General features: G+C 37.9%; 1 pseudogene; it reads left to right on the top strand.

Annotated features, from left to right (window-relative positions):
• The first annotated feature begins 9,955 nt into the window (after positions 1-9,955).
• LOC109680318 (vomeronasal type-2 receptor 116-like) lies at positions 9,956-32,902 on the top strand (annotated as a pseudogene).
• The last annotated feature ends 39,187 nt before the right edge of the window (positions 32,903-72,089 follow it).

Below are 72,089 nucleotides of genomic sequence, written 5' to 3' on the forward strand. Positions count from 1 at the left end.
CTCTATTGCATTTGAACTTGGGGATTTTTTTTAATCCTCTCTCTGTCTCTCTACTGCCTGTTTAGCTTCATGTTGATTAGTACACTATCTCTCCCTGTTTATTTCATTGGCACTGGTTTGTTGTTGTTTGCTTGTTTGTTCAGTTGTTTGTTTGTTTGTTTTTACCTTTATCTTTACCTTATTTGCTTTCCCTCTCCTCTTACCCTTCCATTTGAGATATCATCGTTGTTATTATTACAAGCTAGAAAATACTTAATTGCACACAATACAGGGACATTAACAATAGCAAGGGCAATGATGGGAAGATGGAAAAAAGGGGAAAACTAGTTCCCCCAAGTAATAAATTAGTACAGGAACAAGAGGGAAAAGAAGAAAGCAGATACCCAGATCCAGACTCCAACAAAATGCAGATAAACTATGCCAAAGAACCCAATGAAGCCAAAAAGAACAACCTGAAAGAAGAAATCCTGCAAGTAATCAATGAGAATTTTATAGAGATGATACTGGATATGGTCAACCAAAATGTGCAAGACACACTCAAGAAATTCCAGACAACAAAAGTAGAGAATTTGAGAAAGCCCAAAAACAAATAAAAGAAACTATAGAACCATGGTGTTTGTACTGTAATTCTATAAACACCAAGGTGAAACACAGAACACAATAAATAAATAGATAAGTGAACTCAGGATGAAAATAGACAATATTAAAGAGGATGGGACTCAGGATATGGAAAACTTCAGAAAAAAGAATGAAACACAAATGAAAAACAAAATGGAAGGCCAATCCAGTAGAAGAGAACAAGCAAAAGACAGAATCTCAGAACCCAAAGATGAAATGGTAATTAAAGGAAAACCAAAAAACTATTAGTTAAACAACTCAAGACCTGTGAAAAGAAAATGCAAGAACTTACTGTCTCCATCAAAAGACCAAACCTGAGAATCATGGACATTAAAGAAGAAGAAGAGGTGCAAGCAAAGGGAATGAGTAATATATTCAACATAATAATAACAGAAAATTTCCGAAATCTAGATAAATCTATGCCCATACAGGTGCAAGAGGCCTCCAAAACATGAAACAGACCTGACCAAAATAGAACCACCCCACGTCATATTATCATTAAAACAACAAGTGCAGAGACTCAAAAAAGAATATTGAGAAAAATACATATAATATTCAAAGGTAAACCTATCAAAATCAGAGGAGACTTCTCAACAGAAATATTAAAAGCAAGAAGTGCTTGGGGTGAGATTTTCTGGGCACTGAATGAAAATAACATCAACCCTAACATACTCTACCCAGCAAAACTATCATTCAAAATAGATGGAGCAATAAAAGTCTTCCATGATAAGCAGAAACTAAAACAATTTGTGACCACAAGGCCACCACTATAAAAGATTCTTCAAGGGATTCTGCACACAGAAAGTGAAACCCAACACACCCATGAAAGGGCAAGCAGCACCAAAAATAGGAGAAGAAAAAGCAAGAAAGTAGAGAGTAAACTCAACTTAGGTACATACAATCAAACCTTCAAACAACTAACACAACTAAATGACAGGAATCACCACATACCTATCAGTACTAACATTTAATGTTAATGGACTTAATTCCCCCATCAAAAGGCACTGATTGATGAACTGGATTAAAAAGGAAGACCCAACAATTTGTTGCTTACAGGAGACCCATTTCACCAACATAAATAAGCATAGGCTTAGGATGAAAGACTGGAAGAAGATTTACCAAGCCAGTGGCCCCCGAAAACAGGCAGGAGTAGCAATACCTATCTCTCACAAAGTAGACTTCAAACCAACATTGATCAAACAAGATAAAGAAGGACATTCCATACTAATAAAAGGGGAAATAGACCAAAAGGAAATAACAATCCTCAACCTATATGCACCCAATGTCAATGCACCCAATTTCATCAAACATACACTGAAGGACGTAAAAGCATATATAATTTGTGAGAGACTTTAACACCCGATTATCATCAGTAGATAGGACATTCAAACAAAAAAGTCACTAAGGAAATCCAAGAACTAAAATATACCATAAACCAAATGGATCTAGTTGATGTCTACAGAACAATTCATCCAACTTCTACACAATATACATTCTTGTCAGCAGCCCACGGAACCTTCTCCAAAATAGATCATATCCTAGGGCACAAAGCAAGCCTCAGAAAATATAAGAAAATACAAATTATACCATGCATCCTATCTGATCACAATGCAATTTAAAACTAGAACGTAACAAGAAAAATAAAGACAAAAAACATGCAAACAACTGGAAACTGAATAACCCATTGCTTAATGAACGATGGGTCATCGATGAAATAAAAGAGGAAGTTAAAAAGTTCCAGGAAGTCAATGAAAATGAAAATACAACCTACCGGAACCTATGAGACACAGCAAAGGCAGTCCTGAGAGAAAAGATTTTAGCCATGAGTGCATATATTAAAAAGACTGAAAGATCCCAAATCAATGACCTAATGATACATCTCAAACTCCTAGAAAAACAAGAACAAGCAAATTCCAAAACAAATAGAAGGACAGAAATAATAAAAAGAAGAGCTGAAATCAATGAAATAGAAACCAAAAAACCTTACAAAGAATTAATGAAACAAAAAGTTCGTTATTTGAAAAAATAAACAAGATTGATAGACCACTGGCAATCCTGACTAAAAGGAGGGGAGAATAGACCCAAATTAGTAAAATCAGGAATGCAAAAGGGGAGTTAACAACAAACACCATTAAGTCCAGGAAATCATCAGAGAGTACTTTGAGAACCTATATTCAAATAAATTCAAAAACCTTAAAGAAATGGACAGATTTCTAGATACTTATGATCATCCAAAACTGAACCAAGAAGACATTAATCACCTGAATAGATCTATAACACAAAATGAAATTGAAACTACAATCGAGAGTCTCCCTAAAAAGAAAAGTCCAAGACCTGATGGATTCTCTGCTGAATTCTATCAGACCTTTAAATAAGAACTGATACCAACCCGCCGTAAACTCTTCCATGAAATAGAAAGGGAAGGAAAACTGTCTAACACATTTTGTGAAGCCAGTATTACACTTATCCCAAAACCAGGCAAAGACACCTCCAAAATGGAGAACTATAAGCCAATCTCCTTAACAAACATTGATGCAAAAATCCTCAATAAAATAATGGCAAACCGAATTCAACAACACATCAAAAACATCATTCACCTCGACCAAGTAGGCTTCATCCCAGGAATGCAGGGGTAGTTCAACATAGGACAATCAATAAACATAATAAACCACATTAACAGAAGCAAAGACAAAAACCACTTGATCATCTCAATAGATGCAGAAAAAGCCTTTGATAAGATCCAACACCATTTCATGGTAAAAGCTCTAAGAAAACTAGGAATAAAAGGAAAGTATCTCAACATTATAAAAGCTATATATGACAAACCTACAGCCAGCATTATACTTAACGGTGAAAAAATGAAACCATTCCCTCTAAAATCAAGAATGAGACAAGGATGCCCACTATCTCCACTCCTACTCAACATAGTACTGGAATTCCTAGCCAGAGCAATTAGGCAAGAAGAAGGAATAAAAAGAATACAAATAGGTAAAGAAATGGTCAAAATATCCCTATTTGCAGATGACGTGCTCCTATACCTTAAAGATCCAAAAAACTCTACTCAAAAGCTCCTAGACACCATCAACAGCTATAGCAAGGTAGCAGGATATAAAATCAACATAGAAAACTCATTAGCATTTCTATACACTAATAATGGAAAAACTGAGAAAAATGTATGAAAACAATTCCATTTACAATAGCCTCAAAAAATATCAAATACCTAGGTGTAAACCTAACAAAGAATGTGAACAACCTCAACAAGGAAAACTATAAACTTCTGAAAACAGAGATTGAGGAAGACTATAGAAAGTGGAGAGATCTCCCATGCTCATGGATTGGTAGAATCAACATAGTAAAAATATCTATACTTCCAAAAGTAATCTACATGTCTAATTCAATTCCCATCAAAATCCCAATGACATTCATCAAAGAGATTGAAAAATCTACTGTTAAATTTATATGGAAATACATAAATTTTTATTGAGTATAGCCAAGGCAATACTACTAAAAAGAACAATGCTGGAAGTATCACAATACCCGACTTCAAACTGTATTACAAAGCAATAACAATAAAAACAGCATACGTGTCATATGAAGACCAGTGGAACAGAATAGAGGACCTGGATATGAAGTCACACAACTATAACCAACTTCTCTTTGACAAAGGTCCTAAAAATATACGATGGAGTAAAGACAGCCTCTTCAACAAAAACTGCTGGGAAAACTGGTTAACAGTCTGCAAACAACTGAAACTAGATCCTTGTTTATCACCCTATACTAATATTAACTCAAAATGGATCAAGGATCTTAATATCAGACCCCAAACTCTAAAGTTAGTACAGGAAAGAGTAGGAAATACTTTGGAATTAATAAGTATAAGGAAAGACTTTCTCAATGGAAATCCAGCAGCGCAGCAACTAAGAGAGAGCATAGATAAATGGGACTTCATAAAACCAAAAAGCTTCAGCTCAACAAAAGAAATGGTCTCTAAACTGAAGAGAACACCCACAGAGTGGGAGAAAATATTTGCCTGCTACACATCAGACAAAGGACTGATAACCAGAATATATAAGGAAACTAAAAACTAAATTCTCCCAAAATTCATGAACCAATAAAGTAATGGGTAAGTAGACTAAACAGAACTTTCTCAAAAAAAGCAATTCAAATGGCCAAAAAACACACGAAAAAATGCTCACCATCTCGAGCCATAAAGGAATTGCAAATTAAAACCACACTAAGGTTCCACCTCACTCCTGTTAGAATAGCCATCATTAGCAATACCACTAATAACAGGTGTTTTCAAGGATGCAGGGAAAAAAGAACCCTCTTACACTTCTGGTGAGAATGTAAACTAGTACAACCACTCTGGAAAATAATTCGGCAGGTTCCTAAAAATCTAAACATAGATCTACCATATGATCCAGCAATACCACTCTTGGGGATATACCCAAAAGAATGTGACACAGGTTACTCCAGAGGCACCTGTACACCCATGTTTATTGCAGCTCTATTCACAATAGCCAAGTTATGGAAACAGCCAAGATGCCCCATTACTGACAAATATATCAAGAAAATGTGGCCTTTATACACAATGGAATTGTATGCAGCCATGAAGAAGAACAAAATGTTTTCATTCACGGGTAAATGGATGGAATTGGAGAACATCATTCTGAGTGAGGTTAGCCTGGCCCAAAAGACCAAAAATTGTATGTTCTCCTTCATGTGCAGACATTAGATCAAGGGCAAACATAATAAGGGGATTGGACTTTGATCACATGATAGAGAGAGAGCACACAAGGGAGGTGTGAGGATAGTTAAGACACCCAAAAAACTAGATAGCATTTGTTGCCCTCAATGCAGAGAAACTAATGCAGATACTTAAAAAGGACCGAGGCCAATAGGAGAAGGGAACCAGGAACTAGAGAAAATGTTAGTTTGAGAACAATTAACTTAGAAGGTAACACACATGTACAGGAAAGCAATGCAAGTCAACTAGCAAAAACCCTTGGTCCTTCCTATTACTGCTTAAACTCTCTCTTCAACAAAATTAGAGATAGGGGCAAAATAGTTTCTGCCTTGCAGCAAGGGGTTCAGGGGGTAATATAAGGGGTGGGGGAGTAATGAGGGGGTGAGGATAAGGGTGGAGAAATGACCCAAACATTGTATGCACATATGAATAAAATTTTTTTAAAAGACTGATTCAGGAGCTATGATGTGCTTAGCTGGGTCCCCTTGGGCTTTTCATTATAGTATATGGTCTTGCTTGTCATGGATAGGAGCATAGGACAGGATTTGGGTCTCTCTAATCACACCCCAGGGACTTCCCCAACCTTGCTTACTTTCATGCAGAGTTGGGAGCCTGGTCCCATTCAGATGAAGAAACCCTGTATGGGAGGAAAGTCTCTGGGGAATTCCCTTTCTATCCTAGGTGTTTGGTGGGGCTACCAAGAACAGAGCTAGGCTTCCCTGCCTCAGAGGTCCTGTGGTCATTCCCAAGATGGCTGAAACTCTCTATATGCTCTCTACACCTGATCAATGTTACATGACACACCCACACACATACCTACAACACAACAAAGACTCCACTGGGAAGAGTACCTTTATTGAAAAATACATGACATCATGGGCCTCTGACAACACCACACTGAGACAGACAATGGCTGAAGACAAGCCATCAGGAGGTTTGACCCACCTGAGTAGCCCAGCAGGACCAGGCACAGCCTCAGATGAAACCAAGATCAGTGTTCATGGACACTCCTGCATGTAGGAAGATTTTGCCCTCCTTAGCTTTGATGGCCTGCACCTTTTATTCTTCAGTTCCTGCTGTCTCTAGTATCTGAAACTGGGCCAGCAAGAGAGGAGCACCAGGGCCTGCAAGGTCGCAGGAGATCAGGGGCCTGAGAGACCTCACTGACATCAGTCTGAACTGCTGCTCTGGCTACTTGACCCAGCATCTGTGATAAAGCCTACCAGGACCCCAGCTCTGAAGGGTGGGGGCCTCACTCCCAGTAGGCCTGTGCCATGAGCAGCTCCCCTTTCTCCATTTTGTAATGGGTGTGTGGATTTACTTTGTTTTATGGAATATTTTTAAATATCAAATGCTCCCTCCTTGCTCAAGGGCAGGAGGGCCAGGTGATGTTATTGTGGAACCTTCAGCAAGACTAGGTGGTGGGGTGAGTGATGCAAATTAGGTTCAAGAGCTCCTACAGCCCCACCCAATGACCCAATTTCATGTTCCCCAAGTTCATGACAGTCAGTGGCTTATCTAGGCTCTCCCTTGCCTCCAAGAGCTGACCCCTCACCCTTAGGAAGTGGGCAAGTACACATGTGTCCATTGTGCAGGGTGGGCCCATTCTTCCATTTGGCCCAGCCTCCCCACAGTCCTGCTGCCTCAGGAGCTATCCTGGCCTCATGTCCTCCTTCCTGATTCTTCATGAGGAGGGAAAGAAATTGGCAAGGCCAGAGATCACAGCCTCTGCTACCGAGAGACATGTATTCAAATCCTGCTCTGGCCTCCATGATCCAGGAACTTTGGCATGTTATTTACATCCCTCTGAGATGCTGTCCCTGCTGCCAGAGGTGATAATGACCCTACCTGCTAAGGTTAGATGCAACAATGTGAGGAAAGCTCCTTTGGCATGCCTCAACTCCTCAAAGACTCAGTAATTGATGAGTACTAGGGTTAGTTTTTATACTCAGACCAAAAAAATTTTTCCAGCAGGAAATGAGGGCTCTGCCAGGAATATTGGTTCCCTGCAGACCCTACCCCTGGCCATACCTTCCATCTTCAAGGCCCACTGACTGTCAGTGTCCATCACAATGGAGCATGCAAATAGCCCAATCCCAGGTGGACACGTTCAGGGACCAGCAGCTGCACTGGCCCCAGGGCTGTGTGTCTAGCAAGTACTGAGGCTTGTTCTGGAGTGCTAGGCTCTTACTTCCTACCACTGGCTTGGTCAGCACTCTTCTTCTCAGGGTCAGAAACCAGCAGGGTAGTAAGAGCATAATTGGTTTGGGTACCACTGCACCTCATCTCGAGGTGGAATCTCAGGGCAGTGTCCTGAAGAAAGACCCCCACTTGGGGGCAGCTAGGGGGTCTGGAAGGAGAGATGGAGGGGAATGGAAGTACCTTGGTGCTCTTGGAGGCACCTTTGCTCCCAAGACATGGTCATGGGTAGAAGTCATTGTCCAACAGGAAGGAGACAAAATACCCTACTCACCCATTAATTCATCCACTCACCCATTCATTTATCCACTCAACCATTCATTTATCCATTCACCCACTCATTCATACACTGACCCATTCATTCATGCACCAATTCATTCCCCATTCATTCATCCATCCAATCATTCATCCGCCCATTCATTCATGCACCCACCCATCACACATTCATTCTTCCAATCATCATGCATTCATCCACCCACTTATTCTTTAACAAATGTCAGGAGTCTGGGCTCCAGACCTACAGAGATGCCTATTTTCCCTTGCACAAGGGGCCCCTCATGTGCTGAGAATTACAGAAAACCCAAACATTGATGTAAGGAAAGGTGGAAACAACAGGGATGACCCAGGGACTGGTTCATGGAGGAGATGTTTAGAGCAGGTCATGAGGTGGGAATCAGTGTTCAGCAGACAGAGGGACCAGCCTGAGCACATGCATGGAGGTGGGGGCAGCCTGGCACAACTGGGTGTAGCCCGTCATGGGCCTTGCAACACTGAGGAGAGACTGGGGCCACAGAGCTTGTACCTCATGAGGGGTATTTAAGCAGAGGAACAGGGTCAGATGGGCTTGGGGAAGACTATTTGGTAGCCAACTTGTGGAATCCCTGAAGCAGGGGAACCAGAGGCCAGTCATATGTTTCACGATAAGAACTCTCTCTACCAGGAATTTCACCGCCTATTCAGTGGCTGCACACTCTCATCCTGGTAGGGAAGAAAGGCCAGGTTCAAAGTCAAGGTCAATGAAGTGCAGAAGTCCAGGTCATCCAGATAATGTGGACATGCCTCACAGCCCTCCCAACTCTTTCCATCTATCACCACCATCATTACAAAAGGCCTCCATTGTTGAATGTCTGCTGTGTACCAGGCTGGGGTTCCAACCGTGGTTCGCAGATGAAAAACCTGAGCACAGACAGAGCAATTGACACCTCCATGGTCACAGATACTGACCATGGCCAATCTGGCTTCAAATTCAGAGAACTCAGCCTCAAGCCTTGGCTTTTCCTTTTCCTCTTACCACAGCATGGTGCCCTACCTCCTGAAAATCCCATGATGATGTAGAACACATGTGCCAGCTGGACTTCTGTCTGAATGCCAACCTAAGGTCATCAGACAGGCAAACACAGCAAAGAAGGCGAGGGACAGGCCAAAAAAGTCAAGGGACAGCTGGGCCTCCCCAGACTTGTGGCAGGAGGTGACACTGCAAACACATCGATCTCATGCATGGGAGATATGATGCCTGGCCAATAGGCGTAGTTACCTCTGCAGTGGTGGCTTTGTCCCCTTCATCCACATTCATGCTGGGTTCACTCTAAAGTAAAAGCCACATGGTCAACACCCTGAATGGACACTGGACACCACACCCCTCTTATAGCTTGGGGCAGTCAAGCTTGGGCACAAGTGCCAAGCCTGGGTGACTTTTTGCATAAAAAGTGTGAGGGAGGCTTGCAGAGGGACCTAGTGTTGGTTTTAAGGACTTAATTCTGCTTCTGCAGTAGGGGAACTCCGTGAGCTCCTCTAGGAAATCACTCAACCCAACTGACTCCCAGTATCCTGTTCTTGTGGTCTCTATAATGGGACCACTAATGCCAGCTTCACAATATGTCATTCACTGGGCAGCTCCAACTGTGTGACCTTGAGCAGTTTACTCTGCTTCTCTGTGATTCTGTTTCCTCATTTCTAATATGTGAGTGATACTGGTATCTACATCATCATTATTGAGAAGGTTATGTCCACCAATCCTATCATGAGCTTAGGCTAGATCCTGGATGCCAGAGGTGCTGTCAAAATGATTATTGTTGTTACTTATCACTAGATAGTGGAAGCAAAGGTTGTGAAGTGTAAATGCATGATGGATGAAGGACACCTGCACTGTGCAGCACATAGGAGTTCATCAGTAGAGCTCCACTCTGCCTGGTCCCTCCCCTGGAGTAAGGCTTAGACACAAAGTGTTGTGGCCTCCTCATCCTGGACACCATAAATAAGACCCAAAACCCTTGTTTCTGAGAAGGACCATGAAGGCCAGCACTCTAGGCCTCTGTGCTTTGGGAGGTTCAGAGAAGTTAAGTGACTTTCTGGGTCACACAGCAGGTTAATCTGGAACACCAGGCTGAACCCATGTCAACCTTTGTCCTCAGGCCACATAGCACTATACAAATACCTCTCCTCAAGCAGAACCCTCACTCCCCCACACTCACACTTTCCATCATGCATGCCAGCTTGTGGGACATTCTGAAGATGCAAATTGCATCAAGAAATTGCTATGAAAACTATTTCCCTCCATATGACAAAAACCTGCACTGGAGCCCCAGGTAAGACCCTGTCCACATCACCTCATTCACAGCTCACCCTCCTGTGATCACTACCTGTTGTGTCCCTGCCTCAGATCCTTTGCACATTCTCTTCCCTCTACCTGACTGGTGAGAGAAAGAAGAAGCCCAGGGCTTCCCAGCCAGGTGCAGGATGTCCCCTTTCCACAGGTGATTCTCATAGAGGGATGGAGGACTGAGGGGGACATTTAGTGACCTGGACACTGGTGAAATCAATTCTTAAATGTTCCAGTCATTTCATGAGCTTTTTATTCAGAGAATTATAATTTGATTTCTATCAGTATTTCTGTGACTTTACTAAAATTTATCTTTTATGGTCTTCACTGACTTCTTGATTTCTGATCAGTCTTTATTTGTTTTGTCATGTTATTTTTTTGTGCATTTATTCAAGCCCTCTTTCACTTCATTGATCATTCTTATAATCATTTGATAAATTCCTGGTCTGAAATTTCTTCGTCTTCACTCTTCTTTGTGCAGGTGAAGGGAGGATAAAAGATGGAAGTTCAGAAGGTGAATAAGGTTGATGTACTCTCTGTAAAAGAAGGAGTATAAGTGGCAGAGTGGCTCAAGTGGTAGAGCATCTGCCTAGGAAGTGTGAGGCCCTGAGTTCAAACCCCAGAGACACCAAAAAAAACAAAAAAGAATGAGTATAGAATTGCTAAGCTTGTTGAAGCTACCATAAGGAGGCAGCTAAAGTCAAAATAAGAAAAACAGAGGACATGAACAAATTCAGGTTTTAATACATATATATGTGGAAAGTCACAAGGAAACTCCCTGTGTAGCTGCCTTTCCAAACATAAATGTCATTTTTTCTCATTTACAAATGTGAAGAACAGGAAGGTGGAACATGACCTACCTGGCAGTTTGGTACTAGTGGGAAGAGGGAGTGATTAGGGAAAGCACATGGGATGGTGGATATGTTGCAAACATGTTGTATACATGTATGTAAATGGGAAAAAGATACCTGTTGAATCTATTCCAGGAATGTGTGGAAGGGTGGATAAAACTCAATGTGAATTCAAGTATGATATATTTGATATGTTATAAGAACATTTATAAATGTCACAATGTATATACACCCAGAAAAAGAGAAAAATTAAAAACATTCTTTGACTCAGATTTCCTCTTCTTCACTATTGTTAGTGTTTGTTACTTTGTAGATACTCAGTTTAGGATAAGTCAAGTGGTCTATTTATTTTTCATATTTCCTAAGTTTCTGCATTAGAGTTTGCATGAGAAAACAACCAATTGTTTGAAAGTTTTCATCACCTGTAGTCTTCGATTGAATTATTTTCAGTGTTCAGGCAGGAGAGTGTAGTGGCAAGACTGAGGTTGTACTTGTCAACACCGGGCTATGGCATGGCTCAGTAGCCACGCATTTGCCCATGTGCTCAGAACACTGGGCCTGACGGGAGTCAAATTGAGCTAAACCACATGGTGTCTCAAGTAAAAGGCCACCTTGTCTGCTTATGGACTGCTTTCAGTAGAGCAGTTTTCCCTCTTTGTGTACTTGGAGCCACTGTTAGCCTCAGGAAGAATTATAACCTCACAGTTGAATAGGATATTACTTGCTTCACAAGGTTCCCAATTTGTAATCCAGGTCAAAAAGTCACTGAACCAAAGAATGTCCAACAACTGAGTTATAGAATTTTACAGAATACTGAGTGGTCTACATGCAGACGTGTACCTGAGGAGTCAAGCAAATGTACTTGCTGGTTTCAGTGCTTCCATTCATATCCAGGAGTTCATCTCCTTATAGGGTAAGGAGGATGTGGAAATCATGTCATTGGGAAGAGTTCAGGGCTTTCAGCACCACCTAGCAACAAACATGCAACTGCATGGATTTCCAGAAAGACTCTGTGAAATTTCATTCCCTGTCCAGAAATTCACTTCCATTTGGAGGCCATGGGTATGATGTGATTTGGGGCACATAGGCTTGAGGCTTTCTGTTCCACCTAGAAGGAACGCACAGATCCAAGTTGCCCATCCTGAATGACATGATTAAGTCAGCCAAAGCATACTCAGTGAATTGTTTCCACCCTGAACCTCACGTTATGGGATTCACACCTTTCCAGAGGTGGAAGAATGTCTAACCGCCATGCTTTTTGTTCACAAAGCTCTCTGTTACTGTACCTTCTCCAGTGGTTCACACTAGACCCTCTCACTCTCAATGCCCAATACCCATGACCATCTCCCATCCAAACATGATGTCAGGGATTCCCAAAACTCACTGAGCATTGATTTCTCCTTGATTTTATGCCTCCACAGCAGCTCAATCTCAATAGGTCCCTCTCCAGATAGCATCTTTCCATAGTCCTCCAAGAGAAGGGAAGTGATAAATGTACTTCGTTGCCAAGGCTTCACCCTGCACGATCATAGTCTCACCAAATGCTACACTAGGGTTCTGACTTAAAGGGTGTGTAGAATTGCCAAATGCTACCTTGGGGTCTAGACTTGTGGGAAGTGTAGCAGTTTGGCTTCCCTTGTGAATGTATCTTCATCTTCCATCCCCACCTGAGGCTGTGGCTGCACTGCATGGCACTGCATTGCTTTTTTCTTCTCCTCTCTGTTTCTTTGTGGTTTCCATCTCCCCAGTTTCTCTTTTCTGATACCCAGTGTTTGTTATTTCTTTCTCTATTCAGATTAAAGCCTGCCCTTAGTTATCTGATTCTTGTCATTCAGGCAGTAAAAACAAAAGACGGTTCTAGTCTACCATCTTGCCCCACACCTGAAGTCTGATTGTTTTGGACAGTTCTTCTAGGAAGATTTGTCATTACATGTGATTACAATTTTCCTTTCTTGAATTTGTATTGGTCTCTGTATTGACTCTCAAGGATTGTGCATATTCAGAAGGTACAAAAAAGTGATACATGCATTTAATGTTTAATGACCAAATCAGAGTAATCAATATTTGCATCTTTTCATTTCTTTCTTCTTCACAACTGGATTCTTTGGTCAGCCTTCTATTAGTTACCCACATAACCTCATAGTTTTATGTTGAACTATAGTCATTTTTTATTTCCTTTGTTAAATTTATCCAGGGTAGTTTATTGGTTTTGAGGCTATTGTAAATGGGATGTTTGAGCTGATTTTTTTTTCTCTGTGTGTTCATTGTCGGTGCATAGAATGGCTACTGATTTCTGTATGTTAATTTTACATCCTGCTACTTTGCCAAAAAAGTTTAAGATTTCTAATAGTTTGGGTAGAATCTTGAGGATCTTTAGGGAGAGTATCATGTCATCTGCAAATAGGGATAACTTGAATTCTACTTTCCCTATTTGAATCCCTTTTATTTCTTGCTGTTGTCTTATTGTTCTGGTGAGGAATTCCAAAACTATATTGAATAGGAGTGGAGAAAGTGAGAATCACTGTCTCAATCTTGACTTTAGCAAGAATGGTTTCAGTTTTTCTTCATTTAGTATAATGTCAGCTATAGCTTTGTCATATATAGTCCTTATTATGTTGGGGAATATTCCTTTCACTCCTAGTTTCTTCAGAGCTTTTATCATGAAAAGATGTTGAATTTTGCTAAAGCCTTTTAATACATCTGTTGATAAGGCTATGTGGGCATTGTTCTTGCTTCTGTTTATATGCTATATGTTATATAGAGATTTACATATGTTGAACAATTCTTCTATCCAAATTAAACCCATTTGGTCATGGTCTGGATCTTTGTGATGAGTTTCTGCATTCTCATTATCAATATTTTGCTGAGAATCTTTGCATCTCTATTCATTAAAGATGATGGTCTGTAATTCCCTTTTTAGTCACATTTTTATTGGGTATTAGAATGAGTGTAACACTAGCTTCCTAAAATGAGTGGGCTAGGGTGATACAGGCATGCATTTTGTAATGACCAAATCAGAGTAACTAGTGTTTGCATCTTCTCATCATTTCTTTATACTTCAAAATTGAATTCTTCAGTCAGTACTCTAGTAATTACCCACACACCTAATAGTTTGATGTTAAACTACAGTCATTGGAGAATCATACATGACATATCTCTGAAAATGTCATCCCAGACTTTAATTGCTTAAACCAAATTCTTATGAATTCATCATGACTGCATCTCTGTACTTAGCTCAAACCACCAGCATGTCTCTCCAGAATGTCTCCATCAACATCTTTTGTGAGTTCTGTAATAATACTGTTGCATGTCTCCCATCCATTCTAAATATGAGTGGCAAACTACTCTTTCTGAAATATAAATTGGAACATACCAATCTCTTGATAAAGATTTCTGTCATTCCCTATTACCCTGTGCATAAAAGTAACTGTTCCTATAGGCAACTAAGAGAACTTATGTCTCATCATTCTTTTAAGTCTCATTTCACGTCTACTGTACTTCAGAATGATTTATCTTATTTTCTTTTTCTATGCACACCAAGATCCTTATCACAACATTCATTACACAGAGTTCAATCAATTGCTTTATTCTTCTCAACTTGTTAGCTCATATTTTCTATTCCAGGGAAACTCCCCCATCCCACAGATCTTGACCAGAATAGGCACAATATGTTATTATATTTTATGGTAAAAACAGTTTTTCTTTCCATCATATATTGCAATTTGTGTATAATTAATTCCTGAAAGTGTCGGTCTCATTTCAACTGAGAGCTATGACATGAGACTATATTCACAAACATACACTCAGGGACTGAAAGTGTAACTGACACACAAAGTCACTCTTTGGCTCATTGCTTATTGAGAAATACATGACTTAGTGCATTTTGATTGCAAGCAAAAGTCAAATGAGCAAGCATAAAATTCTTGTAAAAGATGCTATGTCTGGGAGATAATCACAATAATCCTAAAGATTGTTTATAATTTTGGCATACTAGCATTAATTGGGTGGCTCCGTTTCCTCTATGCTTGACCCTGGCTAGGATTGTCACTTTCTTCAGAACAACAGAAGATGATTAACTCAGCATAGATAAAAGAAGACGTCAAGAGTGAAGAAAGTCATAGCTCAGAATGCAAATATACAACTTGATTTCTGCATCTACCTTGCACTATTGATTTGGAATTTCAATTGACAACTTGATTATTGGTTGATTATGGTGAAACACATGTATCTGTGAATGTCCCTAAAATGCAATAGGTATGTGGAGACCTGCATAAGTAATACAAGGAATATTAGGGGAATGCATGAACCTTGGGTGTGTGAAGCTGTCTCTCCTGTGTACTTGAATTGGAGGAAGTGATGCCCCATTGGCTTTGGTTAAGCCCTGACTGGGTTGAGCCCTTTATTACCAATTTGCTTCACACCTTACATGGCATCCAATTATGTAATTCATTTCCCACATCCCAAATAGCTTTCCTGCAAATTGTTTTTAGACACGTACTTCAGAACACCTCTAAGAAAGGTTCATTCATCCCCGGGGCCTTACCATCTGTGGGCTTGGATGAAATCATAGAACCTGGGGTGGAAAGGAGGATCCTCAAACTTATTTTCCAGCTCATGTTTATTTCATAGACGCAGGACCTCAGATGCAGAGGCCATGACAGAAATTGCTCCAGATTCCTCCATGGGAATGGAAAACACAGGGCTGAAAGAATTTGGAAAATTAGAATGGACATTCCAGTTGACATAAAAACATATATACAGAGGCACATAGGAAAAATATATACCTGCCTGACACAGTTGGCTCAGCCTCCACAGAGAATTGTACATTTCTAGATATGTTCCCCTTGATTTTTTTTTCCTTTCCCTCCAGCTTCCCCTCCATCTCAGTTCATTTAGTGATCCAGACTGTTTCCCAGCCCTAAACCCAGTATATACAAAGATGGAGATGTACTGATTGCAGGGATTTTTCCACTTTATTCTTTTGTCAAAATGACACAAGCAGTGATCCAGCTATTGCAGGACTTTCTACAAAGTAAGTTATGGCTTTATGTTACTTTCTTCCATTTGATTTCTGAAAGAATACTGCCCAAGTGATCTGTGAATGCATAGAGCATTGCTGATAATCACCCCAACATGGCACTTCTTCCCCTACCTTCCCAGAAACATTCCTAACTTATTTTGTGGTTATGGTGTACTTTTCTTTCAACAGGAGCAAGTATATTCTTTTTTCTTTTTCTCTTTTCTGTAACAAGGCTGAATTCTATGCATTTGCTCCACCATCACTGGGACTCCTCCAGCCTCGGCTGAAAGCTAGCACCAAGAGATCATCCTTAGAAAAGCAATCCAAGTCAATTCCATGTGTTCTGTACTGAGACACTAGAACAAAGTTCCCTTTCTTGTAGATCAATGCTGTGATAAGATTTCTTTACTCACAAATGTATCTAATAATGTCTCTACTGAGAAGTTCTGTACTTGTGCCCATGGTCATGAAAACACTTATGACTGTAGACCTCCAGTTACTGTTTCAAATAAGATGTGTGTCCTGCTGGGATGCTGTGTCAAATCTGGAAATGCAAGCATAGCCAGAAATAAATGATAAGCCCTGTGAGATTTTTCCCCTCCAATTTATTACTACTTCACTTAGACACATATCTGTGCTCAGGTTTTTGCTATGAACAAATGCCAGGTCTGCAGCAGAAGGTCTAATTAATAAATTGTTACGGCAGAATTCCATGGAATTCTAGCAATGTATTTACAGCCCTGTTAGCAGTGAAAATGTTGAAAGCAGTGATTCCTTGCATCTCTTTTCAAGTGCTGTGGTAGTGAGTGTTACCTGTAGTATCTGCACACATTTAGGAGCAGGGATGAAGGGGTAGGAAATTGAGTTTCTTCCCTGCTGTGGAAGGTATCAACATTGCTCTTATTACGTGCCTAGATGTTTGTCTGCTTATCTTTGTTAGCATCCAAATTTTTCCCAGGCTTACTCATATTTGAATATTGTTACTGATGCATTTGTCACACATTTGGCTCTGGTTCATTTTGCTTATACTAGTCCTTAGCTACTTTAAAATTAGAAAAATTTGAAATCTGTTTTCTAGGAGTCTGGTCTTAATCTCCTAAACTGAGAGAAGAGAAATGTTATGTGTGTTACTAATTGAATAGAGTAAGGAATATTTTATTCTATGAAGGTGTTGCATTGATACATGGACTACTGCTATGGTGTTTTGCTGTAGGGGAGGGAGGTTGTAGTCAAGTCTAAACACAACATATTGGCAAATATAACTTTATACCTTGTTATACTGGAGCTATTAGCTATTCTAAAAGAGGAGAATTTGAATCTCACTGTATTAGTGATTTTAAATTCGCTGAGAGCAAACTGAATTAGTCTGTACTAAATTCCTTGCACAAATATATGTCTTCTTTACAGATAATTTGATCTGATCATTGCCTTTAAAATGAATTGTTTGGGGGAAACTAACCGAGCTTGTGATATATTCTGGATATGAGTTACCTTTTAGATGTAAGTTTACGGAAAACGATTCCTCATTCTGAAGATTGTCTCTTCTCTGTGTGATTATTTCCTTTGCTCTGAAGTAACTTCTCCATTTAATATGATCCTTTTTGTTTAATTTTCTTTGGATTTCCATGTTTTTAATTTTTTCCTGAACTTTCCTGCCTATTCCCTCATCTTGAAAGGTTTTCTTGTATTCTTTTCTAATGGTTTCTTACTTTATAGTGTTGAACTATAGGGATTCAATTTTGTGGTTTTTTAGTATTAGGTGAGGGATGGGGGTCAACTTTCAAGTATTTAGTTCTCCCCACAGCACTGATTAAATAAACTGCTGTTTATTCAAGATATGTTTTTCCCACATACTTGTGAACCAGTTGATTGCAAATGCATGGGGTGGTTGAGTGCATTTCAATCTTCCATTGCTATGTGTGTCTGCAATTATGCAAATAACCTGTTGAGTTTTTTGTTTGTTTGTTTTTTGTCATACTATTATTTGAACTCAGGGCCTAAAGTTTCAGTGACTCCAGCAGCCCTTTATTTTGTGCGCTGTGTTTTTTCGAGATAGGTTCTCATGAATGTTTGCCAGGGCTGGATTCAAACTGTGTGCTAGTGATTTCTGCCTCCTGAGTAGCTAGGATCACAGGCCTGAGCCACTGCCACCTGGCTGTCTTGCAGTTTTCTCCCAATAATTTTATTTCATGGAATCTGGTAGTGCATTCTCAGGGTTCATCTTTGTTCAAGATTGTTTGGGCTGCTAGGAATTCAGTGAATTTTGTGAACTTTTTGTGACTGTTTTGCTACTACTTTGAATAATGTCAGATTTTTCCACCTTTTACATATTTTCTCGATGTTATTGTGTAACTGATGCATAAAAAATAAACTATACATATTTAAGGGGTACCATGTTATGTTTCAGTACATATAAATATTTCATACAATTTATGTTACACTAAACATTACTTATCTTCAAAAACTTCCAACACTTCTTTAAGATGAAACTTACAAAAGCATTTGTGGTAGGTTTTTGGAATATCATTAGTTTTGAAGACATTACCATGAATCTATAAATCACTTATGTAGATGGACATTTTCACAACTTTGAGCAACTTTTCCTTTGAACAAGTTCCATTAGTAGAACTTATTCATATCCATTGAAATCTATAATTTAAAAAAAAACAGTTTCTTGTTCCTGAGTACGTTTTTCCAGTTGGTCTGAGGAGCCAGTTATATTGTATTTATGTCTATTGCCACATATACCTACTTCCCCCTCATGCTTTATGTGATTGCTTCTTATTTGAGTAATTGAAATTGCACACCTTCTCTTTGTTTGGGTATGGTACCATTATATTGATTGTGTGACCTCTTCATGTATTCATTTGAATTTCCAGGTGAACACGATCATCTTCTGCAAAATACTGCCACCTGATTCTTACTTTTCATTTTTTCTCTACCTCTAATTTATTGTACATAAAATAAACTAGGAAATTCCAGAAGCATATTCAATTCTGGTGTTATGTAAACTATGGTCTTCATTCTACTGCAAGCTGTTTTTGTCACTGTGACTATGTACTATAGTTTCAAGGCAGATTTGATGTAGTTTTGCTAGTTTTGCTTCTTAAACTTTGTTGATTACTATTTGTAATTTTTTGACAATTTTTGTGTTTATGTTGCATGGATATTTTTGTCTTATTTCCTTTTTTGTTTGTCTTTTTCTGCTTTTGTTATCAGGCTAATACTGGAGGTAGGATGTATTTAGGATTCATTCTTTCACTTTTAATTTACACTATAGTTTCAGAATCATTGGTGTTATTTCTTGTCTTAAGTTTTGGGAGAATTTAGCAGTGAATTAATCCAGTCCTGGGTGTTACTTTGTTGGGAAGTCCTGTTAATGCTTCCTGTCTTTGCACAAAATAAATCTATTTGGGTTTTTTAGATCCTATTCTTTCTATTAGTTTAGTCTTACATTCCTAGAAATTTATCCAATGGTCAAATTTTCCAATTTATTTTAATAGACTTTTCAAAATATCCCCTATTAATCCTCTGGATTTTGGTGGTATCCAAAATTCTATTATCTACTTTTTCACATTTCACTTTATTTACTAGATTCTTCTCTCTGTTTTATGGGGAGGATAAGTATGAATAAGGGATTGTTAATCTTATTTATCTTGTAAAGGTACAATTTTTTATTTGATTATTTATATTGTATAAATATATAATGTATAAATGTATAACTTATTTTACATTCCACTTCACTACTTTCATGTCTATTTCCTTGCCCACTTACTCAGCTTGGAGTTTTGTACTTTATGAAATTCACCATGTGTGATACTTCCTTCATTCTCATTTGATCATATATTCTTCTCATGGGATTTAATCTTTCCCTGAGTCTATTGATTTTGACCATTTCTTCTTCATCTGTGAGTGGGATTCCTGTGAGTATCTTTTGCAATATTGGCTAGTGAGCAGGACAAATTTTTTTATTTATGGCTATGTGAATATAATAAAATCATAATTTTGTTTGAAATTCTACCCATTTCTTTTTTTTACATTTTACTATTATTTAAGAGCTGTATGTGGGGTTTCAATGTGACATTTCCATATATGGGTGCAATGCACCCCAGTTTGGTTCATCCCCTCCGTTCTTTCTCTTCCCTGTCCCCCTTCTTAAATTGACTTCATCAGGTTTCATTGTGCCATAGTCATACATGTACAGAATACACATCAGCCATCTTCAACCTCCATTACTTTTTTCATCTTTCCCTCCACCTCCCACTGTTACCCTTCCCTTAACAACATGTTTACATTCCTGACCTTCACTGTCTAAGAGTCTTTTGATTGTACAGGGGGGCTTGCCTTGCTATTCTGCCTCTAAATATGTCATAATTGACTCAGTTTAACCCCCTTTATTACTTTTCCTTGTCCTTTATCAATCCCACTGCATTGGTCAGCAGTTTTCAGAGTGTTTTTATTGTGTCTTTTTCCTACACAGATGGAAAATATTTCAATAGTATTCACTCCCTATCATTCTCTTCCCTTTCCCTCTTCCCTAGTGTCTTCCAACACTCCCACATTTGAATGAAGCTATGTGCAGATTGAATATACATACTGCTTGCCAGTATTTGTATTTGGACCTACCTTCCACAGTTAGAGAAAATATGTGACCTGTGTCTTTCAGAACGTGGCTTACTTTGCATAACTTCATGGTCTCCAGTTCCATCCTTTTACCTGCAAATGAAAATGTTTTAGACTGAAAAATATCCATGGTGTATAAATATCACATTTTCTTAATGTTTTCATCAGCTGCAGAGAATTGGAGCTGTGTCCATAGCTTGGCCATTGTGAATGATACTGCATTAAACAAGGGCGTGCAAGTGTGTTTATTGTATCCTGATATACAGTTATCTGAATATATGACCAAGAGTGCTATTGCAGGTTCTTATGACAGTTCTTCTATTAGTTTATTGAGTTTCCTCCACACTGCTTTCCACATGGTTGTACTAATTTAGTACAACCAAGGAACAGTTTACAGTTCCTCTTCACATTCCCATCCTCACCAACATTTGTTGTTTTGCGTTCTTGATGATAGCCATTCTAAGAGGAGTGAGGTGAATTCGTAATGTGGTTTGATTTACATTTCCTTTATAGCCAGGGACAATGGGATCTTCTTCATCTGTTTTTGGCCATTTCTGTTTCTTTTTTTTTGAAAAATTTCACCTCAGGTCACTTGCCCATTTCGTCACTGAGTCATTAGTCTCTGGGAGTTGGTTTTAGATTGATGATGCTTCCATCTGTTTTCTATTGAGCTTTTCTTCTCCAACATTTCAGTTTCATTCTTTTGTCAGGATCTGTCTTTGCTGAATTTCTCATCCATGTTACTGACGTTTTCACACCTATGTGAAACTGATATTTTCACTTCATTTGTCCCTTGAGTGTCTAAGGGCATTTATCATTGACAAAACTGGACATTCGGTTTCTTTGCTGCCATTTGCCACATTATACTATGTTGTGCTGTTGAAGTATTGTGAACACAATATCCATTCTTTGTACTCAAAACTTTCAAAATAGTTTCTTCTATCTTTTTGAAATGGAAAGTGCACAATTATAATTTATAGTCATCAGACTGTGAAACACTGCCTCAGAGCTCTTTGGACTGATATAACTGTGACCTTACTGTTCTTAAACGACTGGTGCAATTCATCAGTGAATCCATTAAGTCTTTGATTTTTCTTTGAAGAGGATTTCTATTTTCATTCCATCTTTGTTATTCATCTGTCCAAGATTTCTATGTCTTTCCAGCTCAATTCTAGTAAAATGCATGTCCCTAATTTTTTCCACATCTTCTAGACTTGCAAATTATTGGCATATACTTCCTTATGATCATTATTGAGCTATTCTCTTTTTGTTGTGCCTTTCATCACTGGTGTTATTTAGTTCATTGTTGTGTCCATTTCTTAATCTAGGATCTCCTCAAATTATGAAAATGTCTTTGCCTTTGTTTCTTTAATCTCCATTTCACTTTCTTCTCTGATCATAATTATTTCTTTTCTTGTACTAATTTTGTATTCAGTTAGTTCTGTTTTCTAGCTCATTGAAGAGTCAGTTGAAGGATATTATTTTCAGCTGTTCTTCTTTTTCTCCAACTTATGCAGTGATTACTATGAAGTTTTCTCTTGGCGCTGCTGACACTACATCATACGGTATGGTGTTGCACATTTTCTTTTGTTGTGAGAAACATTTTAATTTCCTTCTTGATTTTTGCTTTGATCCATTGGATGCTCAAAAGTCGTTTTTAAATATTCACATACATCTTCAATCTGAGGTTTTTCTTGTTGACTTCTTTTTATGGTTTTGCTAGAAATTAAGCCTTATATATTGTTATGCTTTTTAATTTTGACATTTTCCTAGGTTTTATGATATGATCCATCCTTGAGCTATGCATGTGTGTCACCTTCTAGGTTAATTCTTTTTGATAGGAGATCTCTTTGTGTTACAGGTTTTTGTTTTTGCTGTTCTTCTTGTACTTCTTCTTCTTCTCTTTCTCCTCTTCCTCCTCCTTCTTCTCTGAGAAACTCAAATTGCACTCCTTGACTGTATGTTTGTGCTAGAACTCCCTTCTTAGGCCAGCAGGGTTAAGCTTATATTTATTTGTTAATAATCTTTTTAAGGCTTGAGAAACTTCTCTTTATCTTTCACCTGTGAGAGCTTCATTATACTATGGCTTCAGGCAAACTTGGTTTTGTTACCTGTGAATGCTTAATTTTGATCCTCCTGTACCCAGATACTTGTATCTTTCTCTATGTTGGGGAGTTTTAATGTTATTATTCATTTGAATAAGCTTCGTACATTTTTGGCTTTCTCAACTGCTTCTTAAATTCCAATAGTACAAATATTTGGTCTTTTATACTTTTTCAAAGAAGCCATAAGATATTGTCAACTTCTTCATTATTGTTCTTCATTTGTGTATTTTAAAAAGCCTGTCTATAAGAACATTTGTCTTTCTTTTGTTGATCTGTCTTGCTATTCTTCACTTCTGTCATACGTTTAAATTTTGCTGAAAGTATGTAAAAACTCAAGAAACTCTGTTTGATATTTTTTCTTTCTTTCTTTTTAGTAAGTTTTTCAGTAGATTAATGAAACATTTCACTTTGTTTTCTTCCAGTTCGTGGAATTTGTTTCCTTAAAACAGCTCTATTAATTCTCTGAGTTTTCTCCCCTTCCCAATAGTTCCTGATCTCCTGCTGTTACCTCATTTGGAGAACGAGATGAGGTCATAGTTTCCTGAAAGGTTCATGATACTTTTTGACATAGGATGTCATTTGGTCTTTTGCGTATCACGTATTTATTTACTTCAGTCTTCCTTCCTTTGCTGGCTTCATTTGGGCCTGTGTTTGAAGAAATTCTAAGAATTTGGTAATTTTTTGTCTGAGCCTGTTGTCATTTACACTATTTCCTTGAAAGGTTTGCAGGGAATGGTTTGCTGGTATATTGTTACTGTATCATTAATAGACACAAAGCAAAATCCAGCTTGTCACACATAATCTGTTGCTGTGTTGAAAATGAAAACCCATACAATGGAGTGCAAAAAGAGAGGACTATACACATCTGAACCTCTCCCTGGGGACAGAGTAGGCCCAGATACCTTATCCATAGTTACTAGTCTAAGGTGATAAACTGTGTGATGCTGCTGGTTCCCAAAACTAATCACTGTGGTTGGAGCAGTTCCAAGTTTCCCTATCATTCCAATGATCACCAAAGTGATCAGGCTATGTCACATCAAAATCCTTTACTCACCAAGACAAACACAACCCTGAGTTAAGACCAAGGCTCACTCTTCTATTCACTTCCTATTGCTGAAGAGGACTTATACCCAAAACTGCTGCCACCAGTCACAGATGATGTGAAATGGACGAGCAAATGTGCAAGACACTGGCACTACATATCTTCCAAATGCAGTACAGGTATTCTAGAAGCTCTGAACTGGAGGGCAGTGTGATTTATATCACTCAGTATTTGAAACCAATACACTAGCAACAACTTCAAGAATAAAAATTATAATCTTACTATCCAGACTTACCCACTATAAGCATTGTTTTACACCATTTTATGGGATTGAGTTTGGAAAAGTGGTGGTAAAGAAAATACCAGTCAACTGGGCTGAGGTTATTATGGACCATGTTCAAGTCTCATGGTCCCAGGACCTCAGATAGTGGTTAGGCAAGCAAAAACAAAATTTGTATTCCTAGAGAGGAGGTAGATATTAAGAAATTGTGATTTCATATAGTCACGTAACATCCTGTGTTCATTTAACAACAAATATATATTTTCACACATGTGGCACAGGAAAAACCAAGCATAATTTGCACCGCAAATTTTTCAGTGAGATGACAAAGCAATCTCCCCTACCTTCTCCCTTCCCCCTCACCCTTCCTTCCCTCTCCTCATCCTCCCCTCTTTTGTCCCTCTACAGCCTTCTCTTTCTTCCCTTCCATTTCCTCCTACACTAAACCTCTATGTCTCCACCCCTCCTTTTCTCTCCCCCTCTCCCTCTCCCTTTCTTTCCCTGTCCATTTAATGACTTGAATCTCATTTGTGGGAGATTATTTTTTATGACCTCACCTAAACTAAATAAGAAACCATATTCTTAATGGATACAAATAGGCACTGATTATGTGACATATTAACTTTAGAGACACACACATGAATGCAAAGACGTCATTGCTTTGGACTTGAACAGATCACGTACTTATTATTTCTAATGGAGAATACAATGGTTTCTATGCAGGCTTTCCTTAAAGAACTACCAGTTTGTACTAGCCATGGATTTTGCCATTGAGGAGATCAACAAGAACCCCCTTCTTCTACAGAACATATCTCTGGGATTTGATATCTATAATGTCCTACACACTGAATGGTAGACATTGACAAATTCCTTCATTTGGCTTCCTGGGAGTGACAAAGTTATTCCTAATTACACCTGTAGATGAGAGAGCAAGTCTGTAGCAGCACTTACAGGATCTTCATGGGTAATATCTGCCCAGATTGGGACCCTGCTGGAGCTCCTCAAATTTCCGCAAGTAAGGGTGTGAGTGGGATGGGGATAGATGAAACAGTGGCTTCTTTGCTGCAATTGACAGGTGTCAGGAGGAACAAAAGGATGAGACTTGTTTTTATAAAGTTCTCCATTTTTATTGTCAAAGACTTTATGGGGCACCATGTTCCCTTTTGTTTGGAATGCATAAATGGGAGAAATTGGAGCAGATACTAGGTTTCTTAGATTTCTGAGACTGACTTATGGTCTTCGAAAGAGTTCTCATAAAGTGAAATGAGCAAGCCTTATTTTCTACCTCTTTTCTTCATGCTTAGTACGTACCAGTCCTCAGATTGTACTTCCAGACTGTCCACTTCTTCATGTGGCTTCCAATTTCCTTTTCCCTTTAGCTTACCTTTGGGCCTTTTGATCCTATCCTGAGTGACCATGACAAGTTCACATCTCTCTATCAGATGGCTCCCAAAGAAATATCTCTGGTCTTTGGCATGGTCTACTTGATGCTTCATTTCAGATGGACCTGGGTGGGGCTCTTCACTTCAGAAGACCACAGAAGATTTTAGATTCTCTCAGACATGAGAGAAGAGATGGACAAGCACAGAATCTGTGTAGCCATTGTGTAAATGATCCCAGTCACCATAGTCTCCTCTTTTCCAAATGCCTAGTCAAAGCATCACCAGATTATAAAATCATCAGCAAATGTGATCATCATTTGTGGTGACAGTGATTTCCTGGAAGGTTTAATGTATAATTTCGGGGAGATTTAATGACAGGCAAAGTCAGGGTCATGAATTCTAAATGGGATGTAACAAGAAGTAATAGATATCTCATTTTAGACTCATTCCGTGGACATCTTATTTTTTCACACCACCATGGAGACATGTCTGGTTTCAGAAATTTCATCCATTCAGCAAACCCTTCCAAATATCCAGAAGACTTTTACCTAGCTAGTCTATTTTTAGTGTTTTTAAGTTGCTCATTTTTTGAGTCTCAGTGTGGAACTTATAATAAATGTCCACACAGTGTCTCCTTGACCTGGTTGCCTGGGAATCTTTTTGAAACAGCCATGAGTGAAGAGAGTTACAATATTTACAATGCTGTGTATGCTGTGACCCACACCCTTCATGAGATGCTACTTCATCAAATCCAAATGCAAACAATGGGAAAAAGAAAGTGGATGGTATTTTCCCCTTCTCAGGTAATGGCTTTTTCATTGGAAGGTACTTGACATCATGAGCGTCAATTTGTGAACTGATTTCATAGACAAACTAAGTAGTTTATGATACTTTCTCTGACAGCACATTAAAAAAGTATACATTTTTCACTTTATAGGAGATACCTAGACCTGGGTAGATATGTTCTTGAATAGCAGGGTGTATGTCTCCAAAAATGTGTTTTGATTCCACATCAATGTTTTCTGTTTTTAATGGCTTCAATAATCTACATGGAAAATGTTTTCAATATGATAAAGCTATGATAAAGCCAGCATCTCACAAAGAGTTTTTAAATAAGAAGAAAAAGAGAATGAAGTCTTCGAGTACCAAAGATCTGCTAGAGACAATGGTGGGTATTTTATATCAGTGATTTGATTTAATTTCAGTTTAGGTGTTAATGAACCCATTTGCAATTTGAGTCTCTATATTCATTGAGAAAATACCTGTTAGGTTTTTCCAGGAAGTTAAAACTTACCTAATTCCCAGATTCACTCATTATAGTTAAGTGTGACATTGGTGTTTTCTGTTAAAACTGTCATTTTGATCCTCTGATCTGTGTCCAGAATTTGATATCATGATATTTTGGTTCTCTAGCTTTTCCTTTGTACTACATCGTTGTTGTACTTGTGTCAAGAAGCAGGATTAAGCCAATAAGGAGGTTTTCTCAGTTCAGATTTTCTGTCTTAGCCATGGAATCCACTTCATCTTTGGATGATGCATCTCTTTTAGCTGCACCCCTTTCTGAAGAACATTCCATTTAACAACCCTGCTGAAGACCAAGTGATGTTGGATGAGAAAAGGAAATTGGAGGCAGAGTATGACATTCTCAACTTTTGGAAATTTCCAGAAGGTCTTAGACATAATGTGAAAGTAGGAAAGTTTTCCCCATATGGTCTACATGGTCAACAATTATCTCTACATGAGGATCTGATAGAGTGGAACTCGGGAATTTAGAGGTGTGTTGGATCAAATCATAATGCTTTGAATTTCACACATCAGCAAGCAATACTTGTTCAGATTTAATATTCTTGATGTTGATTCATGATCCAGCAATGTTCATTTAATAACTTACAACTTGGAGATTTTTCTTATTAACTCAATCATTGGTGAGAAAGGAACACATTTGTTTACCAACAAGTTTCTGTGCTCATATTTTGCAATCCTAAAATACACATGATAGCTGTAACTCAGCTGTCCTTCACTGTGACAAAATGCATGAGAAAATCAACTTCTAAGGAAGAACAGTTTATTCAGCTAACAGTTTTGAAAGTTTCATTCTTGAACTTGGCCTGGTCCTTTAACGTCTATGGCAAGGCGCAGCATCATGGTTGGAGCAGGTAGCAAAGTAAGTACACACCTCATGGCAACAGAGGAACAAAGACAAACACAGAATTGTCCCTGGGGTACCAATATCATCTTTAACTGTGTACTTCTAATGACCAAATTTCCTCCCACTAGAACTAATGCTTAAAGTATCCATGCTTTCTAGAAAGCACCAGGGCTGGGGACCAAGCCTTTAACACATAAGCCATTGTGTCATATCATGGCCAGAATTTAATAATGTGCAATCAATTTGTAGGACTTGTGTAGAGAAAATTAATATTTCTTAATGATCCAATTCAGTAAAATACTGTAATTATTGAAATACTATGGAAATGTCTGAGCAACCACCAATACCTATCTGATTTTCCTCAGAATCCTCACTCTGTTTGCAGTGAGAGTTGTGGTCCTGGATTCTGGAAATCCCCTCAGGAGGGAAAGGCTCCCGGTTGTTTTGATTGCATCCCTTGCCCTGAGAATGAGATTTCTAATGGGACAGGTAAGTCTGTGACTTATGGAGAAACTCCCACCCATCCTTAATAGTTTCCAATATTCCTTAAAGGGGGAAATGCCCTACAAGTGGACTGCATAGGAAAGGTCTACCTACATCCAGTTGGCAAATGAAATGACACAAAATATCACATTGACCTTTGAAACAACACAGCCCATATACAATGATTTGCATATTTGATTCATCGCTATATTAATTGTATGCATTACTGTCTCAAGAAAACACCTTGCACCTCTCCTCTCTGCATAAGTTTGATCTCTATCATGTAATTTGGGAGAAATGTTATGCAAAAATGTCTTCCTATTTGTACCTCACAGTGAATACATGGTTCTTGCACATGTTTATTTTCTGAGTGCTTGTCAAAATGCTTGACAAAGAACAAGTGTTAAGAAAATTTTTGTTTGATTTAAGAGATAGGTTTATCTATATTGTAAGAAATTCTTTGAGAGCTTCAGAGGGCAGGCTTGGGTGCTCGTGGATCACACATAAATACCATCTTCTTGAAAGCTGAGATCAGAGGATTACAGTTGGAGGCCAGCCGAAGCAAACAGTGTGTGAGACCCCATAGCAAAAACAACCAGATGAAAATGGACTGGAGCTGTTACCAAGTGGTAGAGTGCTTGCTTTGCAAGTGAAAAACCCTCAGTTTCTACCCCAACCCCTCCAAGGAAAACAAACCAACATTCCACATGTAAAAAGACATACAACTATAATGACATGAACTCAAACTAGCATAAATGGTCTACAATGAATACACAAAGACCTACTGGAAAAGTGTCATAAATTTGTACAGAGATACATACACACTAATATTATGTTAGATGAGTGGGGGAAATGTCAACTAGAGTTTTATGCTATGAATTTTTGTAATAATCACAAAACCTGAAAATGGTTCCATCTGGCAGAAACTCAGAGAAAGTTGGATGGACTGATGTAGAATAGAGATACAAATGAATAGGGAACATTTCAGGATGCCACAGTTATCATATTACATCCACAATGTCCAGATTGATGTTAAATACTACATGCTAGAAACACTTCTCCAACATGGTTTTCATTTCCTTTATGATTCATATGTAGCTTAGTTAAGCAGCATACTTGCATGATTTGAATTTCACTTTAAATTTATTGAGATTGACAACAGAGTGCAGATGCAATTAATTTGCATTTTTCATTCTTTATGACCATGGGGTTTAATGTAGATTCACTCTGCTGAGAAAAATTTCACTATAAAACAATGCCACTATCTTCAAGCTTATACATTAGCAAATACTTGTTTACACATACCACAGTTTAAAGAATAATTTAAACAAAGATTATAAAAATATGAAAATATTATTAATGGAATAATTATTAATTGGAATAAATACTCAGGCATCCAATTAGCAATGCCAGACATTGTATGTAACAAGCACCTATCACAATCTAGAAAAGGAAAAGCAACCTAAAACAAAGAAACAAGGGAACGAATACAAGAAGATATATTTAATGAGTTAACACAATAAAGGAAACTCAAAGTTAAGGTGTATTCTAATATAAATAAATATGGTTTATAAAAAAATCCTGAATAAGAATGTTCACCAAGAAATTGTAAATTTGTAACAGGACATCACTTGTGAAATTCTGCAGAATTATGTCATCATCATGGGTGAATGTGTTGTTGCATACCTGTAATCACAGTTACTCAGATGGCAGATGTAAGATGATGACGGTCTGAGGCCAGCCCATGCAAAGTTTGCATGGTACCCAATCTGAAAAACAAACTAAAAAAGAAATGGGCACAGAGGGAATGGCTCAAGTTCACATGGATATTAAGCAGAAAGCCCTTAGTTCAACCCCTGTGACTGGAAAAACAATCATAAAAAAAGAATAAGAACTTCACTGACACATTTTTAAATATAAATAAAAATCACAAATCTCAGTCATTGAACTTAAAGACTGTCACAAGGGGGAACTGAACATCTCAAGGGTTAGAGTGTATCACAGGGATAGAGCCAACGCATGGGGGACTTGGTGTCCTGTGTTCAATCCCCAGCACCACATACAAACCTGCACGGTTGAATATATGTAGTAAGTATAAACCATAATTGAATCATCTATGGCTATTTTTATGATTGTCATGAACATCACTGGTGAAATTTATTAAAATTTCAAGAATTTAAAAATGCTCATTTTCTTAAGCTCCTTCAGAGGATAAGAAGAATGGGGCAATAAAATTTATCTTATGAGAAGAGCTAAACTTGGTTCCCCATGTGTGAGAATATAGAAGAGAAGTCTATTGGACATTTTCCTTTTTGAACTACATTCATATTTCCTGTTGAAGGTATTTTAAGGGAACTTCAAATGACCAGACTTGGTATATGCAATAGAATTCAATTATATCTCAACTAGTTTTGATTTAAACTAGTTTCTTCAAACAGATATAATAATATCACCAACGCTAGAAAAATGTATAATTAAATTCCACACCCATTTGTATCTTAAAATAAATAGTAATAGAACTGGTCTTACTAAATAAGCAGGTGTCAATTCTCTTAATCCCATAAAAGGTATTTATAAAATCCCAAAAACAGCTTCACGTTTTGGGGTCCAATGTTGAAAAACAATGAGACAAAAATGCTCAATATAACAATTTCCATTACACATTGCACTGAGATCAGTAAAAGAAATGAACACATTGTTTATTCATTGATTTATTTGTGGATTAATTGATTGATTAATGGTTCCAGGGTCAAAACTGGAAACCTTGGTCTTGCTAGGCAAGTGTTCTACCATTTGAACCATACTCACAGTCCTTTTTTGCTTCAGTTAATTTGTAGATAGATACATCCTTTTTGCCTTGCACTGTGATGGGCATAAACAGCAGCCCACAAAGCTGGGAACACAGGTGCCAACACCACTCCAAGCTTATTTGTTGACATGGAATCTGAGTTTTTCCCCAGGCTGGCCTTGAGATGCAGTCCACCCTATCTTTATCTCCTGAGTAGCTTGGATTGAAGTTTTGGTACCATGCACCAAGCATAAAGATATTTTTCAGGAATAGAACACATAACATGAATATGATCATATGGTATTGCTTTCTATAAAATTGAGGCAAATTGTGAAATTAATCATTGAATTTACTTATGATGGAATATGAGGTTCATGTATATGAATGTATTATATTCTGCAAAGCAGTTATAAGTTATAAGTGAATTTTTTAAATAATGACATTTAGTATGTCTTAATGGATATACAACTGAGGGATAAATACCATTATCGTTTTGAAAGACCCTTGACATTAACAAAACAAATGTAGAAAAATAACAAATAGACTGGAGTTAGTGCAGGATTAAATATGATTATGAAAAGACAAACTCATACTCGAATCCTACAAACAGATGTATTGATTCAGTGGAAGTGTACTCTAAACTACAATAAGCATGTGGTGAAAATTACAATGAGTTGCAGGATGTTGAGACTTCTTCACCCAGTTAAAAAGTGTCATTGATCACCTCTATTTCCTGGAATTTATCAATTATCTATGTCATAATAAAAGGGAACATAATTCTAAATAAATTTTGAGGCTTTGGTGAATAAAACTGGGTCTAGTTTATAGAGGTTTAATTTGTTGAAGTGGCATAACTTGAGTGTTTTTTGAGAATTAGAAAATGGTGTCATGAATATGTCAGATAAGTCAAGGAAGTTAAAGTAACTTTGTGGTACAATAACAAAAATGGGAAGTGGTTGATTGGAAATATTTGCTGTGTAGAATTCATTTTTATCTAAAGCAACAAAAGAGGAAAATTTTACCATTGTGCTGTCGGGGAGGTGTGAAAACTGAACCTTGACTAGGGGTAACCTGCACTCCTCACCAGACATGGATCAGTGTGTGAAGTGTGCAGATCATCAGAATGCCAACTAAGACCAAAACCACTGCCTCCAAAAATCTGTGACCTTTCTGGGTTATGAAGATCCCTTGGGTTTGGCTCTGGCCTGCATGGCTCTGATCTTCTCTGTACTCACAGCTGCTGTTCTCGGGGTCTTCATGAAACACCATGACACTCCCATTGTCAAGGCCAATAACAGGGCTCTCACCTACATCCTGCTCATCTCCCTCACCTTCTGTTTTCTCTGTTCCTTGCTCTTCATTGGCCGTCCTGGCATGGCCACCTGCATCCTCCAGCAGACCACATTTGGAATTGTGTTCACAGTGGTTACTTCCACTGTCGTGGCCAAAACTCTCACTGTGATTCTGTCTTTTAATATCACGTCTCCAGTGAAAAGGATGAGGTGATTGTTGGTATCAAGGACACCTAACTACCTTATTCCCATCTGCACACTGATCCAACTGACTGCCTGTGGAATCTCGCTTGGAACCTCTCCACCCTTCATTGACACAGACACAAACTCAGAACACGGCCACATCATCATCGCGTGTAACAAGGGATCAGCTGTGGCATTTTACTGCATCCTGGGATACCTAATTTTCCTGGCCTTGGGGAGCTTCAGAGTGGCTTTTCTGGCAAGGAATCTTCCTGACACATTCAATGAAGCCAAGTTCCTGACGTTCAGCATGCTGGAGTTCTGTAGTGTCTGGGTCACCTTCCTCCCTGTCTACCACAGCACCAAGGGAAGGGTCATGGTGGCTGTGGAGGTCTTCTCCATCTTGGCCTCCAGTGCAGGGATCTTAGGCTTCATCTTTGGTCCCAAGTGCTACATTATTTTGTTAAGGACAGAGAGGAACATTCTGTATGGCTTCAGGGATAAAACCCGTTCTATGTACAATGAGCCTTCTGAAGATTAAACTCATGTGTATCCTAAACAAAAAATCAAAAAATGAAGTTACACCATTCTAGCAGTTAGATATGAGGTTAAAACATGTGCTTTACTTCAGTGTACTGAAAACCCATGCTACATCTTCTAACAGGGTTAGAATTTCCATACTTTGCATTTCTCTCATTTTCAACATTTGATTGCATTGTGATTTTGTTATTTATTTTGTCTCATTGATTCTGCAGTCAACTCTGCAAATATTACTTTCTTCTTCTTCTAATCTCCACAATGATGTTTTCTGCCTTTTGGTATTTATATTTATTTTTCTCAAATTTTAGAATATATGAAATTCATTGACCTGTGTTTGGCATTCCCTTGATATAGTTCCTTGATTTTTGGCAATAGTGGAAAATTCCATGCCTGGTGTTTCCAGGCGATCACTCTATGAAGTGAGCCACACCACTATCCCTTTTTGCATTTGTTATTTTTGAGATACAGTATTGCTTTGTGCCTGGGCTGGCCTGGTCTTCCATTCTCCTATTATTTGTGCCTCTCTGCATAGTGAGGAAAACAGGCACATTCTGCCTCTAAAAGGAAAATGCTTCAAGTAGCAATCAATGTGGCAACCACAGAGTTTTTGCTTAATGAAACACTGCCACATTCAATAAATTAGTTCTGTGAACACAGCATAGAGGCCTGTACTGAGCAATGAGAAATATGGTTGTCTAAAAGGGAAATGCAGTAAGGACTCCCTTGTTTGGAAGGTTAGCTCACCTGGAAATTGGCCACTGAGAAGCCTGAATTCCTACCTTCCTCTAGGGATACTGGAGCAGTGGCCATGATTCTTCTTGATTAGGGTTTGCTGTTTTCCCATGGTTAGTATCTGTCATGTGTGACTGCCTCTGCAGAAAAGCTTTCTTTCCTGGTGTGGAGCTGGGAGCTGGTCCCAGTGTCTTGAGCACTGTAGTTGAATGTATGATTCCTGAGCCACATCCCCCAGTACAGTGATGACAAAATACACCACAATCAAGTCATATCCAGTCTCCCAAAATTTTGTGAACACTTCTACTGAATGTACACAGAACACTAGTTTTCTAGCTAAAAACTTGGCTTCTGGTGTCAAAACCAGGACTCTTAACCCAATTTGCACTTGGGACATGGAGTCAACAGAGAATGAATTCACACACACACACACACAAAATTAATAGTTATGGAGGTTAAGAAGTCCCAAATGTACCTATCACCAGAAAGTTTGAAACCCAGGTGAGCACATGGTATAAAATCCAGTCCAAAAACTCGCTCAAGATCCAATAACAAGGTAGAATCGAAGATGGCAACTAGAGGAAGGAAGCAGGCAGTGTGGAATGATGGGAAGATGAAAAAAGGATGGAAACCATTCTCCCCCATAAAATAAATTAGTACAGGATTCAGATGGAAATGAAGAAAACAGATACCCAGTTCAAGACTCCAACAACGCAAAGATAGACTATCCCAAATAACCTAATGAAGCCCACAAGAACACCCTGAAAGAAATCACTGAGAATTTCATGGAGATGTTACTAGATATGGTCAACCAAAACAACAGGAGGCAATCAAGAAGACACAAAAACAAATAAATGAACACACAAGAGCCCTAAAGAAATACCAAAGTGAAACAGATGATACCATAAATAGAGAGATAAATGAGTTAAGGAAGAAAATAGACAATATTAGAGTAAGTGATCCATGATAAGGAAAAGCTCAGAAAAGAATTAAACAGAAATACAAAACAAAACGGAAGGCCATTCCAGGAGAATAGAACAAGCAGAAGACAATCTCAGAACTTGAAGATGAAATGGAAATTAAGGAAAAACTGAAGAGCTATTACTCAAACAACTCAAGACCTGTGAAAGGAATATGCAAGAACTCATGACTCCATCAAAGGGCCAAATCTGAGAATCATGGGCATTGAAGAAGGAGAAGAGGTGCAAGCAAAAGGAATTGGTAATATAGTCAACAAAATAATAACAGAAAATTTCCCAAATCTAGAAAAAACTATGCCCATTCAGGTACAGGAAGCCTCCAGGACACCGAATAGACTTGACCAAAAAAGAACTACCCCATGACATATTATCATTAAAACAACAAGCACAGAGAATAGAGAAAGAATATTGAAGGCTGTAAGAGGAAAAACAAATAACATACAAAGGTGAACCTATCAAAATCACAGGAGATTTCTCAATGGAAACCTTAAAAGCAATGAGCATGGAGTGAGGTATTCCAGGAATTTAATGAAGATACTTCAAGCCTAGGATATGATACCCCCACAAAGCTATCATTCAAAATAGGTGGAACAATAAAAGTCTTCCATGATAAGCAGAAACTAAAGCAATATATGACCACCAAGCCACCACTACAAAAGATTCAAAGATCTGCACACAAAAAATGAAGGCAAACAAAACCATGGGAGGACAGGCAGTACCAAACCAGCAATGTGTTGCTTACAGGAGACCCATCTCATCAACAGAAAGAAGCACTGGCTTAGGGTGAAAGGCTGGAAGAAGATTTACCAAGCCAATAGCCCCCAAAAACAGGCAGGAGCAGCAACACTTATCTCAGACAAAGTAGACTTCAAACTAACATTAATCAAATGAGATAAAGAAGGACATTCCATACAAATAATAGGGGAAATACACCAAAAGAAAATAACAATTATCAACCTATATGCACCCAACATCAATGCACCCAATTTCATCAAACATACTCTGACGGACCTAAAACATATATAAACTCCAACACAGTGGTAGTCGGAGACTTTAGTACCACACTATCACCAATAGATAGGTCATCAAAACAAAAAAAATCAGTAAGGAAATCCTAGATCTAAATCACACCATAGATCAAATGGACCTTGCTATTGTCTACAGAATATTTCATCCAACTTCTGCACAATATACATTCTTCTCAGCAGCCCATGGAACGTTCTCTAAAATTGATCATATCTTAAGGTACAAAGCAAACCTCAGCAGATATAAGAAAACAGAAATAATACCATGCATTCTATCTGATCACAATGCATTAAAATTAGAAATCAACAACAAAAGCAAAAGTAAAAGCATGCAAACATCTGGAAACTGAACAACACATTGCTCAACAATCAGTGGGTCATTGATGAAATAAAAGAGGAAATTGAGAGGTTCCTGGAAGTTAATGAAAATGAAAACATTATCTACCAGAGCCTATGGGACACAACAAAGGCAGTCCTCAGTGGAAAGTTTATAGCCATGAGTGCATATATTAAAAGGAAAAAATATATTAAATCAATAACCTAATGCTACATCTCAAACTCCTAGAAAAACAAGAACAAGCAAATCCCAAAACAAGCAGAAGGAGAGAAAAAATTAAAATAAGGGCCAAAATCAATGAAATAGAAATGAAAAAAAATGCAAAAATCAATGACACAAAAAGTTGGTTCTTTGAAAAAATTAAATAAGATTGCCAAACCCCTGGCAAACCTGTAAAAAATGAGGAGAGAAAAACCCCAAATCAGTAAAATCAGAAATGCAAAAGATGAGATAACAACAAACACCAAGGAAATCACCAGAAACTACTTTAAGAACATATATCTTAATAAATTTGAAAATCCTCAAGAAATGGATAGATTTCTAGATACTTATGATCATCCAAAATTGAACCAAATGGACATTAATTACCTGAATAGGCCTATAACACAAAATAAAATTGAAGCACCAATAAATAGTCTCCCAAAAAAAGAAAAGTCCAGGACCTGATGGATTCTTTGCTGAATTCTATCAGACCTTTGAGGAAGAACGAATACCAATCCTCCTTCAACTGTTCCATGAAATAGAAAGGGAAGTAACACTGCTAACTTTTATGAAGCCAGTATTACTCTCAACCCAAAACCACACAAAGACACCTCCTCCAAAGAGGAGAACTATAGGCCAATCTCCTTAATGAACATCAATGCAAAAATCCTCAATAAAATAATGGCAAACTGAATCCAACAACACATCAGAAAGATCATTCATCATGACCAAGTTGGCTTCATCCCATGGATGCAGAGGTGGTTCAACATACGCAAACCTATAAATGTAATACAGCAAAGACAAAAACCACTTGATCATCTCAATACATGCACAAAAAGCCTTCAACAAGATCCAACACCACATCATGATAAAAGCTCTAAGAAAACTAGGAATAGAAGGAAAGTAACTCAACATTGTAAGGGCTATATATGACAAACCTATAGCCAACATCACACTTAATGGTGAAAAACTGAAACCATTTCCCCTAAAATCAGGAACGAGACAAGGGTGCCCACTATCCCCACTCCTCTTCAACATAAAACTGGAATTACAAGCCAGAGCAATTAGGCAAGAAGAAGAAATAAAAGGAATACAAATAGATAAAGGAACTGTCAAAATATCCCTATTTGAAGATGATATGATCCTATATATTAAAGACCCAAAAAACTTTACCCAAAAACTCCTAAACACCATAAACAGCTACAGCAAGGTGGCAGGATACAAAATCAACTTACAAAAATCATTAGCTGTCCTATACACCAATAATGAAAAAAACTGAGAAGGAATATATGAAAACAAATTCATTTACAATAGCCTCAAAAAAAATCAAATACCTAGGCATAAACTTAACAAAGGAGTGAATGACCTCTACAAGGAGAACTACAAATCCCTGAAGAAAGAGATCGAGGAAGACTACAGAAGGTCAAAGATCTCCCAAGGTCATGGACTGTTAGAATCAACATAGTAAAAATGGCTGTACTACCAAAAGTAATCTGCATGTTCAATGCAATTCCCATCAAAATCTCAATGACTTTCATCACAGAGATTAAAAAATCTACCCTAAAATTCATTTGGAAACAAAAAAGACCACAAATAGCCAAGGCAATACTCAGGAAAAAGAGCAATGCTGGAGGTATCACAATACCAGACTTCATATATATTACAAAGCAATAGCAATAAAAACAGCATGGTACTGGCACAAAAACAGACATGAAGACCAGTGGAACAGAATAGAGGACCCGGATATGAATCCACACATCTATGCTCACCTTATTTTGGACACAGGCACCAAAAATATATGATGTAGAAAACACAGCTTCTTCAACAAATGTTGTTGGGAAAAGTGGTTATCTATCTGTAAAAAACTGAAACTAGATCCATGTTTGTCACCCTATGCTAGTGTCAACCCAAAATGGATCAAGGACCTTAATATTAGACCTGAAACTCTGATGTTAGTACAAGAAAAACAGGAAACACCCTGGAAGTAATAGGTATAGACAAGGACTTCCTCAATAGAACCCCAGCAGCTCAGCAACTAAGATAAAGGATGGACAAATGGGAGTACATAAAATTAAAAAGCTTCTGCACAAACGAAGACAAGGTCTCTAAACTGAAGAGACCACTCACAGACAAAGGACTGATAACCAGAATATACAGGGAATTTAAGAAACAAAACAATCCTAAAATCAATGAACCCATAAAGAAATGGGCAAGTGAACTAAACAGAACCTTCTCAAAAGAAGAAATTCAAATGGCCCTGGTTTGGGGCTAAACTTTGTAGCTGTAGTTCTCACTCATACTCACTCGTCTGCACAGGTGAGCTTCGTGATGGACATAGGCTCAGGCAGGGCCTTGGCTTCAAGATTCTCCTCCCTGTGCTCACAGTGGGGTCACCCCAGGCTCTTCTCTCAAGGCAGAGCTACTGGGGGCCCAGAATTTGGGCATGAATACAACTTTTGAGCCCAGAGCCAGCAAGGCCTGCCTGGCCCACAATAGTCAGTCACCAGCCACTGTAGACAGGCAGCACCTCCTTGGTTGGACACAGGTTAATGACAAGTGCCCAAGTGGTGTCACAGTGTGGAGGGGACAACGTGTGCAGGCCTTGAGAAGTTCTCATGTGTGTCCATTCTTTCTAGCCTGCCCTTGGCATGTGCCAAAGATCCACAAGGACAGGGCCCGCTTGACTGCTCCTGCACTCTAGCCAGAGGTGATCGAGGGGTCATCAGAGTCCCCAGCCCAGCCTTGGCCTCCCTGGATCCAAAGGGCACACTCACAGTCCTGTCTTTCCTGTTGTTGGCGTCCCTGTGTGGGGTCATGTCCACGTTCTCAGCACCCAGGGTAGCCAGGTGCAGAGTGATGGGCACTGCAATGAATGATTGATGTGTGTGGTCAGATTCCTAGCAAGGAGAGAGGCTACTTTCCAGACCCTGAAACAAAGTGAGAGAGAGGACGGGTAAAGGAGAGGAGGGTGGCACCCAAGGCTGGCCTAGGAGCTGGGGACGGTGGCTCACACCTGTAATCCTAGCTACTGGGGACTGAGATCAAGGGGATCGTGGTTGGAAGCCAGACCAGGCAAATACTTCTCGAGACCCCATCTCACCCTCTACCTGGGCACCGTGGCATGTCTATCATTCCAGGCTATGTGGGAAGCTCAGATTGAGAGGATCATGGTTCCAGGCCAGTGAGACCTCATCTCAACAGAAAAGAGTTGAATGTATTTATTCATGCTTGTCATTCCAGCTAGAGTGAGAAAAAAAAAATACCCAGAGCAAAAAGGACTGGAGATGTGGCTCAAGTGGGAGATCACCTGCTTTCCAAGGCCAAAGCTGTAAGTTCAAATCCCAGTACTTCAAAAAAAAAAAGGACAGGCCTAAGTTGGAGGTTGGAACAGTGACCCCTCTTCACCTGGCCCAGCCTATACCTGCAACCCAAGCACCCCTCAGGTGTCTGGAATACCTCCCTCCCAGATCTGCTTTATGGATTATAAAAGAATTTCATGAGACTTTCAATTCATTGAATTCCAGGGATATTTATTTTTCTAATGTCAATAGTAAATTCTAATGTCACCTGTAACTTTCAATTTCCAGTTAATTAACTTGCAACCAGTGCATATTAAAAGGCAAATTAAATAGTTTTTCGGATAGGGGCTGGTGAATCTAATGAATGTATGTGTGTGTGTCCCCTCTAGTTACTAAGTGTGTGACATGGGGAAGTGACACTGAACCTTAGTGTCCTCAACAGTGAAACACAATCACAGCTTCTGCCTCCAGAGACCTCAGCAACCAGGTTGGAGCTGTTTTTTGGTTTATGTTTGAACTCAGGGTTTCATACTTGCAAGGCAGATGCTCTACCACCTGAGCCACCCCTCCAGCCCTCTGGTTATTTTGGAGATGGGGGTCTACCTTTGTACCCAGGCTGACCTGGACTGTGATCCTGCTATTTTAAGCTTCTTGCTGTTGCTAGGAAGGCAGGGGCTAACCACTGTGCCCAGCTTTTTTCCATTGAGATGGGTTCTCACAAACTTTTTTTTGGACAGGGTTGGCTTCAAACTCGTGATCCTCCTGATATCAGCCTCCCAAGAGGGATGCTGCTGTTTATTCATAGACAAACACAATGAGGGCCTTGTGATGGCTAATTTTAAGTGACATCCGTATGGCCACTGTATACCCAGATATTTGATCAAACCCTACTATAGGTGAGACTGTGAGGGTGTTTCTGAGTGTCATGAATATTTGAATCTATTGAATGAGCAAAGTAGGTGGGCCTTTTTATGTGGGTGAGCCTCGTCCAATCAGTTCAAGGCCGGAGTAGAAAAAAAGGGTTAAGTTACAGGTAGATCTTGCCCAACTGTTTCAGCTGTGACATTGTCTTTTTCCTGCCTATGCACTCAGACACACATTGGCCCTTGTTGAATTTTTTTTCTATTTTTCCTTTTTATATTGGTATATATTCATTATGCAAAGTGTATTCAGTGTGACATTTCCATTCATGCATGTGCAGTACTTTGATCAAATCCATCCCCATCACCCTCACCTTTTTGTCCTCTGCCCTCCCCTGGCTCCTCACCACAACAGTCACCTTTTTACATTTATGTCATTTTTGGGGGGCTGTACAGGGGATTGAACTCAGGGCCTCCAGCTTGCTAGTCAAGTGCTCTACCATTTGAGCCACATCTCCAGCCCTTTCTTCTTTAGGTTATTTTTCAGACAGGGTCTTTTGTTTTAACCCAAGGCTGACCTCATTCCTTAATCCTCCTATCTATGGCCTGAATAGCTGGCATCACAGGCTCGTTCCACCACACCAGCTTACTTGTGGAGATGAAGTCTCACAGACTTTTTTTCCAGACTGACCTGGAACTTCAATCCTCCCAATCTCTGCCTCCCGGTTAACTGAGATTACAGCCATGAGCTACTGATGTGATGTGTTTTTAGGACTAGATTCCACATATGAGAGAAAATATGCAATACTTATCTTGCTGAGTCTGGTTTCTTTCACTTAACATGATGATCCATCCATTTTGCTGCAAATGGCATTCTTCTTAATGACTGAATAATACTCCATTGTGTATTTACACTACATTTTCTTTACCCATTCATTGGTTGATGGACACCTAGGCTTGACTACTGTGAATAGAGCTGCCGAGAACATGGGTGTCCAGGTGTCTCTACGGAGTGCTGACCTCATTCCTTCAGGCATGTGTCCAGGAGAGGAGTAGCAGGATCCTATGGCAGTTCTCTTACTGGCTCTTCAGCCAGCTTTGCATTAGAATCTATATCATACTCTGCAGCTAATGGATGGCAGGTCAATCTTGGAACGTCTCAACCTCCATAATTGTGCAAGCCACTTCATTGTAACACACCCATCTTATTCTCAGTGTGTGTTTGTGTATGAGTGCATGTGTGCACACACACATTCTGGTGGCTCCATGTCTCTGGGGAACCCTGGCTGTCCCAGGCCCCAAGTGAGGCCAAATCCTGGCTTTGACAGTATTATCATTAGCTAAGTGGCCATACTAGAAATGGTGAAAAAGTGACTTAGCTTCAGAAATTGACTCTTTCACAATTCAGGAGACCACAGGCCAAAACAAAGGAGCTATATTTCCTCTGGCAGCAAGAATTTGAACTCAGGGCCTCACACTTCCTAGACAGGTGTTCTGCCACTTGAGTCATGCCCTCAACTCTTTTTTTGCTTTAGTTATTTTACAGGTAGGGGTTCACGTTTTTGCCCCAGGGGTCAGCTCGGAACATGATCCTTCTACCTAGGCCTCCCACATAGGTGGGATTACAGGCATGCACCACCATGCCCAAAGAACCACATTTTTGGATGAGACCAACCACATCCATCTATATCTACTCAAGGAGTTTGATGGTGTCCTTCCAGTTTCTAAGGATGTCACAGGAGCAGTTCAGTGTCCATTTCTCTCACCTTCCTGTCCATGCAGGCACAGATTGAGTGTGGAAAGTCTCTGGCCTTAATATCTCTTATGTATCATAACTACCAAAGGAGACATTTTATGAGACAACACTTAAGATGTGTCTGAATTAGGGAAGGGAAGATAAGCAGCAAGACTGGACTGAACCTGGCCAGGCACCAGCCTCCACCTGTGTGCATAGAGGTATCATGCAGCCCCATCACCATGGCAACCACTGGTCTCAGCTTCCTGAAGGTGGCATCTGAGGGAAGGGGCAGATTAATCAATAAATGGTGCTGAGACATTTGGTTAGCTGTTTGGAAAGAAAGAAATTTAGCTCTTTCCTTCACACCATATATCAGTATAAATTCTAAAGGATTTTTAAAAATTACCTCATGAAAAATAGGCAAATAGTTGAAAATAGTTGAACTTCAGGTAAATAGAGATGCTTGTAACATAAAAGCAGAAGAAAAATAAAGATTACAAAAGAATTTAACACATAAATATTCAAATCTCTATTCCTAATGTATTAGGAAACTGAAAACAAGAACAAAATTGTGGCAAGAACTCTTTTTTTTATTCATATGTGCATACAAGGCTTGGTTCATTTCTTCCCCCTGACCCCACCCCCTCCCTTACCACCCACTCCGCCCCCTCCCTCTCCCCTCCCAAAACCCAGCAGAAACTATTTTGCCCATATTTCTAATTTTGTTGTAGAGAGAGTATAAGCAATAATAGGAAGGAACAAGGGTTTTTGCTGGTTGAGATAAGGATAACTATACAGGGCATTGACTCACATTGATTTCCTGTGCGTGGGTGTTACCTTCTAGGTTAATTCTTTTTGATCTAACCTTTTCTCTAGTTCCTGTTCCCCTTTTCCTATTGGTCTCAGTTGCTTTTAAGGTATCTGCTTTAGTTTCTCTGCGTTAAGGGCAACAAATGAGAGCTAGTTTTTTAGGTGTCTTACCTATCCTCACCCCAAGCATCAATCCCCAAGCATGATTACAAGCTCATGCTTGTAATCCTAGCTACCTGGGAGGCTGAGATTAAAAGGATTACATTTGGAGGCCAGCCTAGGCAAATAGTTCACAAGACCCCCATCTCCAAAATAATCAGAGCAAAATGGACTGCAGGTGTGGCTCAAGCAGTAGAGCACCTGCTATGCAAGTGCAAAGCCCTGAGTTCAAACCCCAGGCCCACAGCATGAAAACAAAAGTATGTCTTAGCTGTTAGTCACAGGAACCCATTGTAGCTGGCTGAATAAAAAAACAAAAGGGACCCCAATTTGATCATTACACAATGCATACATGTATTTTTTGCAATAAACTTGAAATATTTTATTCACAACACAGAAGTAGAAACACAAGATGAAATGATTGTCTCTAGACTCTTCTCATTCACAATCCTTCAGATTCCCTGAGAATTTTCCTTCACTCTACACACCCTTATTTCCTTTGCTTCTATATCTAAGGGAAGAAAACCTCTTCTACAAAACCGTCTCTGCTCCCCTGTGTTCTCCATGAAGCCCCTGCTTGGGGCGTGGCTTGAAACATTCATTTCTATTTCCACCATCTTCTCCCTTCCATTTGGGCTCCCTGTTTTGGTGCATAATGCTCATGCCTTATTTTTTTAACTCTTTTTTCCTATTTATCACATCTTATTTGTCTCTGTAAGCTTCCAAAAAGAATTGTCTGTATTCTGACTTTATTTCCTTACCTGCTTGTTCTTCAATTTATTACAATCTGTTTTTAACATACCCCTGAAACTGTCTTATTAGACATCTAATACTGAGGCTGATAAATTTTATTCAGACCTTCTGTTACCTGATCTTCCTGTAACATTTTTCACGGCTGCACGTCTCAAATTTGCTCACCTCATGGCAACTAGGAAACAAAGAGAGGGCAATGGAGACCTTGGGACAAGATATAGTCCCCCAGGGAACACTCCCAAGGACTTACCCCATTCAATTACATCACACCTACTACAGTTCCACCAGCTCCCTACTATGTTCCTATCCCTATTCCTTTCATGCAAAAGATGTCTCATAGTTTGGTTGTCATAAAAATAAATTCCTCATTTGTGCTGCAGCTATAATAACTCTGAGTTGATGCTTGAAATTGAAAAAAAATTGATCTATGAAACTATGCCTGTCATTGGTCTTAAGGAAAACAGAAGGATGTTAGGAAATGAGGCAAAGTCACAGACAACTTTTTCATGCCATGATAAGGATTTTGAAATTAGTAAGGAGAAGCAAATTTAGACAATTTGACTGGAGCTGATATGATACAGTTTGCGCTTATAAAGATGACTGTCATTGCTGTGTGAGATCAGATTATAGATGAAGGTGAAGCAAGTATGGAATCCTTGAGTTTACCAGGAAGCTTTTACAACAGTACTGTTGAAAGCTCAGCAGCTGACTCTAGTAGAGAGAGAGGAGTGGAAATAGTGAGAAGCAGCTGGAATCTGGAGTTGTTTTGTCAGTAGAGCTACGAGGACATGCTGAAAGCACGAATTATTTCCTTTGGATACCTTGGATACTATGGACTCAGAAGAGAAGAATATCTTTTGAACATCCTTTTTAAAATGACTACAACAATTTGTGTGTATCCTGCATAAGAAAGGGGCCTCATCACCCCACATCCTTAACCAATACTGGATATTCTTGGTTTTCTTTTAATATCTTTGCTACTTAGATATACAGGCAAAACATTATGTCTTGTCTTAGTTACATTTGCAATAGTGAAAATGGGGTTTTGTGCATGGATTATATCTTTTGCAATGGTGTTCTTATATTTTGTCATGCATTTATTGTAATTTTAAGCATTGCTTATTGATTTATATAGTTACTTTTAAAAAGTTATCAACCTTTTGTTATATGTCTATGTCTGCTCCAACTTCTCCCTCTTCTTCATTCCAAACAAAAGGAACATGGGTGCTCCACAAAGTCTATAACATTAATAATGGAGAGCTTCATAAAACAAGACTCCTCCTTTTGTTCTTCCTGACACCTGAAAATTGCACCAAAGAAGCCATGGTTTCATCTATCCACATCCCACCCACACCATTACCTGTGGAAAATTTTAGAGCTCCAGCAGTGTCCAATCTGGGCAGATATTGCCCATGAAGATCCTGTAAGTGCTGCTATAGACTTGCCCACTTCTCTACATGTATAATTAAGAAAAACTTTGTCAGGCCCAGAAAGCCAAATGAAGGAATTCTCTAACGTCCTCCATTCAGTGTGTGGGACATTATAAATATCAAATCCCAGAGAAATGTTCTGTAGAAGAAGGGGGTTCTTGTTGATCTCCTCAATGGCAAAAACCATGGCTACTAGTTCCTTAAGAAAAGCCTGCGTAGAGACCATTGTGTTCTCCATTATAAAGAATTAGTACATGATATGTTCAAAACCAAAGCAACGACTTTGATGGATTGAATGTGTGTATATGTAAAATTAATATGCTACATAAGCAGTGCCTTCTTCTATCCATTAAGAATATGTGTTCTTATTTAGGTTTAGGTGAGGTCATAAAAATATTCTCCCTAAAAGGAGATTCAAGTCCTTATGTGGACAGGGAAAGAAAGGGAGAGGGAGAGGAGGAAAGAAAGTAAAGGGGTGGACACAGTTAGATGTAGGTAGAGGGGGATGGGAAAGGGGAAGGGAGGAAATAGAGTTACAGAGAGAGAGAGAATGAGAGGAAAGGGAGAAGGAAGGGGAGATTTCTTTGTCATCTCACTGCAAATTTTGTGGTGCTTTATGCTTGGTTTTTCTTGTGCCACATATGTGAAAATGTATGCTTGTTATTAACTCAACCCAGTATGTTATGGAACTATATGAAATCACAGCTTCTTAACATCTACCTGCTCCCTAGGAATACAAAGTTAGTTTTTGCTGACTACCCACTATCTGAGATCCTTGTGACCACGAGACTTGATCATGTTCCATAATAACATCAGCCCAAGGACCAGTGGTCTTCTTTACAGTCACTACTCCAAACTCAGCCTCCTTAACATGGTATAAGACAATGCTTATAATGGGTAAGGCCGGATTGTAACATTATAATTTTTATTCTTGAACTTGTTCCTAGTGTGTTGATTTTGAACACTGGGCTGATATAAGTCACACTGCCCTCCAGTGCAGAGCTTCTAGAATACCTGTACTGCATCGGGAAGATATGTAGTGCCAGTGTCTTGCACATTTACTACCTCACTTCACATCATCAGTGGCTGGTGGCAGAAATTTAGGGTCTAAGTCAACTTCAGCAATAGGAAGTGAGTAGAAGACTGAGCCTTGTTCTTAAATCAGAGTTGTGTTTGTTTTGTTGAGTAAGTTTATTGATGTGATACATCCTGATCACTTTGGTGGCCACAGGAATCACGAGAAAGCTGGAACTGGTCCAACCATAGTGACTATTGTCAAGAACAGGAAGCATCACACAGTTATAACCTTAGGCCCATAAGTATGGATGAGGTGTCTGAGCCTACCCTGTCCCAAGGGAGAGATTCATATGTTTATAGTACTCTGTGCACTCCATTGTTGGGGTTTTCAAATTCAATACAGCAACAGATTATGTGTGATGAACTGGATTTTGCTTTGTGTCCATTAATGATACAGTAATAATATACCAGCAAGTCATTCCTGCAAACCTTTGCAGAGAAATAGTGTAAATGATAACAGGCTCAGAAAAAAAAAGCAAATTTTTAGAATTTCTGGAAACACAGGCCCAAATGAAGCCAGAAAAGGCAGAAAGACTGATGTAAATAAATATGTGATACTTGAAAGCTGAAACGATATCCCATGTCAGAAAGCAGCATGAACCTTTCAGGAAACTAGGACCTCATCTCATTCTCCAAATGAGATAACAGTGTAAGATCAGACACTATTTGGTAGGGGAGAAAACTTGGAAAATTAAAAGAGCTGCTTTAAGGAAACAAATTAAATGAACTGTAAGAAAACAAAGAAATGTTTCTTTACTCTACAGAAAACTTTAATAAAAACAAAGAAAGAATTAATAAATGCTAAACAGAATTTCTTGAGCTGATAGATACTACCAGCAAAATTTAAACATATGATAGAAGTGAACAATAGCAGGACAGATCAACAAAAGAAAGATGAATGTTCTTAGAGACAGGCTGCTTAAAATAAACAATTGAAGGAGAACAATAATGAAGAAGATGACAATTGCTATGGCTTCTTTGAAAAAGTATAAAAGACCAAATACTTGTGCTATTGTGATTCTAGAGGCAGTTGAGAAAGCCAAAAATGTAAGAAGCTTATTCAAATAAATAATAACATTGAAACTCCCTGACATAGAGAAAGATACAAATATCTAGGTTCAGGAGGATCAAATTAAAACATTCAGAGGTGAGCAAAACCAAGTCTGCCTGAAACCATAGTATAATGAAGCTCTCACTGGTGAAAGATAAAGAGAATATTCTCAAGCCTTAAAGAGAATAGTAACAAATAAATGTAAGTTTAACCCTGCTGCCCTGTGATGGGAGTTCTCAGCACAAACAGACAGGCAAGGAGAGCTATTTGAGTTTCACAGTACTGAGGAACCACAACAACAACAACAAAAACCTGTAACACAAAGAGCTACCCTTTAGCAATGAAGGAAGAATAAAGACTTTCTAAGAGAAACAAACGTGACAGAATGTATACACACCAGACATATTCTATAAGAATTCATGGGAAATTTTCACATGGAAATATACATGTGTATTTATATTATCACATTCTGATACATTATATGCATATTTATTGTATTTAACCCCTGCATTTCTTATGACTATCCAGTCTGTCATTTTTTGTTTATTTCTATGTTTGTATCATGATTATATTAGTTTGCTATTGTTAAAAGTACTCCAAAGAGGTTTTTTTAATCAAGTGATATTTTCATAATACCCATCTTGGTCACTAACTGAAAACTTCTGTACACTAACCAAAAATAATGAGTACAGAATCAAAACATACACCAGTCACAATTCTCTTACCACAGAAAGGACTATAAAAGAGGGTGTAAATGGGGCAGGGGCTGCAAACATTGGGGAACAAGTTATAACCTGCCTACAGGGAGATCTGATCAAATAGAATTAGTGGGGATATGGATGGAATGTATTTTCCTCTTTAGAAACACAGAACACATGAATGGATGTAAAACAAGACCCAACTCTATTTTAGTCCCAAGAATCTTACTTCAACTCTAATGATAAACATGGCCTGAAATTCAAGGAATGGGATACTGGGTTGCATGCAAATTGAAGCTGTGATAAAGCAGGAATGGCCATACTACCATCAGATAAAATACACTTAATTCCATGCAATATAAAAGCACACAGAGAGTCATAATATGAGAAAGGAGTTACTTCAGCAAGACAACATTATTGAAAATATTCATTCATCAAATATCAGAGCACTCAAATATACAAAGAATATCTTAATGTCTCCAAATTCAGAGAAACTCTCAGATTCAGAAACTGGTAAATTCTTTTATATCCCACACATAGCAACAGACAGAGATCCAGACTGAAAATCAATACCAAAATATTCGAGTTATATTGAACCCTAACCAAATATATCTAACAGATATCTACTTTACCATCCAAGCATCATCTTAAATATACACACTTTTCTTATCAGCGTTTGGAAATGTTCAAGAATGGATCATATCACAAAACATAGGAAAATGTCAACATTTTAAAATATAACTATATGTAAGGCTTACTTTCAAGCAAAACCATAAAGAGTCAAGATGAAAAACTTCAGATTGAAGATATATGTGATAATTTAAAAACTGCTTTTGAGCATCGAATGGATCTAAAGAAAAATTGAAAAGGAAATTAAAATGCTTCTTGCAACAAAAGAAAATGTGCAACACCACACTGTTTTTTTGTATTGTATAATACAGTGTAGGCAGCACCAATAGAAAATTTTACAGTACTTAAAGCAAAACTTGAAGCAAAATAAGAACACCTGCAATTAATAACCTTTAACTGCCTGCTCAATGAGCTAGAAAAATGAACTAACCTAACATCAAATTAGTACAAGAAAAGAAATGATTATGATCAGAGAAGAAAGGACTGAAATGGAGACAAAAAATATAATGACAAAGACATCCTTATAACTTGAGCAGATCCTAGATTAAGAAATGGACACAACAATGAAATAAATAACAGGTGATGAAAACTACAAAAGAGAACAGATCAATAACAATCATAAGGAAGTATATGTCAATAAATTGCAACTCTAGAAGAAATGGAAAAACATTAGGGACATGAATCTTACTAGATGTGTCAGAAAGACATAGAAATCTTGGACAGATGAATAACAAATATGGAATGAAAATAGAAAGCCTCCTTCAAAGAAAAACCAAAGACTTAATGGATTCACTGATGAATTGCACCAGTCTTTTAAGAACAGCAAGGTCACAGTTACATCAGTCCAAAGAACTCTGAGGTGCTATTTCACAGTCTGATGACTATAAATTATAATTATGCAATTTCCATTTCAAAAAGAAGAAAATACTTTGAAAGTTTTGTGTACAAAGAATGGATATTGTATTCACAATACTTCAATAGCACAACATAGTATAATGAGGCAAATGGCAACAAAGAAACCAAATGTCCAGTTTTGTCAATGATAAATGCTCTTAGAGACTCAAAGGGACAAATGAAGTAAAAATATCAATTTCACATAGGTGTGAAAACGTCAGTAACATGGATGAGAAATTCAGCAAAGACAGATTCTTACAAAAGAAAGAAACTGAAATGTTGGAAATGAAAAGCTCAATTGAAAACAGCTGGAAAGTATCACCAATCTACAACCAACTCCCAGACAATAATGATTCAGTGAAGAAATGGGCAAGTGACCTGAGCTGACATTGTTCAATAAAGAAACAGAAATGGCCAAAAACAGATGAAGAAGATCCCACTGTCCCTGGCTATAAAGGAAATGCAAATCAAACCACATTAAGAATTCACCTCACTCTCTTAGAATGACTATCATCAAGGACAGAAAACAACAAATGTTGCTGAGGATGGGAATGTGAAAAGTAACTGTAAAGTGTTCCTTCCTTGTACTAAATTAGTACAACCCTATGGAAAGCAGTCTGGAGTTAACTGAATACACTAATAAAAGAAATATCTTAAGATCCAGCAATACCACTCTTGGGCATACATTCAAAAGACTGTATATCAGGAAAGAAAATCACACTTGCACACCCATGTCTAATGTAGTATTATTCACAATGGCCAAGCTATGGAAATATCTCCAATTCTCTACAACTGATGAAAGGATTAAGAAAATGTGGTATTTATACAGCATGGATATTTCTCAGTCATACAGAAGAAAAAAGCATTTTCATTTGCTGATATGTAGCAATGTTTATTAGATGAGTGAATGTGATTTTCCAGTTTTCTACCTATCCATCTCATTTTATCCACTTATATTATCAAACTTCTTGGAATACATTGAACCTTCAATAAGTATATTTCAACTAAATGAATAAAGTTGCTAATAACTTTTCATAATGTTTGACTTATAAAAATGTGCATAAATGGTACTTATAATTTTTTTAAAAAGACAATTTTGAAAATAAAAAAAAAAGAAAGACATAGGTCACATGTATTCGCTCACATGTGGAAGATAGGTCCAAATACAAATACTAGCAATCAGTATGTATATTTAACCAACATATAGCATCATTCAAATGTGGGAGTGTTAGAAGACACTAGGGAAAAGCGAAACGAGAAGAGATAGAGAGTGAATAATATTGAAATATTTTGCATCTGTGTAGGAAAAAGACAATGAAACACACACTGAAAACTGCTGAACAATAAAGAGTAAGGGATAAAGGACAAGGAAAAGTAATAAAGGGGGTTAGACTGATTAAATTCTGATATATTTAGAGGCAGAATATCAAGGCAAGCCCCCCTCTATAATCAAAAGACCCTTAGACAGTGAAGGTCAGGAATGTAAACATGTTGTTAAGGGAAGGGTAACAGTGGGAGGTGGAGGGAAAGATGAAAACGATAATAGAAGTTGAACACAGATGATGTGTATTCTGCACATGTATGAATATGGAACATTGAAACCTGATGAAGTCAATTTAAGAAAGGTGACAGGGAAGAGAAAGAATGGAGGGGATGAACCAAACTGGGGTACCTTGTACACATTATGGAAATGTCACATTGAAACCCCATGTACAGCTATTAAACAATAGTAAAATGGAAAAAAAGAAATGGGTTGAATTTCAAACAAAATTATGATTTTATTATATTCACATAGCCATAAATTTTAAGAAGCTATCATGCTCACAAAGCCATATTACAGAAGATACTTGCAGGAATCCTATTAACACATGAAGAAAAAGTGTGGTCAAAATCAATAGAGTCAGAGAAAGATTAATCCCAGGAGAAGAATACACAATAAAATGAGAATTAAGGAAGAATCACACATGGTGAATTTCATAAACTACAGACCTCCAAGTTGAATATTGGGAAAGCAAATAGACATGAAATTAATGAAGTGGAATGTAAATGTACAATATGAATAATCATTGAAAAAAGCTGGACCTTTACAAGATAAACAAGATTGACAATCCCTTATTCATACTTAGAAAATAGAAATAATCCTGTGCATCCTGTTTGATCACAATGCATTAAAACTAGAACTCAAAAACAACAAAATCAACAACAGAAAATATACAAACAATTGGAAGCTGAAGAACACATTGCTCAATGATCAGTAGGTCATCCATGAAATAAAAGAGGAAATTTAAAGATTCCTAGAAATTAATGAAGATGAAAACATTAACTACCAGAGAATAAGGGCCAGAGCAAAGGCAGTCCTAAAAGGAAAGTTTATAACCATGAGTGCATATAGTAAAAGGACAGAAAGATCTCAAATCAATGACCTAATGCTACATCTCAAACTCCTAGAAAAACAAGAACAAGCAAAACCCAAAACAAGTAGAAGGAGAGAAATAAAAAAGTAATGGCCAAAATTAATGGAATAGAGACAAAGAAAAACACAAAGAGAATGAAGAAAACAAAAAGTTGGTTCTTTGAAAAAATGAACAAGATTGACAGACCCCTGGAAAATTTGACTAAAATGAGGAAATAAAATAGCCCAAATCAGTAAAATAAGAAATTCAAAAGGGGAGATAGCAACAAACCCAAGGAAATCCAGGCAATCTTCAGAGAGTACTTTGAGAACCTACATTCCAATAAAGTTGAAAATCCTGAAGAAATTGACAAATTTCTACGTACTTATAACCATCCAAAGTTGAACCAAGAGGATATTAACCACCTAAATTTATCTATAACACAAAATGAAATTGATGCAGCAATCAAGAGTCTCCCAAAAAGAGAAAAGTCCAGGACCTGATGGATTCTCTGCTGAATTCTATCAGACTGTAAAGAACTAATGCCAACCCTCCTTAAACTGTTCCATGAAATAGAAAGGGAACGAATACTGGCTAACTCGTTCTATGAAGCCAGTATTATACTCATCCTAAAACAAGACAAAGACACATCCGAAAAGGAGAACCAAAGGCCAATCTCCTTAAAGAACATCGATGCAAAAATCCTCAATAGAATAATGACAAAGGAATCCAACAACATATCAGAAAGATCATTCACCACGACCAAGTCAGCTGCATCCCAGGGATGCAAGGATGGTTCAACATATACAAATCTATAAATGTAATACAGTACATTAATAGAAGCAGAGTCAAAAACCACTTCATCATGTCAATAGATGCAGAAAAAGCCTTCGACAAGATCCAACACCACTTCATGACAAAAGCTCTAAGAAAACTAGGAATAGAAGGAATGTACCTCAACATTGCAAAGGCTATATATGAAAAACCTATAGCCAACATCATACTTAATGAGCGAAAACCAAAACTATTTCCCCTAAAATCAGGAAAGAGACGAGGGGTCTCACTGACCACATTCCTATTCAACGTTGTCTTGGAATTCCAGGCAGAGCAAATAGACAAGCAGAAGGAATAAAAGGAATACAAATAGGTAAAGGAACTGTCAAATATCCCTTTTCTCAGACTCCATGATCCTATCTCTAAGACCCAAAAAATTCTGCTCAAAAGCTTCTAGACAGCATAAACAGCTTCAGCAAGGTGGCAGGATACAAAATCACTCACAAAAATCATTAGTTTTTCTATACACCAACAACGAACAAACTGAAAATAAATATGTGGAAATAATTCCATTTGCAAACGCCTCAAAAAAATCAAATATCTAGGAGTAAACTTAACAAAGGATGTGAATGACCTCTACAAGGAGAACTACAAACCTCTGCAGAAAGAGATTAAGGAAGACTACAGTAGGAAGAAAGATCTCAAGTGCTCATGGATTGGTAGAATGAACACAGTAAAAATGGCTACACTACCAAAAGCAATCTACATGTTCAATGCAATTCCTGTCAAAATCCCAATAACATTCTTGACAGAGATTGAAAAATCTACCCCAGAGTTCATTTAGAAACACAAGAAACTGCAAATAGCCAAGGCAATACTCAGCAAATGAGCAATGCTTGAGGTTTCAGAATACCCAACTTCAAACTGTATTACAAAGTAACAGCAATAAAAATAGCACAGTACTGGCACAAAAATGGACATGAAGACCAGTGGAACAGAATAGAGGACCCAGATATGAAACCACACAGCTATGCCCACCTCATTTTGGACAAAGTTGACCAAACATATGATGCAGAAAAGACAGTCTCTTCAACAAATATTTCTTGGAAAACAAGTTGTCAGTTTACAAAACTGAAACAAGCTCCAGCCTTATCATCCTGTACTAGTATCAACTCAAAATGGATATAGGGACCTTAATATCAGACACAAAACTCTGAGGCTAGTACAGAAAAGAGCAGGGAATTCTCTGGAAGCAATAGGTATGGGCAATGACAGCACAGCAGTTAAGAGAAAAGATTGACAAATGGGACTACATAAAATTACAAGGCTTCTGCATAAAAAAAGAAATGGTCTCTAAACTGAAGAGACCACCTACAAACTGGGAGAAAATATTTGCCAGCTACACATCAAAGGACTGATAACCAGAATATTCAGGGAGCTCAAAAAACTAAACTCCCCTCCAAATAAATGAACTAATAGAGAAATGGACAACTGAACTAAACAGGCATTTTCAAAAGAAGAAATTCAAATGGCCCTAAAACATGAAAATATGCTCACCATTTTTGGCCATGAAGGAAATGCAAATCAAAACCACACTAAGATTCCACTTCACGCCTGTTAGAATAGCTATCATCAAAAACACCACCTACAACAAATGTTGGCCAGGATGTGGGGAAAAAGGAACCTTCATACACTGCTGGTGGCAATGCAAGCTAGTACAACCACTCTGGAAAACAATATGGAGGCTTCTTTAAAAACGAAATGTAGACCTGCCATATGATCCATCAATCCCACTACTGGGAATAAACCCAAAGCAATGTGACGCAGGTTACTCCAGAGGCACCTGAACACCCATATTTATTGCAACACTATTCACAATAGCAAGTTATGGAAACAGCAAGATGCCCCACTACTGATGAATGGATTAAGAAAATGGTCTATATATACACAGTGGAATTTTATTCATCTGTGGAAAGCAATGAAATCCAATCATTTGCAAATAAATGGATGGAACTGGAGAACACCATTCTGAGCGAGGTTAGCCAGGCTCAGAAGACCAAAAATTATATGTTCTCCCTCCTATGCAGACTTTAGATCTAAAACAAATGCAGTAATATTATTAGACATGGGTCACACACTAAGGGGAGGACACATACAGGAGGAATAGGGAAAGGTAGGAAACTCAAAACTTGAAAGTGTGTGCTGTGCCCACTGCAGAAGAGCTAATATATTAACCTTAAAATAAGAGATTCACTATGAGAAGGTGACTGGGAAGTAGTGAAGAGATCTGGTAGAGATGAATCAATTTGGGTTGTAATACACTTGTGCATGGAAGCAATGCTAGGACTCTCTCTGTACAGCTATCCTTATCACAAACTACCAAAAGCGCTATGTCTTTCTTATTACTTCTTATGTCTTCTCTCCCACAAATTTGGAGAAGACAGCAGAACAGATTCTGCTTGGAAGCAATGGGGTGTGGGGGGAGAGAGAGGGGTAGGGGACAGAGGGCAAAAATGGCCCAGACAATGTATGCACATATGAATAAGTGAATAAAGAACAAAACAACAAAAAAAGAAAAAATGTTGGAACATTACAAGATAAACAAGATTGACAATCCCTCATTCATACTTATCCTCCCCATAAAAGAAAGAGAAGAATCTAGTAAATAAAATGAAAAGTGAAAAGGTGGATATTAGAATTTCAGATACCACTAAAATCCAGTGGATCAATAGGGGATATTCTGAAAAGTGTATCAAAAAATGTGAAAATTTGACAAAACTGATAAATTTCTAGGCTGCAAGATCAAACAAAATAATACCAATGGTTCTCCAACAATCATGTAAATTGAATTGGAAAGAATGATCCTGAATACATCCTACCAATCCAGTAGGATGTATTGTAATTACCTGTAAAAAAAAAGACGTATATTTGTGCACAAACCAGAAAAGACAAAACAAAAAAAAATACAAAAATATCCTTGAAAACAGACACAAAAATCATCAAAAAAATTACAAATAGTAATCAACAAAACATTTAAGAAGCAAAACTAGCAACCTAAAAAAACTGACTCAAAACTATACCATACAACCACAGTGAAAAAAATAGCATGTATCACAATAAAAACCATAATTTACATAACACCAGAATTTAACATCCTTCTGGAATTTCTTAGTCTATTATATATACAATAAACTAGTAGTAAAGAAAGAATGAAAAGTAAAGGCAGGTAGCATTATTTTGGAGAGGATGAGTGTGTTCACCTGGAAATTCAAAGGAATACATGAAGAGGTCACACAGTCAATAGAGATTCCATAGCCAAACAAAGAGAAAATATGTAATTGTCAATTACTCAAATAAGAAGGATTCACATAAACCATGAGGGGGAAATAGATATATTGTGGCAACAGACATAAGTAAAATATAACTGCCTTCTCAGACCAACTGGAAAACCTTACCCAGGAATAACAAATTATTTTTTAATTATAGATTTCAATGGATATCAACAAGTTCTATTAATGTTAGCAAAAGTCAAAGGAAAGGTTTCTCAAAGATGTGAAAAAGTCCATCTACATAAGTGATTTATCGATTCATGGTAATGTCTTCAAAATAAATGAAATTTCAAAAACCTACCAGAACTGATTTTGTAAGTTTCATCTTAAAGAACTGTTGGAATTTTTTGAAGATATGTAATGTTTAATCTAATATAAATTGTATGAAATATTTATATGTACTGAAACATAACATGGTACCCATTAAAATATATATAACTTACTGTTTATGCAACAGTTACACTATAAAATTGAGAAAATACATAAACGATGAAAAATCTGATATTATTCAAAGTAGTAGCAAAATAATCACAAAAAGTTCACTGAATTCTCTGGCAACCCAAACAATCTTGAACAAAAGATGAAAGCTGAGAATCCACTACCTGACTCGACGAAGTAATGTAAAATTATTGGGATAAAACAGCATGATAGCCAGGCAGCAGTGGCTCTGGCCTACGATCCTAGCTTCTAAGGAGCCAGAAATCATTAGCACTCAGTTTGAATCCAGCCCTGGTAAACACTTCATAAGACCCTATTTGAAAAACACATCACACAAACTAAAGGGCTGGTGGAGTCACCGAAACTGTAGGCCCTGAATTCAAACCTCAGTAGGGCACAAAAACAAAAAACCAACAGGTTTTTTGCAAAATTGCAGACACACACACCAATGGAAAATTACACATCCTCAACTACTCCAGACATTTCCAATCAACTGATTCACAAGCAAGTAGAAAAGACATACCTTGAAGAATCGACAGTTTATTTAATCAGTGCTGTGAGAAAACTAAATGCTTGAAAGTGGAACCCCATCCCTCACCGAATACAAATATAAACACAAAAATACCTATAGTTTCACCATAAAGTAAGAAACCATTAAAAAATAAGGAAACCATTCAAAACAATGGAATAGGCAACAAATTTCAGAAAAAATTAAGAACTCAAAAATCCAAAGAAAATTAAACATAAGGCATCATATTAAATGGAAGTTTCGTCAGAGCAAAGGAAATAATCACACAGAGAAGACAACACTTACAGAATGAAAGATCGTTTTCTGCAAACTTTCATCTAAAAGGTAACTCATATCCAGAATATATCACAAACTTGGTTAGAATCCCCAAAATAATTCATTTTAAAGGCAATAGTCTGTTCTAATTACTTGTAAAAAAAAAAGACATATATTTGTGCACAAAAGTTAGTACAGATTATTTTGCTCTCGGGGAATTTAAAATCATTACTATGATAAGATAAAAATTCTCCTCTGTTAGAATAGCTAAGAGCAACAGTCTAAAAAGTTACACAGTTATATTTGCCAATATATTGTGCTTAGACTTCAGCACAGCCTCCCTCCCCCACAGGAAAAACACAATTGCAGTAGTCCATGTATCAACGCAACACCTTCATAGAATAAAATTTTCCTTACTCTACTCAACTAGTAAATCACATAACATTTCTCTTCTCTAAGTCTAGGAGATTCAGACCAGACTCCTAGAAAACAGATTTCAAATTTTTCTAATTTTAAAGTAGCAAAGGACTACAATAAGCTAAACAAACCAGAGTCAGATATATGGCAAATGCATCCATATCTCTATTCAAATATGATTTCTAAAATTGTGGGGAAAACTAACTATGCCTGGGAAAACTTTGGAGACTAACAAAGATCAGCAGACAAATACGTAGGCATGTAATAAGAGCTGTGTACTGATACCTTCCACAGTTGGGAAGAAACTCAAATTCCTACCCCATCATCCCTGCTCGCAAATGTGTGCAGATACTTCAGGTAACACTCACTACAACAACACTTGAAAAGAGATGCAAGGAATCACTGCTTCCAACCATGTTTTCACTGCTAATAGGGTTGTAAATACATTGCTAGAATTTCATGGAATTGTGCCTGAACAATTTATTAATTAGACCTTCTGCTACAGACCTGGCATTTGTTCATATCCAAAACCTGAGCACAGATATGTGTCTACGTGAAGCAGTAATAAATTGGAGGGGAAAACTCTCACAGGGTTTATTATTTATTTCTGGCTATGCTTGCATTTGCAGATTTGACACAGCATCCCAGCATGACACGCATCTTATTTGAAACAGTAAGTGGGTATCTACAGTCATAAGTACTTTCATGACCAGGGGCACAAGTGCAGAACTTCTCTGTAGGGACTTATTACATACATTTGTGAGTAAAGAAATCTTATCACACCATTGCTCTACAAGAAAGGGAACTTTGTTCTCATCTCTCAGTACAGAACACATGCAATTGACTTGTATTGCTTTTCTAAGGATGATCTCTTGGTACTAGCTTTCAGCCCAGGCCTGAAGAGTCCCAGAGATGGTGGAGTAAATGCATAGATTTCAACCTTGTTAGGGAAAAGAGAAAAAGAAAAAAAGGAATATACTTGTTCGTGTTGAAAGAAAAATACACCACAACCACAAAATGAGTTAGGGATGTTTCTGGGAAGGTAGGGGAGGAAGGGCCATGTAGGGTTTACTATCAGCATTGGTCTATGGCAGTATTCGTCCAGAAATCAAATACAAAAAAGTAACATAAAGCCACAACTTACTTTGTAGAATCTTCATGCTGGTTAGGATCACTGCTTGTGTCATCTTTGACAAAAGAATAAAGCTGGAAAAATCCTGCAATCAGTGCATCTCCATCTTTGTATACACTGGGTTTCACGCTGGGAAAGCAGTGTGGGTCACTAAATGACCTGAGATGGAGGGGAAGCTGGAGGAGAAGGAAAATAAAACTCAAAGGGAACATGTCCAAAAATGTATAATTCTGGCTGGAGGCTCAGATTACAGTGTCAGGCAGGTATATATGTTCTTATGTGCTTCTGTATTCAACTGGAATGTCCATTGGAATTCCCCATTTTCCTTCACCCCAATGTCTTGCATTTCCATGGAGGACTCTGGAGCAATTTCTGCCCTAGGCTCTGCATCTGAAGCCTTGCATCCATGAAATAAACACTAGTTGAAAAATAAGTCTGAGGATCTTCGTTTCCACCCCAGGAAATGTCTACACAGTTGTAATGAAGTAGGTGTCAAAAAACAATTTTCAGGAAAGCTATTTGGGATGTAGAAAATGAATTACATCATTGGATCCATGTAAGGTGCAAGGTGATTATTGTTTCACAACAATCAGCCAATAATCAGGTTGACATAGGACATTCCAAATCAATAGTGCAAGACAAGTGCAGAAATCAAGTTGTATATTTGCATTCTGAGCTATGGCTTTGTTCACTATCAATGTCTTATTTTATCTATGCTGAGTTAATCATCTCCTGTTGTTCTGAAGAATGTCACAATCATACATAAAATCACAAGAATTTTATGCTCATTCATTTGACTTTTACTTGCAATCAAAATTCACTTAATCTTATATTTGCTCAATATACAAAAAGCCAGAGTGACTTTTTTCTCAGTTACACTTTCAGTCTCTGAGCATAAGTTTCTGAAGATATTCTCATGTCATAGCTCTCAATTAAAATCAGACAGACATATTAAAAGAAAAATACATATATTATTATTTCAATTTGCAATATATCATGGAAAGAGAAAATATTTGCTCTAAAGTAGATTAATAGAGTGTACCTATTCTGATCAAGATCAGTGTGATGGGGGGAATTTCCCTGGAACAGAAAATATGACAGTGAGCTAACAAGTTGAGAAGAGTAAAGCAATTGATTGATCTCTGTGTAATGAGCATGCTAATAGAGATCTTGGTGAGCATAAAAAATGAAAATAAGATAAATTACTTTGAGGTATACGGAAAATGAATTGAGACTTGAAAGGAAGATGAGACATAAGTTCTCTTAATTGCCTGTAGGAACAGCTACTTTTATGCACAGAGTAATAGGAAGTGACAGAAATATTTATCAAGAGATTGAGCTGTTCCAATTCATATATCAGAACGAGTAGTTTACCATACTTATTTTAAATGGATGGGAGACTTACAAGACTATTCTTACAGAACTCACAAAAGATGTTGATGGAGACATTCTGGAGAGACATGACGGTGGTTTGAGCTAAGTACAGAAATGTGGTCATGATGAATTCATAAGAATCTGATGTAAGCAATTAAAGTCTGCAGAAACTAAGAATAGAAGTAATATTCCTCAATATAATAAGGACTACATATGACAAACCTATAGCTGACATTATACTAAATGGAGAAAAACTGAAACCATTGCTTCTAAAGTAAAGAATGAGAAAGGAATTTTTACTTTCTCCACTCCTGTTCAACACAGATTTGGAATTCCAAGCCAGAACAATAAGACAAAAGCAAAAAATAAAATGGATTCAAATAGGGAAGGCTGAATTCACATTATGTATCTCCCTAAAGAACCTCAAAATTCTACTGAAAACTGTTAGAAATCCTAAACTCTTTTGGCACATTTGCAGGATGCAAAATTACCATGCAGAAATTAGTAACCTTTCTATCTACCATTAATGAACACATTAAGAAAAAAAAAATCAGGTCAAACATCACATTTACACAGGCTCAAAATCAATGAAGTACCTTGGAATAAATAAAACAAAGGAAACAAGAAAACTTTTCAATGAAAACTATAAACCACTGGAAAGAGAAAATGAAGAAGACATTAGAAGATGGGAAGACCTTCCATGTTCATGGATTAGTAGCTTCAAATTTGTAAGACTGGCCATACTACTGAATGCAGTCTATATCTTCAATGCAATCGCTATCAAATTTATGTGACATTCTCCAAAAAAAATGAAAAATGAAACCTGAAACACACATGGGAACACAAAACACGTCATGACATAAAATTAACATTACAAACAGCATGTTATTGTCACAAAACAGACAGAAGACCAATGGGTTAGAACAGAAAACCCAGAGATAAACTCATGCATCTAGAGCTTACTGATCTTTGACAATGGATCCCAAAACACTCTAGGTAGTAGACAGCCTCTTCACCAAATGTTACTGTAAAAACTGGATATCCACTTGTAGAAGACTGAACTACATCCCTATCATTCAACCTGTTCAAAATCAACTTAAAGTGGATCCAAAACCTTAATATGAGGACTAAAACTTTGAAGAGCTTCAAAAAGTGGTAGAAAATACACTGGAACGTACAGATATAAGGAATGGCATGCTAAGTAGAACTCAAAAGGCTCAGTATCTAAGAGAAAGAACCAAGAAAGGGACTACATCAAACTAAAGAGCTTCTGCACAGCAAAAGAAACAGTCATTAGGCTAAAAAGACAGGACACAGAATGGAAGAAAATCTGTGCCAGCTTCATCTGATAGAGGCCTAATACCCAGAATCTACATGGAACCCACAAAACACAACCTCCAAAGAATCAACAACTCAATGAAGAAAGGAACACATTAATTTAACAGGACATTCTTAAAGAGTGATTCTCCAATGACTATAACTCAATGTAAAACTATGAGGTTGTTAGGTTACAATAGAAGGCTGAGCAAAGGACCCAATTATGAAGAAGAAAGAAATGATGAAAAGATGCAAATACTGATGACTCTAATTGGGTCATTAAGCATTGTATGCAAGTATCACTTCTCTGTACCTTGTAAATATATACAGTCTTTGAGAGTCAATAGAGAGACAAATATAAATTCAAAAAAGGAAAATTGCATATGTGATCACAAACTTCTCTACTGAAAGCAGTCCATAAGCATACAAGTGACCCTTTCGCTAGAGACTCTTGTTGGCTTAGCTCAATCTAACTCCTGTCAGGCCCAGTGCTCTCAGTGCATGGGAAAACGCTTAGCTACTGAGCCAGGCCATAGCCCTGTGTTGAGAAATACGGCCTCAACCTTGCCACCACACTCTCCTGCCTGAACACTGAGAATTGTTCAACTGAAGACTACAGGTGAAGAAACCTTCCCAACAACGGGCTGGCTTCTTGTGCAAATTCTAATGCAGAAACTCAGGAAATATGAAGAAAAAAAATGAGACCATTTGACTCATCCTAAACTCCATATCTACAGAGTAACAAACACAAACACAATCAATAAGAAGAAGAGGAAATATGTGACAAAGAATGTTTTTAATTTAATTTTTATTTTTCTGTGGTTCTGGATTGGTGTACATTGTAGAGTTACAATTGTTCTTGCAATATATCAAATTTATCATACCTGAATTCACATCCTCCATCATTGTGTTTTTCAACGCCTCCCCCACACATTCTGGAAATAGATTGAACAAGTCTCATTTGTCAATTTCCATACATGTGTACATACTGTTTGCACTATATTCACCCTCCCATGCCTTTCACTAAACCCTCTCCCACCCACTAGTACCAAATCACCAGGAAAGTCATTTTCCATCCCCCTTGTCTTCAATTTTGTAAATGACATAAAATGAAATTTAATGTTTGCAAAGGGACTTTCCTTGTGACTCCCCAAATTTTTATGTATTATAAACTGCTTTGGTTCATGTCCTTTCTTTTGCTGAGTTTTTCTTTAGTCATCTTTGTATGGTGGCTTCAGCAAGTTTAAAAATTCTATACTCACTCCTATAGTGAAATCTTGGAGAGACACTGGAGACACACGTTGAAGGCAAAATCACCAAAAGAGGCAATACTTTGACCCCTCCACACCTCCATCCAGCACAGGGAATCTCCACTTCACGTTAAACGGAGAAACAAGGAGCGCCCCCGGGCCTCCAGTCACCCACGCCCAGACAGCTTGGGAAGACACTGACAAGGTGAGCTTCGCAGTACCGTGTTACTCCCACAGACAAGCCTGGGCCAGTGAACCATAGTCCCCTGGACAGACCGACCTCCACTGGGGAAAAGAAAGAAACTGACTAATAAGCAGTAAGAGCAATAAAGACAAGTGGGAAAGAGGGTGGGGTGCACTGAGTGCCAAAGATTGGGGGAAGGGAATCTTTCCAGAGACTGTAAATAAACAAGCCGGGCGTGCCGGAGAGGCTCTGGTGGGAGCGGGGGCACGCGCCCAGCAACCAAGAGCAGGAAAGCTTGTGAGAGTGGCAGAGGGAGGAAAACACCACAGGAGAGGAGGGAAGACCCACTTCCCACGTGACCTGTAAACAAAGCTGGCAGCTGGCAGGAGCAGCAGGACCGCTCAGTAATCAGGAGCAGGAAAGCTTGTAAAAGTGGTGGTGGGAAGAAAACTGCACTGGAGGGGCAGAAGACCCACTTCCCAAATGAACTGTAAATAAACACACAGGCCTAAGAAAGCGAGTGCAATGTCACCTTCCCCAGTGGGCTTGGAAAGGGGGAAGCTTGTAGCAGAGACTCACGCACAGGAAAACTCTCAGTAAACAAAGCCTGCAGGGCCAGGTGCGTGCTAAGCTCACCCCTGAGATCTGCAAAAATAACGCCTCCAGCAACAGCAGGCTGACAGCAGTGGGCAGGGAAGTCACAGCCACAGATACCTCTCAGAACTGTCCTGAGACTTTTTTTTCTCTTTTTCTCCCTACCTTTGATGAGAGAACACCTGTTTGCTGAAAAACTAATGGAAACTGTATTGCATTTGAACTTGGGACACCTGGTGGAGTTTTTGTGCGGGTGTGTGTAGTTTTGTTCTACTTTATGCGTCCCCTTTGATGAGACAACTACAGAACAACATCTGAGGCACCATCTCCAGGATTGGAGAATGAGAAGGTACCCAAATTATTAAGACTGAAACTTCATTACATTTTAACTTGGAGGATTTTTGGTTTTTTGTTTTTTGGGGTTTTTTTTAATTTTCTATTTTTCATTTTAGTTTATTTTATTTTATATATATATTTCTTTCATTTACTTATTTTTTATTTTTGTTCTTATCGTTATTTTTTTTATTTTTTATTTTCAATCCTCTCTCTGTCTCTGTAATGCCTGTTCAGCTTACTGTTGATTAGTACACTAAGGCTCCCTGTTTATATCTTTGAAACTTTCTTGTCTGATTCCTTGTTCTGTATTCTCCTCCTTCTCTGTTAGTTTGTTTTTCCCTTTTCTTTAACCTCTTGCTTTCCATCTCCGCTCACCCTTCCATTCTAAATAACACCAATGTTATTATTACAAGCTAGAAAATACTTAATTGCACACAGTACAGGGACAGTAACAACACCAAGGACAATGACAGTAAGAGAGAAAAAACAGGGAAACCAGTTTCCCCACAGCAAAAAATTAGTACAGGAACCAGAGGGGAATGAAGAAAACAGGTACTCAGATCCAGACTCCAACAAAATGAAGATAAACTATGCCAAAGGACCCAATGAAGCCCACAAGAATAATTTAAAAGAAGACATACTACAGGTGCTCAATGAGAATTTTATAGAGATGATACTGGATAGGGTCAACCAAAATGTACAGGAGACACTCAAGAAATTCCAAGACAACAAAAATAGAGAATTTGAAGAAGCAAAAGAAGAAATAAAGGAAACCATAGAGGAACGGTATAAACACCAATGCGAAACAGAGAACACAATGAATGCAGGACAAAAATAGACAATATTAAAGAGGAAACCACCCAGGATATGGAAAACCACAGAAAAAAGAATGAAACAGAACTGCAAAACAAAACAGAGGGTCAATCAGCAGAATAGAACAAACAGAAGACAGAATCTGAGAACTTGAAGATGAAATGGTAATTAAAGGAAAAACCGAAGAATTATTAATTAAACAACTCAAGACCTCTGAAAAGAAAATGCAAGAACTCACTGACTCCATCAAAAGACTAAACTTGAGAATCATGGGCATTGAAAAAGGAGAAGAGGTGCAAGGGAAGGGAATGTGTAATATATTCAACAAAATAAAAACAGAAAATTTCCCAAATCTAAAGAAAGTTATTCCCATACAGATGCAAAAGGCCTCCAGGACACCAAACAGACTAGATCAAAATAGAACTACCCCACGACATATCATCATTAAAACAGCAAATTCAGAAACTAGGGAAGGAATATTGAAGGCTGTAAGAGAGAAAAAACAAGTAACATACAAAGGTAAACCCATCAAAATCACAGCAGACTTCTTAATAGAAACATTAAAAGCAAGAAGAGCATGGGGTGAGATCTTCCAGGCACTGAATAAAAATAACTTCAACCCCAGGATTCTCTACCCAGCAAAACTATCATTCAAAATAGATGGAGCAATAAAAGTCTTCCATGATAAGCAGAAACTAAAACAATATGTGACCACAAACCCATCACTACAAAACATTCTGCAAGGGATTCTGCACACGGAAAGTGAAACCCAACTTAACCATGAAAAGACAGGCAGCAACAAACCACAGGATAAGAAAAAGCCAGACAGTAGAGAGTAACTTCAACTTAGGTACACACAATCAAACCTTCAAACAACTAAGACAACTAAATGACAGGAATCACCACATACCTATCAGTACTAACACTTAATGTTAACAGACTTAATTCACCCATCAAAAGGCACTGCTTGATGAAATGGATTAAAAGGGAAGATTCAACAATTTGTACCTTACAAGACACCCATCTCACTGACAGAAATAAGCATAGGCTTAGGATGAAAGGCTGGAAGAAGATTTACCAAGCCAATGGCCCCCAAAAACAGGCAGGAGTAGCAATATTTACCTCTGACAAAGTAGACTTCAAACTACATTGATGAAATGAGATAAAGGAGGACATTCCATACTAATAAAAGGGGAAATAGACCAAAAGGAAATAATAATCATCAACCCGTATGCACCCGATGTCAACGCACCCAATTTCATCAAACATACCCTGAAAGACATAAAAGCATATATTAATGCCAACACAGTGGTTGTGGGAGACTTTAACACCCCATTATCATCAATAGATAGGTCATCCAAATGAAAAATCAATAAAGAAATCCTAAATCTAACAGATTCAATAGATGAAATGGACCTAGTTGATGTCTACACAACATTTTATCCAACTTCTACACAATATGCATTCTTCTCAGCAGCCCATGGAACCTTCTCTAAAATAGATCATATCCTAGGACACAAAGCAACTCTCAGCAAATATAAGAAAATAGAAATTTTACCGTGCATACTATCTGATCACAATGCAGTAAAAGTAGAACTCAACAACAAAAGTAAAGACAAAAAACATGCAAACAGCTAGAAACTAAATAACTCATTACTTAAGAACAATGGATCATCAATGAAATAAAAGAAAATATTAAAAGGTTCCTGGAAGTCAATGAAAATGAAAGCACAACCTACCGGAACCTATGGGACACAGCTAAGGCAGTACTGAGAGAAAAGCTTTTAGCCATGAGTGCATATATTAAAAAGACTGAAAGATCCCAAGTCAATGACCTAAAGATACATCTCAAACTCCTAGAAAAGGAAGAACAAGCTAATCCCAAAACAAATAGAAGGAGAGAAATAATAAAAACAAGAGCTGAAATCAATGAAATAGAAACCAAAAAAAAAACACACAAAGAATTAATGAAACAAAAAGTTGGTTCTTTAAAAAAATAAACAAGATCGATAGACCCCTGGCAAACCTGACTAAAGTGAGGAGAGAAAAAACCCAAATTAGTAGAATCAGGAATGCAAAAGAGGAGATAACAACAAACACCATGGAAGTCCAGGAAATCATCAGAGACTACTTCGAGAACCTAAATTCAAATAAATTTGAAAATCTTAAAGAAATGGACAGATTTCTAGATATATATGATCATCCAAAACTGAACCAAGAGGAAATTAATCACCTGAATAGATCTATAACACAAAATGAAATTGAAGCAACAATCAAGAGTCTCCCCAAAAAGAAAAGCCCAGGACCTGATGGATTCTCTGCTGAATTCTATTAGACCTTTAAAGAAGAATTGATACCAACCCTCCTTAAACTGTTCCACGAAATAGAAAGGGAAACAAAACTGCCAAACACATTTTATGAAGCCGGTATTACACTTATCCCAAAACCAGGCAAAGACACTTCCAAAATGGAGAACTATAGGCCAATCTTCTTAATGAACATTGATGCAAAAATCCTCAATAAAATAATGGCAAACCAAATTCAAGAATGCATCAAAAAGATTATTCACCACGACCAAGTAGGCTTCATCCCAGGGATGCAGGGGTGGTTCAACATACGAAAATCAATAAACATAATAAACCACATTAACGGAAGCAAAGACAAAAATCACTTGATCATCTCAATAGATGCAGAAAAACCTTTGATAAGATCCAACACCATTTCATGATAAAAGCTCTAAGAAAACTAGGAATAGAAGGAAAGCACCTCAACATTATAAAAGCTATATTTGACAAACCTGTAGCCAGCATTATACTTAATGGAGAAAAACTGAAACCATTCCCTCTAAAAGCAGGAACCAGACAAGGATACCCACTATCTCCACTCCTATTCAACATAGTACTGGAATTCCTAGCCAGAGCAATTAGGCAAGAAGAGGAATAAAAGGAATACAAATAGGTAAAGAAACTGTCAAAATATCCCTATTTGCAGACGACATGATCCTATACCTTATGACACAAAAAGCTCAACTCAGAGGCTGCTAGACATCATCAATAGCTACAGCAAGGTAGCAGGATATAAAATCAACATAGAAAAATCATTAGCATTTCTATACACTAACAATGAGCAAACTGAAAAAGAATGTATGAAAACAATTCCATTCACAATAGCCTCAAAAAAAATCAAATATCTAGGTGTAAACCTAACAAAAGATGTGAATGACCTCTACAAGGAAAACTATAAACTTCTGAAGAAAGAGATTGAAGAAGACAATAGAAAGTGGAGAGATCTCCCTTGCTTATAGATTGGTAGAATCAACATAGTAAAAACGTATATACTCCCAAAAGTAATATACATGTTTAATGCAATTATCATCAAAATTCCAATGACATTCATTAAAGAGATTGAAAAGTTTACCGTGAAATTTATATGGAAACATAAGAGGCCATGAATAGCAAAGGCAATACTCAGTCAAAAGAACAATGCTGGAAGTATCACGATACCTGACTTCAAACTATATTACAAAGCAAAGGCAATAAAAACAGCATGGTACTGGCACAAAAACAGATATGAACACCAATGGAACAGAATAGAGGACCCAGATATGAAGCCACACAACTATAACCAACTTGTCTTTGTCAAATGAGCTAAAAATATATGATGGAGAAATAGCAGCCTCTTCAACAAAAACTGCTGGCAAAACTGGTTAGCAGTCTGCAAAAAACTGAAACTAGATCCATGTATATCATCCTATACCAATATTAAATCAAAATGGATCAAGGATATTAATATCAGACCACAAACTCTAAAGTTGATACAGGAAAGAGTAGGAAATACTCTGGAGTTAATAGGTATAGGCAAGAACTCTCTCAACGAAACCCCAGCAGCACAGTAACTAAGATATAGCATAGATTAATGGAACCTCATAAAACTAAAAAGCTTCGGTTCATCAAAAGAAGTGGTCTCTAAACTGAAGAGAACACCCACAGAGTGGGAGAAAATAATTGCCAGCTACACATCAAAGGACTCATAACCAGAATATACAGGGAACTTAAAAAACTAAATTCTGCCAAAACTAATGAACCAATAAAGAAATGGGCAAATGAACTAAACAGAACTTTCTCAAAAGAAGAAATTCAAATAGCCAAAAAACACATGAAAAAATGCTCAGCATCTCTAGCAATAAAGGAAATGCAAATTAAAACCACACTAAGATTTCACCTCATCCCTGTTAGAATAGCCATCATTAGCAACACCACGAACAACAGGTGTTGGCGAGGATGTGGGGAAAACGGAGCACTCATACACTGTTGGTGGGAATGTAAACTAGTACAACCACTATGGGAAGAAATTTGGAGGCTATTTAAAACACTAAAGATTGATCTACCTTTTGATCCAGAAATACCATTCTTGAGGATATACCCAAAAGACTGTGACACAGGTTACTCCAGAGGCACCTGCACACCCATGTTTATTGTGGCACTATTCACAATAGCCAAGTTATGGAAACAGCCAAGATACCCCACCACAGATGAATGGGTTAAGAAAGTGTGGTATCTATACACAATGGAATTTTATGCAGCCATGAAGAAGAATGAAATGTTATCAATCGCTGGTAAATGGACGGAATTGGAGAACATCATTCTGAGTGAGGTTAGCCTGGCCCAAAAGACCAAAAATCATATATTCTCTCTCATATTTGGACATTAGATCAAGGGCAAACACAACAAGGGGATTGGACTTTGAGCACATGATAAAAGCTTTAGCACACAAGGGAGGGGTGTGGATAGGTAAGACACCTAAAAAATTAGCTAGCATTTGTTGCCCTTAATGAAGAGAAACTAAAGCAGATACCTTAAAAGTAACTGAGGCCAATAGGAAAAGGGGACCAGGAACTAGAGAAAAGGTGAGATCAACAAGTATTAACCTAGAAGGCAACACACATGTACAGGAAATTTATGTGAGTCAACTCCCTGTATAGCTATCCTTATCTCAACCAGGAACATTTGTTCCTTCCTATTATTGCCTATACTCTCTCTTCAACAAAATTAGAGATAAGGGCAAAATACTTTATGCTGGGTATTGAGGGGGTAGGGGGAAAGGGAGCAGGCAGAGTGGGTGGTAAGGGAGGGGGTGGGGGTAGGGGGGAGAAATGACCCAAGCCTTGTATGCACATGTGAATAATAAAACAATTTAAAAAAATAAAATAAAAATTCTATAGTCATTTTGTATGGAGAGTACATCAACCATATTCACCTTCTGAACTTCCATCTTTTATCCTCCCTTCACATGCACAAAGAAAAGTGAAGAGGAAGAAATCTCAGACAAGGAATTTACCAAATGATTATAAGAATGATCAACGAAGTGAAAGAGGCATGAACAAATGCAAAAATAAATAACAAGACAACACAACTAAAGACCCAAAAATACTAAAAAAGTCATTGCAGGACATAAAAAATAAATTTAAATTAATTATATAGAAATACTTACAGAAATCAAGTTGAAATTCTGGGCACAAAGAGCTCCTGAAATGACTGGAACACTTAAAAATTGAGTTCACCAGTGTCCAGGTCACCAAATGTCCCCCTCAGCCTTCCATCCTTCCCTGAGAATCACCTGAGGAGAGGAGCCATCCTGCACCAAGCTGGGAAGCCCTGGCTTCTTCTTCCTCTCACCAGTCAGGTAGAGGAAAGAGAAAGTGCCAAGGACCTGAGGCAGGGACACACCAGGTAGCAATCACAGGAGAGTGAGTTGTGAGTGATATAATATGTACAGGGTCTCACCTGGGGCTCCAGTGCATGTTTTTGTCATATGGAGGGTATTCGATGTGGGGGAAGAGGGAGAATGGCATTCAAGACTGACGTAAGTTGGGGCAGTGGCCCCTCCTCTCCTGATCCAGTCTACACCAACAACCCAAGCAGGCCTTAGGTGTCTTAATCATCTCTCTCTCAGAGCTGCTTTATGGATTATAAAAGCATTTCATGGAATTTCTTCCTGAAGGATTTATTTACCTAAAGTTATTGATAAATTCTTATGACACCTACAACATTGAATTTCATATATTCTAAAATTTGAGAAAAATAAATATAAATACCAAAACGCAGAAAACATCATTGTGGAGATTAGAAGTAGAAGCCATTAATATTTGCAGAGTTGACTTCAGAATCAATGAGACAAAATGAATAACAAAATCACAATTCAATCAAATGTTGAAAATGAGAGAAATGCAAAGTATGGAAATTCTAACCCTGTTAGAAGATGTTGCATGGGTTTTCAGTACACTGAAGTAAAGCACATGTTTTAACCTCGTATCTAACTGCTAGAATGGAGTAACTTCATTTTTTGATTTTTTGAAGCCATACAGAATGTTCCTCTCTGGCCTTAACAAAATAATGTAGCACTTGGGACCAAAGATGAAGCCTAAGATCCCTGCACTGGAGGCCAAGATGGAGAAGACCTCCACGGCCACCATGACCCTTCCCTTGGTGCTGTGGTAGACAGGGAGGAAGGTGACCCAGACACTACAGAACACCAGCATGCTGAATGTCAGGAACTTGGCTTCATTGGGTCTAAGTCAACTTCAACAATAGGAAGTGAATAGAAGAGTGAGCCTTGGTTATATCTCAGGGTTGGGTTATTCTTGGTGAGTAAGTTTATTGATGTGACATCCTGATCACTTTGGTGGCCACAGGAATTACAAGGAAGCTTGGAACTGGTCTAACCATAGTGATTATTTTCAGAAACAAGTAGCATCACACAAGTTATAACCTTAGGCTAGTTACTATGGATGAGATATCTGTGCCTACCCTGTCCCAATTGAGAGGTTCCTATGTCTGTAGTACTCTCTCTATGCATTCCATTCTTGGGGTTTTCATTTTCAATACAGCAACAGATTTTGTGTGACAAACCAGATATTCTTTTGTGTCCATTAATGGTACAGTAATAATCTACCAAGAAATCATTTCCTGCAAACCTTTGCAGACAAATAGTGTAAATGACAACAAGCTAAGGCAAAAAAATACCAAATTCTTAGAATTTCCAGAAACACCAGCCCAAATGAAGCCAGAAAAGGAAGGAAGACTGAAATAAATAAATATGTGATACTTGAAAGCCCAAATTATATCCCTTGTCAGAAAACATCATGAACATTTTAGAAAGCTATGACCTCACCTAGTACTCCAAATGAGGTAACAGTATGTCATCAGGAACTATTTGGTAGGGGAGAAAACTCACAGAATTAAATGAGCTGTTTTAAGGAAACAAATTTCATCAACTGGAAGAAAACAGAGAAATGCTCCATTACTCTACAGAAAAACATAATAAAAACAATAAAAGAATTAAAAAATATTAAACAGAATTTCTTGAGCTGATAAATACAT

This window comes from Castor canadensis, chromosome 6, assembly GCF_047511655.1.
Source record: "Castor canadensis chromosome 6, mCasCan1.hap1v2, whole genome shotgun sequence".
Classification (NCBI taxonomy): Eukaryota; Metazoa; Chordata; class Mammalia; order Rodentia; family Castoridae; genus Castor; species Castor canadensis.